The sequence below is a fragment of the Microtus pennsylvanicus genome, chromosome 2 (genome assembly GCF_037038515.1).
Source record: "Microtus pennsylvanicus isolate mMicPen1 chromosome 2, mMicPen1.hap1, whole genome shotgun sequence".
In the NCBI taxonomy this organism is placed as follows: Eukaryota; Metazoa; Chordata; class Mammalia; order Rodentia; family Cricetidae; genus Microtus; species Microtus pennsylvanicus.
This window is the reverse complement of record NC_134580.1, coordinates 9,062,626-9,131,975: the sequence shown is the minus strand read 5'-3', so window position 1 is coordinate 9,131,975 and position 69,350 is coordinate 9,062,626. Positions and strand designations below refer to the sequence as shown.

At 53.8% G+C, this 69,350-nt stretch overlaps 3 protein-coding genes across 14 annotated transcripts in view; 2 read left to right on the top strand and 1 right to left on the bottom strand.

The window, feature by feature from the left end:
* Positions 1-1,836, top strand: part of Mpst (mercaptopyruvate sulfurtransferase) — a 9,375-nt gene extending 7,539 nt beyond the window's left edge. For 2 of the 4 annotated variants that reach the window (XM_075959976.1, XM_075959980.1), the window contains exon 3: positions 1,224-1,836. In XM_075959976.1, coding sequence (XP_075816091.1) covers positions 1,224-1,522 — 299 coding nt within the window. In that variant the 3' untranslated portion in view covers positions 1,523-1,836. The remainder of the gene's footprint in view (positions 1-1,223) is intronic. The other 2 variants (XM_075959978.1, XM_075959977.1) reach the window with 1 other exon arrangement.
* A 16,541-nt stretch (positions 1,837-18,377) lies between these two features.
* Kctd17 (potassium channel tetramerization domain containing 17) lies at positions 18,378-28,156 on the top strand. 7 transcript variants are annotated; one of them, XM_075959971.1, is made up of 9 exons: positions 18,378-18,725; positions 19,801-19,909; positions 22,530-22,621; positions 23,375-23,470; positions 24,473-24,598; positions 25,758-25,851; positions 26,015-26,089; positions 26,441-26,528; positions 27,358-28,156. In XM_075959971.1, exons 1-9 carry the CDS (start codon positions 18,390-18,392, stop codon positions 27,425-27,427), a joined length of 1,086 nt encoding a protein of 361 aa, XP_075816086.1. In that variant the 5' UTR covers positions 18,378-18,389; the 3' UTR covers positions 27,428-28,156. The 7 variants fall into 7 exon arrangements, 6 of the variants coding, with proteins under 6 accessions (XP_075816086.1, XP_075816087.1, XP_075816085.1 ...); XM_075959970.1 differs by having other exon boundaries at positions 18,379-18,725; positions 26,015-26,170; XM_075959972.1 differs by lacking the exon at positions 25,758-25,851 and having other exon boundaries at positions 26,015-26,170; positions 27,358-27,497.
* Positions 28,157-29,311: 1,155 nt separating this feature from the next.
* Tmprss6 (transmembrane serine protease 6) lies at positions 29,312-60,368 on the bottom strand. 3 transcript variants are annotated; one of them, XM_075959966.1, is made up of 18 exons: positions 60,193-60,368; positions 55,275-55,509; positions 51,228-51,361; positions 50,358-50,425; positions 49,649-49,827; positions 49,359-49,400; positions 44,231-44,435; positions 43,491-43,627; positions 41,968-42,080; positions 41,639-41,748; positions 36,469-36,614; positions 36,024-36,122; positions 35,223-35,336; positions 33,581-33,745; positions 33,160-33,328; positions 31,906-32,177; positions 30,243-30,379; positions 29,312-30,043 (listed from the first exon to the last, which is right to left on the bottom strand). In XM_075959966.1, the coding sequence occupies exons 2-18, from the start codon at positions 55,507-55,509 to the stop codon at positions 29,885-29,887; spliced, it is 2,484 nt and encodes an 827-aa protein (XP_075816081.1). In that variant the 5' UTR covers positions 60,193-60,368; the 3' UTR covers positions 29,312-29,884. The 3 variants fall into 3 exon arrangements, with proteins under 3 accessions (XP_075816081.1, XP_075816083.1, XP_075816082.1); XM_075959968.1 differs by having other exon boundaries at positions 33,581-33,697; XM_075959967.1 differs by having other exon boundaries at positions 55,275-55,474.
* Positions 60,369-69,350: the final 8,982 nt, after the last annotated feature.

Below are 69,350 nucleotides of genomic sequence, written 5' to 3'. Positions count from 1 at the left end.
GTGCTAGGATTATGGATAAGAATCACTAGAATTTTTTTTTAATATTTATTTATTTATTTATTATGTATACAATATTCTGTCTGTGTATATGTCTGCAGGCCAGAAGAGGGCACCAGACCTCATTACACATGGTTGTGAGCCACCATGTGGTTGCCGGGAATTGAACTCAGGACCTTTGGAAGAGCAGGCAATGCTCTTAACCACTGAGCCATCTCTCCAGCCCCCTAGAATTGGTTTTTGAGGTGCTGAGCGTGAAACCCAAGTCTTCATGCATGCTAGGCAGCCGCTCTACTAGCTGAGCCGCATCCTCAGCATCAAGACTGAATTCTTCTAAGAATGAAATCTGATTTCCCCTATGGCCAGACCAGAGTCCAAAGTCTTCTCCCAGGCACACTGAGGCATTCCTCCCTGTTGTCCAAGCCTTGGTGGCCATGATGTTTTGTGCCTATTCCAGGGTTTCTGGGTTCTTCCTGCCTTCTTCGCTCTCAGTCCCACTGTCAGACCCCCTAACAGGATGACATCAGCTCATCCTGGGAGAAGGCTCCACCTTTCCTAGGCACTGAGGCCTGCTTCCTGGCTGCACAGGCCCTGGGGTGGGTATCACTCTCCACCCACTGCTAGCTAGAGCACGCTACTCTGTGTGCCCTATTCTCCTAGGGTAAGGGTGACACTTATTTCTTTCCCATAGACTTTGGGTGGCACTAAAGGAGAAGATGCTGCTGGGGCGCGGAGGTGGGGGGAGTCCGGGCACTGCCCTGCACAAAGCAAGCATTCAGCCATGTCAGCTGTTTTGATGGCTATTGCTATTTGTATGCTATAGCCCTAGGGCATTTTTGTCATGCTAGCAATTATCTGGCTATTGCCTGTCTGCCCTGTACACCGCCTCTAGGCCCCCAGGTGCCCCAGGCCATAACTGGACAGAGGTCATGTGTATTGCTCTGCTGCCCACAGGTTCATGGTCAGGAAGCCCAGGGTCTTCCGCGGTCTTCTGCGGAGGTTCTGGTGGAGTCTAGTTCCAGGAGTCAAACTCTCGCCAGCAAATAGCCGAGTGTATCAACTTTGGATGTTACTTAGCTTGGCCGTCTATGTAGTGCGGGTACCTAGCACTGGTGGTTGGGATAAGATCAGACATTGGAGACACATTTGACATTCTGCTTGATGCCACAAATGCCAGCCACACTGGACATCATTCATACTGCCCTTCCATGCGTTCCTCTGTGCAGGCATCGAACCTGGCCATATCCCTGGCTCGGTAAACATCCCATTCACTGAATTCCTGACCAAGGAGGGGCTAGAGAAGAGCCCAGAGGAGATCCAACGCCTGTTCCAGGAGAAGAATGTAGACCTATCCAAGCCCTTGGTAGCCACATGTGGCTCCGGTGTCACCGCCTGCCATATAGCCCTGGGGGCCTTCCTGTGTGGCAAACCCGATGTGCCTGTCTATGATGGCTCCTGGGTAGAGTGGTACATGCGTGCCAGCCCTGAGCATATCATCTCTGAGGGCCGAGGGAAGACCCAGTGAAGCAGGCAGGACATAGTACGGCTCAGGTAACATCTGACCATTATGGTGCCAGCCTGGTGGCTCCAACTCTGCTTTGCCAAGAGTCCTTCCTCAGACAACTCAGGAGGTGTTTGGGGTGACATCCAAGAGACCAGGAATTCCAGTGACTCCTAGGCACCCAGTTGGAAGTAGCAAAGCAGGAGGTAGTAAGAGGGTACCCAGGGGAGGGAGGGAGGGAGAGAGGGAGGGAGGCCAGACAGTAGAACAGCCTGCATGGTGCTCAGTTGGGCCCCTCCCCAGCTTATCTCACTGTTGGAAAATAAAACGCCAAGCACAAAACCGGTGTGGCTGTGAGAATGTCTCAGTTTCATGAGGAGCAGGGGATTCCTGAACACCCAGCCAAGGTTGTTTTGGTGCCTCCCAGTCTGGAGGAACCATTGTTGCCTTCAAGTGATGCTGGGGCCCCAGAGACCCTGTTCCCTGTCATCTGTAATCCCAGAGTCCCCCTCTGTCTTCTGGGCTCTTCATTTGCATGTTATTTGCACGTGTGGGAATGAGAGGACATTCTCTGCTGTTCCTCAAACACCTCCACCTTGTTTCTCGAGACAGGGTTTCTCGTTGGTCAAGAACTCACCAAGTAGGCTAGCCTGGCCTGCCAGGGATTGACTTGCCTCTATCCTCTGCAGGGGTGGTTGCACACACCACCACACCTGACTTGTTTTACGTGGGTTCTGAGGGCTGAACGCAGTCTGTCAGCACTGCGCTGGTTGACCTGTCTCCACAGCCCTGCCCTGGATGTGGGGTAAAGTTAGCTGTGACTTGTCTGGGATCCCACAAGGAGCCTCCTCACACAAGTGAACAACACAAGTCCTTTGAGGAGAAAGACGACGGGCCCACAGCTTAGGAAGCTGTTCCAACCTTGCCAGAATATTCTGAGAAGGGGCTGAATCTAGGAGAATCGGGCGGCAAACTCTGTGAGCTTTCACTCAAAACCGTTCTCTGAACTCATGGTATGAAAGTTTTTAATGTTATAAAAAATGTCTTAATGGAGCCAGTGAGATGAATCGGAGGATAAAGTTTTGCCACAAAACCTCATGATACCTAAATTTAATCCCTGGGACTAGTACTGTGGCAGGTGCGCATGCACGTGTACGCATGCGCCACACACAGAGTCCTCTGATCTCCACACAGGTGCTATGGCATGTGCATATGTATATATGGTCCTCTGACCTCCATGAGGATGCTATGGTGCGCATGTGTGCACACACACCACACACCACACACCACACACACACACACAAATACACGCACACACCAACTAATAAATGTAATGAACTCTTGCTATGGGTGGACTCAGGGCTTCGAGCCTTTCTGCTCCAGGGAACCAGCCTTATCATTGTCCCAGAATACGGGTTCCATGTGCTACTGCTTGTATTTATCATCTGGCAGAGTTGAACCTGGGTATCTAGGAAACTCCCCTTGATCTGTCCAGACCTGGGTTATCCTTCCCTGATTTTTCTGCCCCCTACTGGCAGTGCATGGAATTGAACCCAGGGCCTCAGTCAGTATTCAGACAAGTCATAGACTTTTTCCACCCACATCTTTCCCTGAATGCTCCCCCAAAGGCACAGTATAGCAAGCACCGTGTCGGTTGTTACTAGGACCTTGGAAGTAGCATTGTGTGTTTTATCTTCTGGGAATAAACTGGAGCAAAGCAGTACTTAACGATGTGCTTCCAGCAGAACTGGGCTCAGGCCGGGCACCCTAACTCTGAATTCCCTCTCCCTTTATTTCTCGGAAATCCACAAGACAGGGAGAAGTCAGCAGCAGGGCCTCTAGCTACCACCAGCAAGAGCGCTGAAGGAAGCCCCACCTCCTGGAGCCTGGTCCCCTGTTCTATGAAGCAGGAAGTTAGTTTGCTTCAGAAGAGGAGAGTCAAACAAGAATCTAGGCCCGAGCCAGGGCATTCTTGGTCTAAGACTTCTCAACCTACACCACCACCACCTCAGGCTGGACCACTCTGCTGTGAGAGCATTCTGGGCCCACGGGACACTCAGCAGCAGTTTGGCCTCTGCCCACTGGATGCCAGTTGATGCCTACACTCTGAGAAAGCTCTGCACCTGCCCCACAAGCAAAGGACATTTGACAGCAGCAGTCAGGAGCAGCGTAGACAGAGACACCCCCCAGCCCCTCAACTGATGTGAAGCCCCCTACCTCCATATCCAAGTCCTCCCCCAAGTTCCCTTCCTGCCCAGCTCAGGCAAGCCTTGCTTTCTCAGTTCTAGGAGAGACGTGAGCCTGATGCCTGCCCTCCTGCCCCAGCTCCTCCAGAGGAGCTGCTTGAGCCTTCCTTAGTAACAGGAGGGCTAAACTGGTATACTCTGCAGAAACGACTCAGCTGCTTGGTGCTGGACATAGTAAACACCAGTACTAGTGTTTTGTTTTGTTTATTTACTTATTTTGTATTTTTCCTTTGTGTGTGTGTGTGTGTGTATGTGTGGTATCCTCCTAAAACCTCTTGAGCTCAAAGGACAACTTTTGGAACTCAGGTCTCTTCCGTCACGTGGGTCCCTGGGATCGATCTCAGGTCACCTGACTTGCCCGCGAGCACTTTTATCCTGTGAGCCATCTTGCAAGGCCCAATACTGTTATTTTTAGAGTACTTTTAGCAGTTAGGCATGTTAAGTTTTCTCTGACATTAGTAGAGAGAAAATAACAAATATAAGAATTACATCCTTGCTTCAAGAGCTTTCAAACCTAGAGAAGAAATCGAAGCTTTCTATCATTTTCCAGAGAGTAGAGAACACTGTGAAATGATCTGTTATAACAGGCGACATTTATGAAAAGAAACAAACAAACTGCAAGCAGTGGAGGGATTTGCCTCGTGTGCAAAGCCCACCTGGAGACTTACTATCCAGAGCAGAATTCTCTTTAGGGCATCTTGCCTGCAGTGTTTTCTGGATTTGGAGACCAAGAGAACAGAAACATGTGTGCTACATGGAACATGATAAAGAGCTCCCAAGGTTCTGGGGAAGGTGTGAGTGATGGATTTCAACCAGAGACCACAACTCCAGCAAAGAAACAATGGCTGACCCAGCTGAGGCTTTTCCATCCTGGGAAAGTCCATGGTGATTGGAACAGATTCTGAGGAAACCTGAACTCAGCCAGGGTTTCCAGCGGTGACCCAGGGCCTCCCACGAGGCTCTCTGCAGGGCCTGCACCAGTTTGCATGTGCCCTGCCCTTCCTCTCTCCACTCTGTGAGGGTCTGGGAAGAAACTCGCAAAGCCAGCAATGACTAGAGATTTGTCTACTTGACAAATATTTGCGGAGCACCCCATCGCACTGAAGCCTTTCCCAGCCCTAACTAACCAGCTGCATCAGAATGTCCCAGTTCTCTGGACCACTGTGCTAAAGGTCATAGCCTAAAACACCCATCAACCTGAGGGCTGTGTTGTGGATCAGTGCAGTGCCGCGGGCCTGGCCCCCTGGAGTTGGCCCTGCCCAAGACCTCTCCTCCTGGACCTCAGACTTTCTTCTGAAATGGAAGCAAGAGTTCTTCCAGACACAGGGGGGCCTTGGCACCCACTGGAAGCCCCATAGCCAGTGAGCACAGGGGAAGGTGGAGTCACCAGGGGAAAGGAGCAAGCTCTCAAGGTAGCTGGAAGAGTCACCATTTTAAGAATAAAGCCGGCAGCGGTAGCGCACACCTTTAAACCCAGCACTTGGGAGGCAGAGGCAGGCTGATCTCTGAGTTCAAGGCCAACCTGGTCGACAGAGTGAGTTCCAGGATAGCCAGTACTATACAGAGAAGCTTTGTCTCAATAAATAAATAAATAAACAAACGGATGAACGATACGATGAATCCATGAATAAATTAATGAATAAATAAATAAATGGAAAGAATATATCTTTAACACATTTCCCTGACTGGGGTGAGATGTACCCCAACCCCCTGGCTCTGTTTGATATTTTTGGTGAATGGTGCTGCTTTCAGAGGCTGATTGCTCCCCAAATCAAAGGGTCCACTGTTAAGACTTGTCAGCACCAGGACCTAGGAGCGCTGATTGGTCCTGCTGACTGTGACTGAGCAGGTTTCTCAGCCTTCACTCTCCTCCCCTCCCTCCCCCCACTGGGTGAGTCCATGCCTTCACTCAAGGCTTAGATCCCTGTGGCCTCCAGCTACCCACAGCCTACAGGGCCCCTCCTCTGCACCTCCCTCCACCTGTCATCTTGGTCTCAGTGCACGGCCACTACCCCGAGTCACCTATGGCTCAGACCTTGCAATGACTTCTCTGAAATTCTCCCTCCCTGACCTATGTCCCAGCAGCAGGGTCCTGCCTCTGTCCCCATGGCCATCACTAATTTCCCCTCCTGAAACTGCCTGGACTATGAATTCCAGTGCACGTTCTCAGAAGCCTCCCCTGACTCCCAGGAACTGGAGATGCAGAGGAGGACACCCCTAAGAAGTGTGTTGCCCGCTGGGAAGGGGGTCCACACAGACACACCCTGGAGACCAAGCGCTGAAGAGCATTTGAGACTAGACTCGGAGAACAGAGGGGCTGCGGGGCAGCTTCAGGCCAGAGAGGTCTCCATCTTCACACGGGATGATAGTGCCAAGCATGAATTCCCGGTCTGTGTCCCTTACTCCAGAAGAGTATTTGGTGAAAGATCTCAGAGCACGTTCTCCATAGTCCCCGTCCCCCTTCCCTGATCACATGAGTGACTTGACCTCTCTCTCCTAAGCAAATAACCAGCCTCTAAAATGTTAATTCCTGGTCAAGCGCGGTGGTACACGCCTGGAATGTCTGATGACTGAAGCAGGAGGATAGTGAGACTCAGCCAGTCCAGGACAAACCACGAAAAACTTGAGCGACAGAACGAAAGCTATCCTTGTATCTTCTTTTCAAGTAATAACTGTATTCTTGAAATACCACAGAGAATTGAGAATGAGTTACCTGAACAATAACTTGATACCATATAAAATTAACACATGCAAATTGGTATTCTACAGACACTCAAGCAATAGAGACTATAGGAGAGAGAAAAATCTTAATTTCAACAGCAATAATTTTGCTAATCAGTTTTAGGGTGTGGTGGGCACGGTGGGCGCTGTGGGCGTGGTGGGCGTGGTGGGCGCGGTGGACTTGGTGGCAAGCTCTGCAGCCCCAGCACTTAGGAGGCTGAGGCATGAAGACTGAAAGTTTGGAGCTAGCCTGGGATATATAGCAAGACTTCATCTTACTTAATTTTTTAAGATTTAAAAATTTAATTTATGTGTATGTGTGTGTATGCCACATGTATACAGATGCCCTTGGAGGCCAGAAGAGGATGTTGGGTCCAATGGGGCTGGGGTGGGAAAATGAACTGGGTCCTCTGGTAGGACAGAAAGTGCTCTTAAGTGCTGAACTGTCTCTCTAGTCCCAAGACAGACACACAGGAAGAAAGGAAGGAAGAAAGGAAGGGAGGGAGGGAGGGAGGGAGGGAGGGAGGGAGAAAGGAAGGAAGGAAGGAAGGAAGGAAGGAAGGAAGGAAGGAAGGAAGGAAGGAAGGAAGAAAAAAAGGAAGGAAGGAAGAAAGGAAGGGAGACTAGTGAGATGGTTTATCAGGTAAAAGAATTTGCTGCATAAGCCTGATAACCTGAGACAGGCACGCACGCACACAAATAATAATAACAGTAAACAATTTTTAAAGAAAAACTTTTGTTTTAAAGTTTTGATAAAGCCTATCAAAACTTTAAATGAAGTCCAAGACAAAGTGTTAAGTGGAAACAGCAAAATAGAAAAGAACAACGCACCACAAACTACCTACCCATCATGGAGCCATTGAATAAGAAAACAGGAGTATGGAAAGAGACAGGGACCTGTTCATTCCTGTAAAATGTCATGCCAGAGTACAAATCGGAAAGGAATGAGGTTGGCCACCAGGGGGATATGCAGAAACAGCAGGATAGATGGAGCACTTATCTGTTTCCCGCTTGTAGCTTTTTGACATCCAAAATGAAACCAACGAAACATCATCCCAATCAATCAATCGACAGCGATGAAGGAGACAAGAACATAGCACTATCAGCAGCATGCTAGCACAGCTGGGATTCAGACAGAGACAACCACTCCAACCAAAGGAGAATGAGCCCTCGGCTCTCTCAGCCACCAGCCCATTCTGGCAATACTTGAATGTGGTATTTGGCTGTAAGGACAAAAGACAAAGTGGGAAACTCAGAAACCTGAGAACCAACATTTTCTTTGCTAGAAAGAGGAAAATGGGACAGGAGAGGAAGAATAAACTCACCATTCTGGTCAGAGTTAGAAAAGTCAATGACCTCAGGCTCGGAGCAGAAGGAGAAACATAAGTGCTTGCGTCTGTGTGTGTGTGTGTGAGTGTGTGTGTGTGTGTGTGTGTGTGTGTGTGTGTGTGTGCAGCCACATGAGACTAGATACACGTGTCTACTTCCTAACTCTCTCACTATTCCCTAAGAGCCCATGGGAGCAATGACCTCAGGGGTATGAACCTACCAAGTGCCCAGGCATGCACTTTGACTCAGAATCCACAAAAAGCGCCTGGTTGCTGCTGGAGCAGGGAGAGATCATGTGAGCATTCATGTGTTCATTATTTTCGTGGTGGCGGCAGTGGTGATTGTGAGTTTATTCGATGCATTGAGGATGGAGCTAAGGACCCTGCATGTGCTTAACAAACGTCCCTTTCACTGACACACATTTTTTTTTGTTTTGTTTTTCGAGACAGGGTTTCTCTGTGGCTTTGGAGCCTGTCCTGGAACTAGCTCTGTAGACCAGGCTGGTCTCGAACTCACAGAGATCCGCCTGCCTCTGCCTCCCGAGTGCTGGGATTAAAGGCGTGCGCCACCATCACTCGGCTTGACACACACTTCAAATCAGTGTGATGGAGATGCGTCAAAACCATGGGGGTGGGTGTTACTTAAGGATGCCAAGTTCTGTGATAGACAGTGCTAATAGTGTTAAACATGAGGATGATGGTATAGTGGGAAAATTAGGGATGGTGGGGATGGTGGGGATGGTGGGGATGGTGGAATGGTGGGGATGGTGGGGATGGTGGGGATGGTGGGATGGTGGGGATGGTGGGGATGGTGGGGGTGGTGGGGATGGTGGGGATGGTGGGGATGGTGGGGATGGTGGGGATGGTGGGGATGGTGGGATGGTGGGGATGGTGGGGATGGTGGGGATGGTGGGATGGTGGGGATGGTGGGGACGGTGGGGATGGTGGGATGGTGGGGATAGTGGGGATGGTGGGGATGGTGGGGGTGGTGGGGATGGTGGGGGTGGTGGGGATGGTGGGATGGTGGGGATGGTGGGAAGGTGGGGATGGTGGGGATGGTGGGGATGGTGGGGATGGTGAGGATGGTGAGGATGGTGGGGATGGTGGGGATGGTGAGGATGGTGGGATGGTGGGGATGGTGGGGATGATGGGATGGTGGGATGGTGAGGATGGTGGGGATGGTGGGATGGTGGGGATGGTGGGGATGGTGGGATGGTGGGGATGGTGGGGATGGTGGGGGTGGAGGGATGGTGGGATGGTGGGGATGGTGGGGGTGGTAGGGATGGAGGGATGGTGGGATGGTGGGGATGGTGGGGATGGTGGGATGGTGGGGATGGTGGGGATGGTGGGATGGTGGGATGGTGGGGATGGTGGGGGTGGAGGGATGGTGGGATGGTGGGGATGGTGGGGGTGGTAGGGATGGAGGGATGGTGGGGATGGTGGGGATGGTGGGGATGGTGGGGATGGTGGGGATGGTGGGGATGGTGGGGGTGGTGGGGATGGTGGGGGTGGTGGGATGGTGGGGGTGGTAGGGATGGAGGGATGGTGGGGATGGTGGGGATGGTGGGGATGGTGGGGATGGTGGGGGTGGTGGGGATGGTGGGGATGGTGGGGATGGTGGGGGTGGTGGGGATGGTGGGGGTGGTGGGGGTGGTGGGGATGGTGGGGATGGTGGGATGGTGGGGGTGGTAGGGATGGAGGGATGGTGGGATGGTGGGGATGGTGGGGATGGTGGGATGGTGGGGATGGTGGGGATGGTGGGGATGGTGGGGGTGGTGGGGATGGTGGGGATGGTGGGGATGGTGGGGGTGGTGGGGATGGTGGGGGTGGTGGGGGTGGTGGGGATGGTGGGGATGGTGGGATGGTGGGGATGGTGAGAATGATAGGGATGGTGGGGATGGTGGTGATGGTGGGATGGTGGGGATGGTGGGGATGGTGGGGATGGTGGCGGTGGAGGGGTGGTGGGGATGGTGGGGGTGGTGGGGGTGGTGGGGGTGGTGGGGATGGTGGGATGGTGGGGATGTTGGGGACGGTGGGATGGTGGGGATGGTGGGATGGTGGGGATGGTGGGATGGTGGGGATGGTGGGGGTGGTAGGGATGGAGGGATGGTGGGATGGTGGGGATGGTGGGGATGGTGGGGATGGTGGGGATGGTGGGGATGGTGGGGATGGTGGGGGTGGTGGGGATGGTGGGGATGGTGGGGATGGTGGGGGTGGTGGGGATGGTGGGGGTGGTGGGGGTGGTGGGGATGGTGGGGATGGTGGGATGGTGGGGATGGTGGGGATGGTGGGGATGGTGGGGATGGTGGGGATGGTGGGGATGGTGGGGATGGTGGGGATGGTGGGGGTGGAGGGGTGGTAGGGGTGGTGGGGGTGGTGGGGGTGGTGGGGATGGTGGGATGGTGGGGATTGTGGGGACGGTGGGATGGTGGGGATGGTGGGGATGGTGGGGGTGGTGGGGATGGTGGGGATGGTGGGATGGTGGGGATGGAGGGATGGTGGGGGTGGTGGGGATGGAGGGATGGTGGGGGTGGTGGGGATGGTGGGATGGTGGGGATGGTGGGGGTGGTGGGATGGTGGGGATGGTGGGGATGGTGGGGATGGTGGGGATGGTGGGATGGTGGGGATGATGGGGATGGTGGGGATGGTGGGGATGGTGGGGATGGTGGGGATGGTGGGATGGTGGGGATGGTGGGGATGGTGGGATGGTGGGGATGGTGGGGATGGTGGGATGGTGGGGATGGTGGGGATGTTGGGGATGGTGGGGATGGTGGGATGGTGGGGATGATGGGGATGGTGGGGATGGTGGGGATGGTGGGGATGGTGGGGATGGTGGGGATGGTGGGGATGGTGGGGATGGTGGGGATGGTGGGATGGTGGGGATGGTGGGGATGGTGGGATGGTGGGGATGGTGGGGATGGTGGGGATGGTGGGGATGGTGGGATGGTGGGGATGATGGGGATGGTGGGGATGGTGGGGATGGTGGGGATGGTGGGGATGGTGGGATGGTGGGGATGGTGGGGATGGTGGGATGGTGGGGATGGTGGGGATGGTGGGGATGGTGGGGATGGTGAGGATGATGGGGATGGTGGGATGGTGGGGATGGTGAGAATGATAGGGATGGTGGGGACGGTGGGATGGTGGGGATGGTGGGATGGTGGGGATGGTGGGATGGTGGGGATGGTGGGATGGTGGGGATGGTGGGATGGTGGGATGTTGGGGATGTTGGGGATGGTGGGGATGGTGGGGATGGTGGGATGGTGGGATGGTGGGGATGTTGGGGATGGTGGGGATGGTGGCGATGGTGGGATGGTGGGGATGGTGGGGATGGTTGGATGGTGGGGATGGTGGGGATGGTGGGATGGTGGGGGTGGTGGGATGGTGGGGATGGTGGGATGGTGGGGATGGTGGGATGGTGGGGATGGTGGGATGGTAGGGATGGAGGGATGGTGGGGGTGGTGGGATGGTGGGGATGGTGGGATGGTGGGGATGGTGGGGGTGGAGGGATGGTGGGATGGTGGGGATGGTGGGGATGGTGGGATGGTGGGGATGGTGGGGATGGTTGGATGGTGGGGATGGTGGGGATGGTGGGATGGTGGGGGTGGTGGGATGGTGGGGATGGTGGGATGGTGGGGATGGTGGGATGGTGGGGATGGTGGGATGGTGGGGATGGTGGGGGTGGTAGGGATGGAGGGATGGTGGGGGTGGTGGGATGGTGGGGATGGTGGGATGGTGGGGATGGTGGGGGTGGAGGGATGGTGGGATGGATGGGATGGTGGGGGTGGTAGGGATGGAGGGATGGTGGGATGGTGGGGATGGTGGGGATGGTGGGGATGGTGGGATGGTGGGGATGGTGGGGATGGTGGGGATGGTGGGGGTGGTGGGGATGGTGGGGATGGTGGGATGGTGGGGGTGGTGGGGATGGTGGGGGTGGTGGGGGTGGTGGGGATGGTGGGGATGGTGGGATGGTGGGGATGGTGAGAATGATAGGGATGGTGGGGATGGTGGGGATGGTGGGATGGTGGGGATGGTGGGGATGGTGGGGATGGTGGGGATGGTGGGGGTGGAGGGGTGGTGGGGATGGTGGGGGTGGTGGGGGTGGTGGGGGTGGTGGGGGTGGTGGGGGTGGTGGGGGTGGTGGGGGTGGTGGGGATGGTGGGATGGTGGGGATGGTGGGGACGGTGGGATGGTGGGGATGGTGGGGATGGTGGGGATGGTGGGGATGGTGGGATGGTGGGGATGGTGGGGATGGTGGGGGTGGAGGGGTGGTGGGGGTGGTGGGGGTGGTGGGGGTGGTGGGGATGGTGGGATGGTGGGGATGGTGGTGATGGTGGGATGGTGGGGATGGTGGGGATGGTGGGGATGGTGGGGGTGGAGGGGTGGTGGGGGTGGTGGGGGTGGTGGGGGTGGTGGGGATGGTGGGATGGTGGGGATGGTGGGGACTGTGGGATGGTGGGGATGGTGGGGATGGTGGGGATGGTGGGGATGGTGGGGATGGTGGGGACGGTGGGATGGTGGGGATGGTGGGGATGGTGGGGATGGTGGGATGGTGGGGATGGTGGGGGTGGTGGGGATGGTGGGGGTGGTGGGGATGGTGGGGGTGGTGGGATGGTGGGGATGGTGGTGATGGGGGGGATGGTGGGATGATGGAGATTTGGGGTTTTGTTGTTCATCAGAGAGAGTCGCACATAGCCCAGGCTGGCCTCAAACTCTCAATACAGCTAAGTATGACTTTGAACTTTTCATCTTCCTGCCTCTACCTCCGAAAAGCTAGGATTACAGTCATGCACCATGCCTAGTTTATGCTGTTGTTGAGATGGAACACATGGCTTCATGTATGCTGGGCGAACACTCTACCAATGGGACACACTTCTAGCCCAAAATATTATTTTTTAAAAAGATAGAGAAGCCATAAAGATGTTCACATTAATCAAATCTTTGACAGCTTGAATATAAAAATCATATCAATAGTAACATATTTTAACTTATAGACTAAAGACTAATAGTCTGTGTTGATATTAATTAAGGAAGCAGAGGGAGGCTGTTCAATGGACAGACACCACTGCACACAGAAGCAGTGATGCGATTACAAAATCAGAGCTTGGCCATCAGCAGCATTGATTATTTCACATAAGAACAATCAGTGATTAGTGGAATTCATGATGAGATAAATTAACTGGGGGAGAAGGGAATCATCACATCTCCCCCACCGCCCCGTCTCCTCAACTGATGATTCATTCCCAAAGGAGCCGTGACTGCACAGCTGACCTGCATTCGCCCCCTTTCCAAGATGGGGTGACCAGAAGAACCCAGCACCCATCTGTGAGGCTCCAGCAGACAACACACAAGGCAAAAACCTCCCTGTGAGAGAGGATGGGGCAGAGCCACAGTGGAGGGCATGCTACGCAGATCACCTAGACGCTTCGAGAACAGAAGGTAGAGAAACTGCTGCAGGCTGGCAGAGAGCTGAGAGGCTGGGTGTGGTGGCAAAGCCCTTTAATTCCAGCATCCAGAGGCTAAGGCAAGAGGATCTTGAGTTCAAGGACAGTCTGGGCTACACGGTAGGGGTGAGGGCAGGAGCAGGGGCAGGGGCAGCAGCAAGGAGCTGACCAACCAAGTAGAAGGCGGTTTGAATGTAAATCTTGTTGTCTTTTTTTTTTCTTTGCATGTATTTTCTTTAATTAGAAAGGACATTAGATGGAAGTCTGTGGACAGGTTCCAGGAGTGTTTCGGCTTAGTCCCACTCCCGCCTCCTCTGGGTCTTATACTGATCCCATACTGTGGTCAGAGGGGAGTGCCCTTTGCTCAGTTTAGGAGGGAGAAACCATTTACTGCAGTTTATAAAGAAAAAAAAGGCTAGGAAATGAAAAAAAGCAGAGGAAGGGAAGGAGGGGGAGATGAGAAATAAAGGTAATGAAGTATTTACATTTTAAATTGAGGGGGTATAATTGTGTGACATTTTTTTAAACCTGAAGATGGAATCTTTTTTTTTGTCTTGTGGGTTTTTTTATTTTATTATTATTATTATTATTATTTGGTTTTATCAGCTTTTCTGATTCTGTCTCTACTGGGGCTGATAACTGGACTCACATTCTGAAAACAAAGTACAAAGACCACCTAAAGCTGTTATCCCAAGGGAAGTGGTTAAGAATTCATCTTGGAAGTCCAGCTCAGAGACAGACAAAGCCCCAGAGCAGCTAGAGGACAGACAGACTTCACAGGCTGCCACTGTGGCCTGGTGCACCTGAGAGCCTTCCCTCTCTGAGTGAAGGGGCTTCCTGCAGACCTCTGCAGAGAGAGCCCTTTGTCCTGGGTACAGCAGTCAAAGATGGGGTTTGGTGAGGTTCAGAAAAGCAGGCAGACCATATAAGTCGGAAGACGTACTGAGCAGGGTGCATACTGTCCACAGGCTTTCCTGGGGCTAGCTAAGGACATGATGGCGAGATGGACTCTCCAGGGGAGCTTTGTACTAGCGCTAGGCATTGGGTCAATCCCCAGACTCTGTTATAGCCTTGCTCCTCGAGCAATATCCAAGGACCAATCAGAGAAGGCACTGCCCGGGAAGGGCCTTGCACTGTGAAGGATTACCAGCAGTGAGGGCTTCAAAGAACGCCCACCACGAGCACCAGAAAACAAAACAAAAACTAGCCAGCTAGTCATATGTTCTGCTCACAAGAAAGTCCCCCCAGAAGAAGGGGGTAGGGAAGCCTCTCACTTCCTTTCTTCTGCTTGTATCCTCAGCTGACAGCAGGAATTGACTCTGTAGACGGTGTCACAGGCGAGTTGCAGAGGCGAGGGGAGGCGGGGGCGGGAGCAGGAAAGAACCGGACCTTCCCTCTGGGTCTTTCTAGGACAGCAGACAGCTGCAGCTTCCAGTTGGACTGGGATTAAAGTGGTCACTCACCGTGTACCTGGCTGGGGTGGCCAGTGCTGGGGCCGGCGGCGGTGGGGGGGATACACAGTGTGACGTTGAGAATAGACTGATAATAAGCCCCAAGGCAGCCTCGTTCTAGGAGCCAAGCTTTTGAAAACCCAACCACACCAGGGAACCAAGGAGTAGGGCAGGCTACAGAGGAGTCTGACGAGCGCCCCCTGCTGACTGAAGGAAGCAGCTCCCAGACCCAGACCCAGGCCCAGGTGGTCCCCGGTGCCCAGCGGCTACAACATCACCAGGTATGTCTCTGCAAAATGTGAGCAGGCACCTCTTCCTCCTGGAACTCGCCACGTAGACCAGGCTGGCCTTGAACTTACCTTCTATCTCTGACTCCTGAGTGCGGGGATTAAATGCATGGGCCACTATGCCTGGCCTCAGACTGCCTCAACACAAGTGAGTTGAGAAGGCACCCCATTGAGTGGAAGGCAGTTATGGGTCCTTCCTGTGAACTCAAGAGGAGGGTGGAGAATTCACCTAGTTAATTAATTTATTTTTGAGACATCCTTTTATCTTTGAGGCGGTCTCAGTAGCCCTCCTGCCCTTGCCTCCCAAGTAGGAGGATTACAGATGTGCCCCCACCCTGGGTTTCCTCTGAAACCAAACCCCCACCCCTGAGACAGGCTTGGTGAGCATCTGCTAAAATTCTAGAACATCCTAGGTAAGACCATGAAGCCTGCTGCTCAGTAGGAGCAGTTCCTGCGGCCAGACGTGTGCTCTCTGATCCACTCCATCCCATTGTCTCCTCAGGTGACCTAACCAGGTGTTGACTTCCAGGCAGCGCCCACACAAGGATAAGCAGCAGAGCCCGCCCCTCAGGCAGGGGTGGAATTGACGTGAGGAACCAAACAAGGACTTGAAGCTAATCGTATATTCTGACATTCTGTACTTGGAGGTGAGGAGAATGGATTGAGTGACAGCCTCGTCATAGACCTGCCGGCAGAGATGACACAAGCCTCTCCGATGCTAGGTGCTGCTCAAAGGAGAAGATTCAAAACAGGGCCACCCACGAACGGTGTGCTCAGATGAGAGCCCAGAGGGTGTGCTGAGTCCCCATCAAAGCGTGACTTAAGGATCACGTTAGGCCACAAGGCTTAGCCTGCAATAGCAGCCACTCTGCCCTGGAGCATTTAGGGGTGGCCTCTCTTCCTGCCTCCTCTTCCCTTCTCAGCAGAGAGTGGTTGGTAGGCTAGTTCATCCACGACTAGTGAGGCGGTCTTTGACTCAAGCACCACTCTTGACAGAATAGCTGGCTGGCTTCACAAAAGCCGGTACTCTCTGGCCTCTGTGTAGGTGGCGTGGAGGACTCGCACCTCTAGGCCTTGCATGCTGACTGACTGCTTCCTCACAGGTGGGAAATAAGGTTGAGAGAGGACGTGGGGTCTTTCCAAGGCCATCCAGCTGCCGAGCTACAAAGCTGGGCTGGTTGGCATCCTTGTCTGGGAGTCTGCACCATTGCACCTCCACTCTTGTCTGCCTCACTTTCCTGCTAATTCAGGACCCAAGGAAAAGCTTCAGATGAGCCCGCAGGGGGCAGTGAAACCAGCTAGCAAGGTTAAGGATTAAGGTTAGACTCTTCTGAGACTTAGCCACCATCCCAGAAAGTGTTTTAGACACTTTGTTTAGGAATGTTTGGTGTCTCCCAGTATCTTCCGAGGAAGGTTGAGATAAGCGTGCAAAAGACCCCAAGCAAATAAACCACAAAGAAATGACGATGCAGGATTATAGTTAGGCTGCCTGGATTCAGGGTTCCATCTAACCCTCTTAAATCTACCTTCCCTGAGACAAGCAGTCCCTCCTGGAAGACCACCAGGGGCCAGCTATGACATCTTCATCTCCAGCTTTCAATCTTGGCACACAGTAGGTGCTCAGCGAACCCAGTGACACACGAGAGTCATTTGGGGAGAAGGGCTAAGGGCCTTTCTCCGCTTAGGATCCGGTGAAGGCCCTCCTAGTACACCTTGTTTTCCCACCCAAAACAGGCCAGATAAAAACCCAGACAGACACGGGACAGAATGCAGTGGCAAGTGTTGGCTGTCCAGGAGCCTTGGAGCTTGCTACCTGGTTCTGGCTGTGACCCTCATTGGTGAGGGTGTCGCTTCAGCTGGATTGTGGTTTGGATATGAAGTGCCTCCTTGGTTTCCCTACCACAAAGGGCTGTGTCCTGGAATTGTGAGCCAATTTTCCTCCAGATCTGGCTTTTGGCAGGATGTTGTATCACAGCAACAGAAAGTGAAACTAGGCCACTCCCTGAGTCATGTCCAGTGTTTTGGTACTTTTGGTACCTGATGTGTTGTTCTGAAAGGGACACCCGTCCTCGGGAGCAATGAGGAGAGGGAAACAGTGGGAGATAGTGTCACTACAACAGCTTCCCCCATTTCCTCCTTCCCATCCCAATAATCCTCTGGATCACAATGCCAGAGTGAGCAACCCAAAGCCCCACCCCTAGGCCTTTCCTCCTTTGCTGAGAGCCTTGGTGCCTCTTCAGTCCTGTGGCGCAGCCCACACTCCTCAAGGACTGGGAGAGGCAGCTGTCCATCTTTTTGTTTGTTTGTTTCGAGACAGGGTTTCTCTGTAGTTTTTGGTGCCTGTCCTGGAACTAGCTCTTGTAGACAAGGCTGGCCTCAAACTCACAGAGATCCACACACCTCTGCCTCCCGAGTGCTGGGATTAAAGGCATGTGCCACCACCACCCGGCTTCCCTTCCCCCATCTTGCAAACAGACCTGTGCAGGCAATCAGGTGCCTCACCACCAAGCTTCAGTTCTATCATATTTACGACAGCAGGTGGCATCAGGGAAGCCAGTGTCCCTCCTGACTTAGTTCTGTCCTTGGTCCCACCTGATCCACCCCTCACCTCTCTCCATCCCTGCAGACTAGGGATCGTTGTGACCAGTCCCACAAGCCCTACAAACCAGGGTTGTCTTCATATCCCCCTCATCTCCCTCATCCCTGCTGTCCAGGCTGACTCCAACTGGGAAAGTTGATGCAGCTGCTTCGGCTTGCCCTCGGGACATTGGGCAGCTGAGTGGTGCAGGAAGATGGGTGAGGAGGCTTGGGCTTAATGTGGGAGGACTGGGTTGATCCTTGCCAGCCCTAGGAAGAGCGGAGGAAACAGACTCTAGTATGGGAATGCACCGCTGTCCCTTTACTTCTGTAGCCCCATCTGTACCACTGTTTTGGCTGTGCCAACCTGGCAGGGCTGCGGGGAGCTTGAATGACTAATATATATGTTCACATAGCTTTCTGGCACACAGAAATGTCCAGACAGCTCTAAATCCAACTACATGTCCTCAAAGAGTTTAGGAGGTAGAAGTGACTCATTGTCATCCCTGTGGTCCACATATGGAACCAGAAGAAGTATTGCTGGTGTAGTTTAGCATGTCAGAGACCCTGGGTTCCATCCCTAGAAACACATGCATGCTCATACTCACACGCGCACACACACATGCACCCACATCCTCTAAAAAGTAGGTATAGGTAAATATAGGAATCTCTGGAGGCAGAAAGTTCTTCTCAGGTCAGGCATTCCTGAGCTGGGGCCCACGCACAAAGAACGAACGTGGGGAGTAGCCGATTTCACTCTTTCCCCAGCGTCCTAGCTTTCTGCAAACCAAGCAGTCTGACCAAAGGGAGCGTCCAAGTGTCCAGGCGCCAAGAAAGGTAATGTGGGGCGGGATCTGTTGTCCGAGCCGCACCAGAACAGGCGCAGCGCATCCCAGTCCTGGCTCCAGACTACAGCTCCCGGCATTCCCCGCGCCTGGTACTCGCCCGCAGCCAGAGGAGGGGAGGCTGCAGACACCGCGGCTGGCGATGAGGATGGAGGCCGGGGAGGCAGCGCCACCGGCGGGGGCGGGCAGCCGCGCCGGGGGCGGCTGGGGCAAGTGGGTGCGGCTGAACGTGGGGGGCACAGTGTTCCTGACCACCCGCCAGACGCTGTGCCGGGAGCAGAAGTCCTTCCTCAGCCGCCTGTGCCAAGGCGAAGAGCTGCAGTCGGACCGGGTGAGCCCGCTGAGGGTGGCGTCTGGGTTCTGCGCTCCGGGGCTATCCGGCCTGCTTGTCCCTCGCCCTTGGCCTGGGCGATGTAGCTTTCATAGGATCCTGAGGCGGGAAGCCCGGGAAGGAGGACGGGGAGGAAGCGGAGCCAAGAGGGAAAGCTGTGCCTATTGCCGTGGCAACGGGACAGCATAGGCCACGGCCATTTGGAGCCTTGGAGCGCTGTCCTGGATTCGGGACGCTCCCTTGCTGTGGGGCGGTGCTGGGGGACCGACAAGCCTGGCCTGCTGCTGCCCTGGCAGACTCCAGCGTTAGGAGTTGATGCGGCTGCTTACCCCCGCCCTTGGGGTGTGGGTAGCTGAAGGGTGCAGGGAGCTGGGTGGAGGAGGCCTAGGGTGTCTTGGAGCTGGGCTTAATGTGGGGAAGAGCCCTGGCCTACCAGATACCACTTGTGGGCTCACCTTGCTCTCATGCCAACTCCCCGAATGACCTGGGGGGAGTGGGGGTAGGATGAACTTCCCTGTTCTGACTTTGGCCTCCTCGTGTACAAGGCCTCCGGAGTTGGCTTGTGAAAGTCCCCTGACCCCCATTCTGTGGCCCTCTCACACTGTGTCCTTGGGTGAGTCCCCTGCTTCTTGATCGTACTGATGCCAGCCCTGCCTCCCTGCGGGCTGCAAGTGTCCAATCAGAGAGCAGCTTCTTGGGAAACTTGCAAACATCTGGTGGATAGTGGGGTTAGCACAGGGGGACAGCCTCCAAGAAGAAAACTTTCCCAAGAGGGAAATTCACCGAGTGCTGTGCTGAGCTAGGGCTTACTCAGAAGAAAGGTCACACTCTACGCTCACACTTTAGCCCCTGATTATGGGGGAGAGAAGAGATGCCTCGAGAGCCCAAATGATTGACTCAAGGTCACATAGCCTAGAAAAGACAGAGGCAGGGTTGGAACCCAGCGCCTTGCTCTTCCATCTCATCCCCCTTCCTCTCTCCCTGCAGTCCTTTTCCCCAGCCTTTGGTGAGTTGGGCTGATGTGTGGGCTTGGGGCAGCTTACACCCCTCTCACTTCCTATGGTCATCTTCACAGGATGAGACGGGGGCCTACCTCATTGACCGAGACCCCACCTACTTCGGGCCCATACTGAACTTCCTCAGGCATGGCAAACTGGTGCTGGACAAGGACATGGCTGAGGAGGGTGAGTTGGTTCCTTGTGCTCGTCTGGGGCTTTCTGGATCCAGGCAGAGCCTTCGGTGGGATGGGGGGGGGGGGCGTAAAACCATTCTTGAAGTCAGGATGGCATCTACTTTCCCCCATTATTTTCTGCCTGTCCTGCAAGGGGGTCCCATTCTCCAGGTCTCTGCCAATCTGACAGACCCAAGCTGTCACTGAGTGCAGTTGGGGAAGTGATGTGGAAATGGAAGAGGAGCCAGGGAGCCAGTGAGGCCTCAAGGCTTCTGCTGACTTTGGGAATGACCTTGCTCCCAAGCCTTCAGGAAGGCCTGGTGTGGCCTGTGATGTTCCAGGCTGGATGGGAGAAGAGCTGGGGCCGCCTTTGCCTTGTTCTGTGTCTCCCAAACAGGATCTTGCCATCAGCCATTGGGTGGAGTTCCCCAAGCTGGCTGCTTCTTCAGCCCAGTGGCTCATGGGGGATTTGGGGTGCTGTTCCTGGTAGGGCTTCTGCCTTTCCCAGGCCTGTGGAGGCTCATATCCTGGCCCAGCTGACTTAGAAGCAGTGTAGAGAATAGGCCAGCAGCAGGGACTGTAGCCAACCTCACACCGGCTCTCCTCTCTACACTCGAGTGTCGCTCTGGATCGGGCCAGGCCAGCTTGGACATGTCCATCTTCTCTGGGTCTCCACTAGTGCCTACAAAACAGGCATCATGACCCACATTCGAAAGAGTGGTGTTGTTACTGCAGATGGGCCCTGTGAATCTGTGGGTGTTTTACACAGCCCTTGCTCTAGGCAGTGATGTTCTCTGGCTGACCCCAACGGGGGACAGTGGTCTGAAGATCCCCCCCCAAAGGACAGGGAGATCATACTCAGCTGTAGGTAGCTCGCTCTGCCCAGCCTCCAGCTAGCTGCCTAGCAGTCCGAGGGGAAGAGATCACGTGGGTGGGGCCTGGGCTCAGGAACAGGTCCCTCTGGGAGGCTCATGCTCCAGCTGCGTCACAGCCAACACCTGTTTACAGGTTCTCGCTGGTCAAGGCTCTGCTGTTTTCATAACTTCACGTGGGGGAGATCTGCAGAGATGGATTTCAGGAGGGAGCTTGCTGTGTGGCAGTGGAAATGTTAGTTAACCTCTCTGTGTCTACAGAGTCTAGAGGCAGTTGCATCTACCACACTAGGCAGTGAGAAGGTAGACGAGAGTGTCTCAGCCTGGGGCACACAGCTTAGGGTTGGATGCCTATGGCGGTTTCTCTCAGCCAAGGCCTGGGAGATTTCTGTTACTCAGGCAGTGGTCCTTGCTGACCGTCCCTTTGGGCAGGTATGGGCTGAGCACCAATAGAGATCAGAATGACCCCTGGTCCAGTTCCAGCTGCTGTAAGGAAGTCCCAGAGGCTCGGGGGCTATGACAACAGCTGCTGACCCCTCCCACTTGATAGGCTGGGATTCAGGGTCAGTGTGTTAGCCTAGAGGCCTGACCCTTTCCCATGTTGCCCACTGTGTGCTCTACGCAGGCAGAGGGATTCACTGGGCGTCAGCCACCATTCAGAGAGCACTCATTTCCTCCATCATGACCCCTCACCTCCCAACCAGAGTCCCTCCATCACATGGCAGTTCGGTTTCAGAGGTTCAGGATTGAGAGGATATAACAGTCTTTGATGGTCCCTGTCCCCAGAGAGCCCAGCAGCCCACGTCTTGCAGGGACTTCCTGTAGTCCTGAGAGCTCTTTGCACTTCACTGAGTGGGAGGAGGGATGACTGACTTAATCTTGAAGATCAGTCTATAACACAGACAGTGACACCTGCATCCCTCACGTCCCAGGACCTCTGATGAATCCATCCACAAGAGCTTTATCAGCAGTTACGAGTGGTAGCTGGGAGTGCCCAAAAATTTACTTCTAGCGAGGGGTTCAGGGCTCTGAAAGTGGAGCTTGCCTTGGCTCTGCAGTTTACAGGCCCTGTGACCTTGGAAAGCTGCTTTTCTCTCAGCCTCAGTTTCCCCGGTTGTTCAGTGGACATAATGAAAGTATTCACTTCTAGTTCCGACAAGTATCATAACTCAACAGGCCTGGTACTTCACGTGCGTTTGATGAACGAGGACACACAGTGGGTGGCCTAGGCCCTCGCTGTAGTATTCTAGGACACAGTCCCAGCGAGCTTTCTCTCTTGATGCCCAAAACGTTCAGGGTCACCAGGTAGTCCTGGATCACATGCTCACTGCAGCACAGGAGACAGGGCTGGCTGAAGAGTAGCATCTCAGCCTCTTATGTGGGGACCAAGGGAAAAAAATGCTCCCTTCTGTTGGATTGAACCAGATCTCATATAGCCCAGGCTGGCTCACACACGTGTTAAGTAACGAAGGATATCTGTGAACTTCTCATCCTCGTGCCTCTACCTCCCAAGTGCTAGGATTACAAGTATTCACCACCACTCATGGTTTGTGCAGTGCTGGGGATCAAACCTGGGCTTTGTACATGCTAGTCAGTCACTCTGCCAATGGAGCAAATCCCTCCATCCGAAATGTTCCCTCTTCCTTGACCCCTGAACTCCTAGACCCTGTCTAGGAATGTGACCAGAGCAGGAAGTGGGTCTGGGGGCAAGGAGAATGGGGCATGGAGACAGTAGAGGTGACCAGCTGCTCTGTGTTCTAGGGGTCCTGGAGGAAGCTGAGTTCTACAACATCGGCCCCCTGATCCGAATCATCAAGGACAGGATGGAGGAGAAAGACTACACAGTGACCCAGGTTTGGAGAGAGGAACCAGGACCCGTGGAGGGAAAGGGGGGATGGTGAAGGGCAGGGGGAGGCCTTCCAGGCTGTTCGGCAAGCCACATCCTGGATATATACTGGTAGGGTTCTGCCCCTGACTTGGCTACTGCTGTGTGTGACCAAGGGTTATCATGCTCTTCTTTGTTTTCCTCCGTGGAAAGTAGAGATGCTCAAAGTTGCCTAGCTACCCTTGCTCACAGTGGATGCCAGTCACCCACCCAACCCCACCCAAGGCCATACAGGATGAGTCTACCTCATGGAGTCAGGCAGTCCCCTGTAGGTACCCATGAGCTGTTGGGGCTGGCATTTCAGAGCTCAGACCCCAGGCCTCTGGGGGACAGGATGAGACATCACCTCCCAACCACAGGGGCTAAAGAGGTGAGGGCCTGACTTGGCTGGTAACCCAGTCTCCTCAAATCCTTCCCAGCTTCCTTCCCTCTTGTATCGCCCATATTACACACATGGCTCTCCCACCCTTGAGCTGGTAACCCTGGGCAAGTACCTGAAGCTCTCTGAGAGCCTCAGAATAAAATTCCAAAATGCCTGAGGGTCTCGGAAGGAGGAGTCCTGCAAGGGAAGCATCCGGCACACGGTAGATATTCAGACCATGCCTCCCTCCTCCCTGGTCTAACTTTCCTGCCCTCCACTTAGAATTATACAATGTGGGAAGAAGCAGCTGGGTGCCTGGTGCCCTTAGAGGTGCCCTCCATGTGACCCTTTGACCCACAGGTGCCACCCAAGCACGTGTACCGTGTGCTGCAGTGCCAGGAGGAGGAGCTCACACAGATGGTTTCCACCATGTCTGATGGCTGGCGCTTCGAGCAGGTGGGTTGGGTATAGGGGACACCCTAAGCTTTGTCCTTCCTGCAGTCTCAGTCTCCAGTCCCTCCCCCTGCCCAAACCCAGAGTCTTCTTGAATGGAACTAAGCAAGACTAGAAAAATGCCTGCTGGGCACAGACGGACTGAGAAGGAGGCAAGGGACACTTGTCACTGGGCATCTGCACAGCAGCCGGTCTCTGGTCCTCAGGGGCAGCCCAGGTATAGGAGACCAGAACCACAGAGTTGAATGGAATCCTTGCTGTACCCTGAGCCTGACCTCCAGGGCTCATGACAGGCATGCACAGTGATTCTCTTTCCTGGAAGCCCCAGGTGGTAGCTTCCCAAGGTATGTGCCTCCGGGCCATATATGGCTTATCACAGGAGTCTCCTGTTACCAGCCACATGGCCATACTCCGCCTCTTGGGTTTCTAGAGCCATAGAGCCTCCCCCTCCATGAACTCAAGATTCAGTCTGCCCTGAGAACAAGAGAAGAGATGAGCTAGTTCCCTACACACCTAGCCCACCAGCCTCTTCCCACAGGGAGACTGGAGCGGAGGACTAGGGTTCCAGGATAGCCATTGTGAGGAAGACCAACCAGCCAGCTAGGACGGGAGGGCCCCCTCTCTTCCAGCCCGGCATCCTGGGATGTGAGCTCATGGTATCCCCTTCCCAAGGCCTTTGTGAAGCTGAGAAGAGCCGCCAGGAAAGGTTCTAACTTTGGGTAGGACTCCATCGGCACCAGCGCCCTATTAGGAGAGCCACATACATCTACACTCAAGAGGCTGAGGCAGGAAGTCAAGTTATCCTCAGCTGCAGAATGAGTCTGAGACCCCGTCTCAGAAAACCTAGAAATGGTGTGAGCAAATCTGTAAGACCCCAGGGAGGATGTGGAGGGCTCCTGGGCTGGGCCCCTGGCCTGCCGCTTGCTAGCCTGGGTCCTCCAGTAGACTGCTATCTCTCTTGCCCTCTGCTGGCAAGGAGGGTAATGAGTCCTACCCTTCCTCCAGCTGGTGAACATCGGTTCCTCCTACAACTACGGCAGCGAGGACCAGGCCGAGTTCCTGTGTGTGGTGTCTAAGGAACTCCATAGCTCCCCACACGGCCTAAGTTCCGAGTCTAGCCGTAAGACCAAGGTGAGTCCCTGCCCTGTGCGAAGACAGCACCTCTCCCCCATTCCGCTGCTCCGTCCTCCCTCCTGCTGCACCCACATAACGCTCATGGTCATGGTCACAGCCAATGCCATCCATCCCATGCCACTACAGTCCAGTCAGCTCACACCCTTGGCCCAGGCTGGGGAGCAGTCAGGTAGCAAGCACTGTTACAAGGGCACAGACAGGGCGGTGGGCTTGACGCCTCTTATTCATGAGGCCACAGGGAAAGGTGTTGGAGCCTGAGGCAGAGCACGCTGAGCGAGGGGCCCAGGTGTGGCGCACTGCTCTGTCTCTCTTCTCACGTCTTCGCTGTATTCTCTGTGAAGGGAGAAGTGGCTCGTAAGCACTCTGGAGATTCCACACCGGAACTCCTGGCTTCCCAGCGACTGTCTAGTGTCAGCCTAGGTCAGGATGGGGAAGTCCCACAGTTCTACCCTTCCCCAGGACTTTTGGGTAGCCTGGTGTCAGGAGCCCCTTGGGCTCTGGCCTAGGCAGCAATCTCCCAAGTTGGCAGCCAGCCTTTGGGCCAGAATTGAGTAGGGTCCAGTACCCTTAGGCCTGCAGTAGGGCCCACACTATAGGCATGATCCAGGTTGGGAAGGTGGACGCTGTGCCCATGTGCAGGAGTCCTAGGAACTCTGGCTTCCTGTGTGTCACCACCCAGCCCTGCTGTGATCCCTTACCACCCCTCCCCTCCCCCCAATGCCAGTGGCTGGCTCCTTCCTCTAAGAGTGCAGGACGCCCTACTGCTCTGCCTCCCTGTGTCACCAACCTGGCCCAGGCTGCCAGATACTGTTGCTGGCATCTAGATCTGGCTGGTGACTGCCCTGGGACAACCATGGCTTCCTGCTCTGGATCCATCCTCCCAAAGTAAGGCCTTCCCAGGAGCCCAGTGGCTCCTCTTCAAGCCCTCCCCGTAGCTGGGCTCTGTAACAGCAGCCTGGCTGATCTCTGAGCATCCCCTCTGGGCTAGGGAAGACGCACCAGCTGCTTTGGCTGAAGCCCTCTTCTCTCAGAGGTCCCTTTCATCCCACCTGCCCCTCTGTCCTGAGGTCGGGGGTCCCTGCGGACAGCCGCCCGCAGCCTCGCCCCCTCGTCAGTGTCTCCACTCTCTCTTCCCTGATCGGTGGCGGGTGCGCAGAGCACGGACGAGCAGCTGGAGGAGCAGCGGCGGCAGGAGGTGGAGGAGGTGGAGGTGGCCCAGGTGCAGGTGGAGGCGGATGCCCAGGAGAAAGGTGCAGCCCGCCCCCAAGAGGACGATTGCTAATGACAGCCCGGGCCTCCCGCCCTCTCCCTGCTGGAGCAGCTGCCGCCGGGAACTGCGGGGGCGGGCCACCAGGGTTAGCTCAGCGCCTGGCGCCTCGCCCATAACCATCCCTCTCTCACTTTCTCTTGCAGCCCTGTCATCTCAGGATCCCGCTAACCTTTTCTCCCTCCCACCACCGCCTCCTCCTCCTCCGCTTCCTGCTGGAGGTCCTGCTTCATCTTCATCCACCTCCTCTTCCTCCTGGATCTCATCTGCACCCTGCCTCTTCCCTCTCTGCCCCTGCCCAGGTTTCCTCTCCGCCTGCTCCCGTCTCCACCCTGGGGCTGCCCTAGTCCCAGTCTCCCGTGCCCTCTCCCCGGGCCCCCTGGCCCTGCATCCCCAAGCATCCTGCCTGCCGCCTCCTGTGCCCCTTTCGGCCCCTTCTGCCTCCTGGCCTGGGGAGGAGGGGCGTAGCCGCATCTGCTCTATGTCCTCCAACCCAGCAGGGCACCTCTGAGGCTGGCCTTGGCCACAGGCCCCACTCTTCCCGCTTGCCTCCTCACGTTTCCTCCTTGCAGGTCCCTGTCCGCACACTCCCAGACCCAAGCCTGAGCTTGCTGTGAGAGCTCCTCGGCCCCGCGCCCGCCCCCAGAGCTGCCGCCCCTGGTTTGTAGCCTGGCAGAGCTGGAGGGAGGGGCGGAAGCAAGGAGGGTGCTCATATCTTGTCCTTGGACTTGAGCCGAGCTTTTGGCTGATTCTCTCCACCCACCAAAGTCTCTCAACTTATCTGGGCTTGGGGTGAGGCCCTGAGAGCTGAAAAAGTCCAGAGGTGGAGACTCTTGTACCTGCCTGCCTATAGTCAGTCAGCACTGGAGCCAGGCCAGGGGAGGGGAGGACTAGCCATGCGTCTCTGCCCCATCACGCATGTCTAGAAGCTCGTGCAACACTGCATGTGGGTACTGTGTCCCCTAGTTCTGTGGAGTGGGTGGCCAGGCCACATGTGGTGTCCCTTGATTGATGAGCTGGCAAGAGCCTGCCAAGGATTGGAGCGTGGCAAGAAAAGACCTGATCTCTAACTGGGTGACCATAGCCCCCAGTCAAGCTGATCTCCCTGTGTGACCTTGGGCAAGTCACTGCCTCTCTTTGGGCCACAGTTGGATTCTAAGATGGGGCGAACAGCTGCTTCCGGTGGCCCCCTTTTGCCTGGGAAAGCAGTGATCTGCCCCTCCTGTCCCTGTCCCCTCACCAGGCTGCCACCACCAGCCCAAGACTGGGTTTCTCCCCTCCTCGGTCCTGACTCCGCCTCCTTTGGGCCTCAGCCCCACCCCTCCTCTAGAGCCAGCCTGGGACTCACTTGCCTTTCTCTCTCCCTCTCTCCCTCCCTCCCCCACTCTCCTCAACTTTCCTGTCCTGGCATCACCCTGTCCTCACCCCCACCCTGATTTTCTGACCCCCTCTCCTCTTCCTTCTGTCCCTCTCCTCTCTTATTTTCTAGCTATTACAAGCCAGAGGCACCCGGATGTGAGCCCCCAGATCACCTCCAGGGACTTGGGGTTCCGATCTGAAATCCTTTATTTTTGTACCACGGGGTGGGCCCCTGGCCCGAGGAGGAAGACTTGCCCTCTCCCTTGTCACTGCTGCCTGCATCTGCCGGGCTGGGACCCAGTCCTGCCTGCCGGCCCAGGCCTGGGGCCCTCTGGGACCTTGGAAGGCTTGAGGTGGGCCCTGGGGTCTCCAGGCAGAGTCACCTGCCCATGGCCGAAGTGTGGCACTGCCCACCCATATCTCCCAGGTCCTTTTGTCCCCTCGCCTGGGTCCCCTTGCTGCATGGCAGATACACTCTCTCCCAGCCCAGTCATAGCACCTCCTGCAGCCTCCATGGCACCCCTCCTCCTCCCACCTACCTCACAGGGGTGTTGTGAGGACCGGGGAGGAATGGGGTTCCTAAGCCCCAAGTGTCTGGGGCTGCAGTCGTTACCTTCTGGGGGGAGGGACTCTGGCCTAGCCCCCAAGTGGGACATTATGGCTTCAGATACTGGTGGGGGACAGTGCCAGGACTTAGCCAAGCAGAAAGGAAGCTACAGACTTGGCATCACCTTGGCTGCCCCTCCCCCGTGCCACCATGCCTTTGGCAGCAGAGTGCATTGGGTCTTTGAGGCTGCCCAGGAACTTGTGGTGGGGGAGGGGACAGGTGTGAAAGGGGCTGAGCTGCCCCTCCGTGTCTTGCCCCCCTGGGATGGGCACACATCTGTCAGCTGTGTCCCACTCACCCTGAAATAAACCTGAACAAACAGGCTGGCCTGGCTGCCTCCCTCTTTCTCTGGGCCACTTTTGGGGACAGGTGTGGTAGACCCACTTTTCCTGAACCCTCTGCCGTTGTCACTTTCCCAAGTGTATGACGAAGTCCTGTACCCAGGAGTCAGAGTTGAGGCTCCCTGCCCTGCCCTGCAGTAGCCTAAGCCCTGGGCCACCCCTTCCACTTCTGCTGGATCACCTTGCCCTCTTGCCTGCGCATCCTACTCCCTTTGTGAAGCTGGGCCGCCAGCTTCTGACTGTCCCTACACTCAGGTCAGGGGCCAGGGCACCCTCCTGTCAGCTCACAGCTCGGAAAACATCACCTCAGCCCTGCGGAGTGCAGTCCCTAAAGGTGAGCCCACTTTTTCTGCCAGCTCTTTGGGAGCCAGCTAGAGGCTTCTTGAAAGATGTGGTCCTCCTTCCCCACCTGTCTTAATTTTAATAGAGAATAGGTGGGACCCCTATTTTAAACCCCTAGGGCTAGGAATTGGGAGAGGGCTGCCATATGACCCTTTTGTGACAGAGGCCCTCGCTATCTGCCTGGCCCCTTCCCTTCCTAGCAGGCCCCAGTGTCTCCAGCAACTTCATGGTTGGCCCCACCCCTTTGCCTTCATGCCTGTCAGTTCCAGAGCTCTGTGCACGTGCCACTTATCACTACTGCCTCCAGGGGGCGCACCTGTGCCCTAAATCTTCCAGCTCACCTCCATGGCTTGCTCCAGTCACCTCTGTTCTCTCCCAGGACTTCATCGCCAGTCACCTGCCTCCAGCTCCCCTAACATGGTGTGGGTGCTGCTTGTAAAACGTGAAGCAACTCTGCTTTCCAGCCTGCCGTGGCTCCCATAGCCCCCAGGTCAAATCCTTCGCTCATTCTCGGGTCTCACCTTCCTGCAGCCCCCCCCCACGCTGCAGTGCTCCCCCTTTTCTCCTCTGTTCTGGCCGTATCCAGCTTGCCATTCCTTGCATGCCCCGATATCTAGAGCTATATACCCTTGGCCCTTTCCTTTCCTCCAGAAAACCTTTACCTGCCTTTGAGTCCCCTCCCACTGTTCTCCGCAGTGGCCTCTGGACATGTCACAAAGGGTTGATCCAGCAGCAGGTCTGTTCCAAGGACAGGCATAAGATGTGTGAAGTCACTCAGAGAGCATCATCTGGGCTTGGTCAAGTGCTTTATTTTCAGAACAGATGGAGGTCCTCCAGTGAATGGCAGGGAGGGCCCCGGAGCAGACAGAGCTGCAACAGGCACCTGCAGCTGGCGCTGCCCCGTGGTTTGGCTTATAGTGTGGCCCACTTGGCAGTCTCAAGGGCTCTGAGGGTTTTTGCTTGATAGAGGCACCTTCTTCCCATCCATCCACAGTACACGGGGGCCTCACAGGCTGGAATCTGCTCTCTGAGTCAGTTCCCTCCAAGTGGGGAAGGAATCTTCCTTTCCTACAGACTGGGAGCCAGCATCACTGACACCAGACCCCACCCCATAACAATGGTAGAAGGAGGAAAGAGGGGGAACAGCTAGAAGGAGAAAGGGCTAGAGGTGAAGCCACCGGAGGCTAGCCCCTGGACCTCAGGCGGTATCCTGACCCCCAGCTGGCATGCCTTCTCTGTGCTGTCACTGGGGTAGGCCTGAGGGGACAGGCCTCAGCCAGGCCACTCGCCCCAGAATACTTGTGCCCTGGCTGGGTGGGTGCCCTGAACTTGGGCTGGAGGCAGGTCCAGCGCTGTAGACCAGCTCCTCAGGTCAGCACCTGCTGAATCCAGTTTATGACACGTGTGACACGGGTGTAGACGCCGAAGAAGTTGGGTCGGCCACAGCCCAGGCCCCAGCTCACCAGCCCTGCCAGGAACCAGCGGCCACTGGGCTCCCTGCACACCAGCGGGCCCCCAGAGTCACCCTGAAAGAGGAGTGGAGAGACATGACTGCCTCAGGGGAACCCCCCCCTTTAGTCCTTCCCTGTATGACCCAGGTCCAAGGTCTCAGGACATCAAGGAGCAGAGCCAAAGACCTTCCACCCCAAGGGTCTGCCTCAGGCTCCTCGTCTGTAAAGTGGGTACAGTCATCTTGCCCATGGCCCAGAACCTGTAGGTTGTTACCTGGCAGGCATCCTTCTTGCCCTTGCGGTAGCCAGCACAGAGCATGCGCGGGGTCACCTGGTAGCGATAGGCTTCACTGCACAAGTCTTGAGGGACCAGCTGCACGTCCACCTTCTGCAGGGTGCTGCTACTGGGACCTGCAGGGAGGGTGGCAGCAACCGAAAGGGGCTAGGAATCTGCTCCCTCTGCAGCCGTCCTGACCTTGCAGGAGCCCTCCCCGCTCTGCCCTGTCACTGCTGGCTCCTCTGCATGGCTTGTGATGACTGAGCCCTCACCTCTGCCCCCTAAAAAGCCTGTTAGAACATGTCCCCTTCTTCCTTCCTCACAAGGGCATCCAGGCTCGGGCAGACTCCCTCTGTTCTATTGTAGCCCCAGGGGGATGCTATCAAATATATGTACGAGCCTCTCATTGGACTCAACTCCTTAGTGGCCCTTGCTGTCCAGCCCAGATCTTGTCCCGGAGAACTATGGGAGATCTTGTCCACCAGTCCACGGCTGGGCCAGACACTGGGGTTTTGAAGCCCCTTTGGTTCTAAGATGTAGGTAGGCGGGGGGCTCCTCCTGAATCCTGTGGTGGCCTTCAAGGCACATCTGCTCCAAGGCCCTCCGGTAGCCACACCTGCCTCCCCTCCAGCTGGGAACTGCTAACATCCTCAGGCCTTTCTCACTGACACCACCAACACCTGGTTGCTCGGTCGGTCCAGGCTCAGTGTAGACCCCTCTTCCTAATGTCTTCCCGGCCATGCCGGGCAGGTGCCTCCTCCAGGCTATTTCCTGTTCCTGTCTTTGGTAGCTCACACCATAAGAGTGTTCTCGTCTTCATGCTCCGTGTCTGCCTCAACACTTGACACATAGTAGGTGCTCATGTGTGAGCAGCCAAGCAAGGACCCCTTGCTTTGTCTCTGTCATCTTAGCCAAGTCCCCTCTCTGAGCCTCAGCGTCCCCCTCTTTAAGCTATCTCTGCAGAGATCGGGGTGCAGCTGAGTGGTGGAGCAGCTGTCTTGGCACACGGGAGGCCCTTGTTCAATCCCCAGCACCACGCCACACCAGCCCCTCCTTCCGGGTGGTAAATCACCAGCAGCCAAGGTTGCAGTCGACTCTGCAGTTAGCCTGCCAAGCCTGTATTTGCAGAATGGCGCAGGGGGAGCCTCTAAAGATGGCAACTCCTGCCCATTAAGGCCAGGAGGGGAGAAGACCCTTTCTAGCAGCAGAAGCAGAAAACTCTGGGCCCTAGAGAGAGGACAGTCCTAGGTTCGAGTCCCTGTTTCAGATCCCTTGACTGGGTGGCTTTCAGTAACTAAGAACCCAGCCTCGGTTTTCTTATCAAGAAAATGGGGCCATAATGCCCACCCACCTCCCAAGACTGAGTGGCCTATATGACATTTTCCCTTCAATCCAGTCTGTAGTAATTAAGACCCCTACCCTCCACCCCAAGGTTCATACAGCCAAGTTGGGGCATCCCTGCCTATCCCCTATGCCTCCTACTTAAGTTCTTCAGTACCTTCCAAGGCAAAGGAGAGGCCCATGGACCATATTACAGATTCTATCTTATAAAATCCAGTTCCATTGATCCCAACGTTGGAGGGCCTGGAGATGGGACCCTGACAGCCCTCCCCCAAGCCTGCACCTGACATCCCAGATCCCGCCGCCTGCCCCTGCTCACCGCCCTCTCGCAGGGCTCCCCAGCCCGTGATCCAGCAGTGCTGGCCTGGCTCGAAGAAGTGAGAGCGTGCAGGCAGGCAGACGGGGCGCACGGTGGCTGAGTACACCACAGGGTGGTCCAGCTGCAGCAGAGCCACATCGTAGTCATGGCTGTCCTCCTCATGATACGGGTGCAGGAACAGGCGGCTCACCTTGAAGGACACCTCGCCTGGCCAGCGTGAGTTCTGCCGCATCTTACCCAGGAACACTGTCCATAGCCTCGGGGAGGCCATGCTGGGTGGGAGGCAGGGGAAGGCATCATAGCCCAGCTGCTTTGTCTCCTGTCCAGAGACCCAGCTTTCCCCCTGGAGTCGGGGATCCTGTCTCCCTGTCTTCCTCCTCTCAAACCCCTGGCTGGTGTACAGTGCTGACTGAATACAGGCCTGGGTTCTCCCAAGGGCTTCACCCCCAGCCTCATCTCTCCCTAGCGAAGCCTGACCTTCTCTAGGCCTCAGCCCTACCATCTGCAAAATGGGACAATTCTCTAATTCCATATTCTTGGGAGACTCTAATGAGACACATAAGAAGAGCCCAGTGCCAGCCTGGGCTAGTGTTTCCCTGTTTGTAGCCCACTTTGCAGACTGGAAGCGGGTGAGGGAGGTCAGGGGCATGACTTGTGAAGAAATTAGCAGAGAGGTAAGAAGAGCAGGTGGACGGGGCAGAGTGTGCCTGAGGAAGACAAAAAGGCCCCCAGAATCCAATGGAGGACACAAGAGAGTTGGCTTCTGTTCTAGGGACCTGAGGAGTTTGGGGCTCAAATCTGGTTAGTACTGGAAGGGGTTCAGCTTACCAGGGAAAAAGGTTTGGGGGCCAGTGAGATGTCCCCAAGAACCTTCCCTGATCCCACCCAGCACCCCCGTCACAGTTTAAATTATGGTAGGGGCTATGGCTTGTGACCAGCTTGGGCAGTTGTCTGCTTTACGACCTCCCTAATGTCCAGCGCAGCCCCTGGTGCGAGGAGGAGCACAGTTGTTGGGTCACTAGAATGAGTAGATAATTGTGGCATCGACTTAAAGCCAGCGGAGAACACAGGAAGCTTGAACGAGCCTAGCAACACACAGCATGTTAGGGGCAGTGCCGAACCAGATCCCACCTGTCATGGCAGCCAGTCAGGGGGTCTTCTCTACCCTTTCCTCTGTCTGCATACAGTTTGCACACACTGTACCTCCCGTGACCTTCCCTCCACCCACCTCCAGGCCCTGTGTTGGCCCTTCACCTGTCCTCCTGGAAACAGTGGGCTGCCGTTAAGACCCAGCGGTCAGCGATGAGAGCACCCCCACAGATGTGTCGACCCCGAATCTGGAGGCTGGCCTGCCATGGCCACTCACCCTCAGAGGACACGGACCCGCCCACAATGCGGCTGGAGGGGCCCTGGAGGCCACAGTCTAGGGGTGGGAGAGGGCCAGGGGTGGACAGAGAAGGGGGGGGGGGAAGGCTAGTAAGAATGGAGACAGAAAACAAAGGAAAGCAATGGAGAGATGTGGGGGAAAGGAGAGATGTGCCCAGGAAGAGGAGATAGAGACAGATAGTGCACAGAACAGGCACATGGTGCCACTCCCCTCCCGTGCCCCCCCCCGAGGATCCCTGCCCCCTCCCAAGGCCTGGTCTTCATGCACAGCTGCAGCGGGCAGGCTCACCGCAATGTCGCTCGTCTGAGCCGTCACTGCAGTCCAGCTGTCCGTCACACTCTGGGTTGGGCTTCTTCACACAGCTCCGGTCCTCACACTGGAAGGTGAATGTCCCACAGGGCACTCCTGGGATGGAGGGGACCAGGCAGGCCACCGAAGGTGGGTCTCTGAGCCCTGAGGGAGCCTTCCAAAGTGAGACCCGGAAAAAAAATGGCACCAGGAGAGGCCAGGAGACTAGGGAGGGGCCTCAGTCACACCAAAGGGTTCCCCAGGTCTTCTCTAGGGTCTCCTCCCACCCCTATGCAGCCTGGTCCCATTGATAGTGAGGCTATGTTCCCTCTCAGACTAGAGCTGCTTGACCTCACACTCCCTTGATGGCCCTGAAAGCAAAACCATGCTTTCCCTATCCACTAGAGACCCAAGAGCAGGGCTACGTTTCCCCGCAGTCAAAGACTCCCTTCCCCTCTTTGTTGTCATGGACACCCCAACCCCGCCTTCTCTGTGCCTGTCCTCGCTTCCTTCCCTCCAGCCTGTTTAAATTCCATCTCTCTGCAGGGCTCAGCTAAAAGCTTACATCTAAGATGCTCCCCATGCCCCCATCCTTCCCACACTACCACACGGGGTGTCCCAAAGACACCTGTCACGTCCTCTTACTAAAAGGGAACCCATTGGAGGGCAGGTACCACATCACTGTTGTCTTATTTCTGCCCCCTCACTGCACCTGGCCCATTACTTGGTAGCCTGCTAATGCTGGTTGGTTTGTCAGTTGGATGGGTGAGTGGATGGATGACCAGGTGGCTAGCAGACTGGCTGACTAGTGGAAGAAACAGTGGTCTCCTAGGGAGATAGCTGTGTATACAGAGAGATGGTTGCCAGGTCAGTGGATGGATGGATGAGCATGCAGTTATGTGAAATAGTGGATGGAAAGGGTGGTTCAGAAGTCAAGATGGAAGGGAGGATGGATGGATGGATGGATGGATGGGAGGATGGATGGATGGATGGGTGGATGGATGGATGGTGGATGGATGGGTGGGTGGATGGATGGATGGTGGATGGATGGGTGGGAGGATGGATGGATGGATGGATGGATGGATATTACAGTTGGGTAACAGGTGAGTGGATGACTGAATGGATGTTGGATAGTTGGGTGGATGGATGGATGGATGGATGGATGGATATTACAGTTGGGTAACAGGTGAGTGGATGACTGGATGTTGGATAGTTGGGTGAATGGATGGATGGATGGATATTACAGTTGGGTAACAGGTGAGTGGATGACTGAATGGATGTTGGATAGTTGGGTGGATGGATGGATGGATGGATGGATGGATATTACAGTTGGGTAACAGGTGAGTGGATGACTGAATGGATGTTGGATAGTTGGGTGGATGGATGGATGGATGGATGGATGGATGGATATTACAGTTGGGTAACAGGTGAGTGGATGACTGAATGGATGTTGGATAGTTGGGTGAATGGATGGATGGATGGATGGATGGATACACAGACCTCTGAGCAGACAGCTGATCATGCTGTCATAGGTACAGGGGGTTGATGGTATTTGAACAAGAAGACAGAGACCTCTGTAGCAGAAGGTGTTGCTGTGACCTCCCTCTGATCTCTTTGAAGACCCTGGGCAGGGTCCCCCTACCTTCTTGGCACTGCTCTTCATCACTGCCGTTGAGACAGTCAGGCTGCCGGTCACACACTCTAGGCAGTGAGATGCACGTGCTGTCCTCTCGGCACTGGAACATGGCTCTGCAGACTGTGGGCAAAGAAGACCAGACCGGGGCTTTACAGTGGCAGCAGATGCTCCCTGTATCACGTGTCCGCCATCACAAATCCTTCTGATAGCAATCCTGGCAAGCCCCATTTCATTGGTGGGGACAGACATGAATGATGTGTCTGAGGACCCCAGACATTCAGGGTCAAATATGAAATGTCTTCCTCTGGTTCTCTCCTCCCAGACTGAGAACACAAGGCAAGTGCGGAGCATGACAGCCCAGATGCCAGAGCGCTCTGATGCCTGGGTCTAGGGGCAGAGACTGGCATTTCTCACAACTATTCCCGAAAGCCCTAGTCTGGAGACCACCAATTCCTGCCTCTGGCCAGAGGGATGAGGGCCCCATTCAAGGAGAAATATACAGGATTCCTACCCTGGATCCCATTTCCTGTCAGTCCCAGCCCCCAAACCATCCCTGCCTGGTCCTGCCTTCCCCCTCTTGGTTATTTTTTAGAAGACTAGCTAGGACAGAAATCTGAGCTGAGGGTCACAGCTTGTCCCAGACACTGCCTCAGGGGTGGCTCCGAGGAGGCTACTTTCCCACGCTGCCTCCTTGCCATCCTGATAGTAAAAGAGCCCTGGGTTCTTGGGTACTCATAAGGGGACTCATGAGGTAGAGTTAAATCAGTGCGAGGGGGAGGGGGAGAGGGACAGTGGCAGACTGCTCACCGCAGTTTCTCTCATCCAGGCCATTGGGGCAGTCCTTGATCCCATCACAGGCAGGGACACACAATCCATTCACAGAGCAGAGGAACTCTCCAGGGCAGGCTGGAGAACCACGGGAAGCCATGGAAGCAGAAGGGTATCATCAGGACACATGGCATGAAGTATATGAATCTATATCCTCACACATGATCAGGTACCCATATACCTGCTCCAGTACCTATGTCCATGGCCCATGCAAAACCACATCCATATGACACACACAAAGAAATACATGGAACTGTGCCCAGTGCGCACGCGCCCTTACATGCGGTGTGCGAACACACACACACACACACACACACACACACACACAGAACCCTCACTGTAGTCTAGCCTCATAAATGTTTGTGCACATCTGGGGACAGCAAAGGGGCAGGGTAGCCCCCTCCCCCTCCCCCGCCGTACTCACGGTCTGACTGATTGTACAAACTGTAGTACACTTGCACACCAGGGCCAGTAAGGGAGATCTGGGAGGTGAAGTTGATGGTGACACCAGCCGAGGCCACCATGGGGATCCTCTCTGCATATGGCTGAAGGGTGCGGAAGCCACACAGCCTAGGAGTGACCAGGGATGGCTCAGACACATGGACTGGTTTCCCAGCCAAGAGAAGGAACAGCTGGGGTCCCTATACACAGATAGGATGAGGACCAGGCAGCCAGAAGCGGCCTCACCCACACCCCCTCTGTCTTGATTTTCCTCTGCTGACTGCCTGCTTGGTCCCAGAGTCATCTTCTCGAAAGGAGCTTGTTCATGTCACATCCCTGCTCAAAGACCTGCAATGGCTCTTCCCCATTGCCTGTGGGATAAAATTCAGTCCAGATTCTAGCCCCAGTCACCCAGAAGCTCTGAGAATCTAACAAGCCGGTGGCCTCCGAGTCTCACTTTCTTCCCTTGTTCCATAAGGAAAATCATCATTCCTGCCGACCTCAGGGGGCCTAGAAGGCATTCTAAACGGCATGGCTCTAAGGCTGCTTAGCCCTTCTTCCCCCAATCTCTCACCTTACCCAGCAGAATTCTCCAGACAGGTGATTCGTACCCCATAACTGATGTCAGACAGGGGTGTGAGGGTGCCAGTTCTAAACTATTAAACCGGTCATTAAATCTTCAAAAGATTTGGAGGTTCTATATTTGTGCCACTAAATGTTGGGGTGCCCCATCATTTCAAGGCAAATTAAGGAGTCCTGAGAAGGAGCATTTTGAGAATCTCAGAACACAGCTGTTTCGTCACAGAAAGGATCACCACCAGGGGGCGCTGAGAGCAAGCCTGGCCTTTTGTGCCACTGCCCCCCTCCCCTTTTCTTTTCAAGCTAAGGAAACATCCGTTCTTGTGGACGAAAAGATAGAATCCTACATTGTTATTCTCAGAGGACGACCCTGGGAAGTGGGCTGTGCATTTGGGAAACGTGATTTTTCAAAAACGTTATTTACATTAAAGCACACATTTTAAAGGAATCGCAGTAGTATCCCCTCACGTATGGGGAGACATTCAGACCCCCATGAACACCAGAAATTCCAGGCAGTGCCAACTACCTGTACTGTGCTCTCCCTGTACTCACGTCAAAGTTAAGTCTCTCTTTGTAAATTACACTCTGAAAGAGAGTGGTAACTAATGAAACACGTTTGCTTCTGAATTTTCCGCTTAAGTATTTCCGATCACAGATTACTATGAGTAACAAAGAGGGAACCGATGAAGCACACATTTCTGAACTTCTCAGGTTTAACTCCTGACTCAGGCATTTAACCTGCATCAGCAAGGTTGCTGGCCAGACAGCCAAAGCCCAGGCGCTCTAAACAAGATGAGTACCACCAGGGGGCGTCCTGGAGCAAACCCAGACCCAGGCTAAGGGAAATCCCCACTGTGTCTTGAGGGGGTTATTTATATAAACTTGTGCTTTAGTTATGATAACATAGTTATTACAGACTGCTATACTTAGAAAGGGCCCCAGGAAGTTGACGGGGCGAATTGGAGCACCCCTGAACAAATGTAAGATTCAGGCATGAGGCACTGTTCCCATGCATGGCCCTCTGAGATTCCCGCCCTCCATTCCTCCTGCCCACCAGGCCCTCTCACCTGGGCAGCCAAGTGCTAGAGTCAAAAGGTGCTGGGGCCCTGTGTGGCCTGCCTTGCTGTTCTTGCCTTGCTGTTTCACCCCTCTGAGTTTGGGGAGAGTCTTTCCCTTGGGGCTTACTTAGCCAGATGCTCAGCGAGTATCCTGTCAATCTGGCGTATCAGCAGCTCCCCACAGAGGGGTTGGAGAGATGCTGGGTGAATAGGCAGAAACATGGGGAAGAGGAAAGGAGGGAGGAGGGGCCGGGCCTCACATGGCACATGCCTTCTTCTAAGAACAAGGGCCAAGCTGAAGGAAGAAAGGCAGAGAGACAGCACTGAGGGAGGGACAGTGGCTGGCTCTGTGGTGGCCAGGGCATTTGACTAGCACTGCAGAGCTCAGTTTGATGTAACTTTGTCACCCGACGAGCTGTGTGACTTTGGGAGCAGCAAACTCCAGGCCCCCGTGTGTATGGTGGCGGCACTGTAATCAGGTGACAGCCATCCCCTGCCCCCACCTCCTTGCAGGTATTTCCAAGAAGATCTGGAAAAATGGTTTTCGGGAAAAGTGACACCTGACACAAGGTGACAGCACATGGCACTGGCCACAGGGCCTTAGGGATGCAGACGTGCTACCTAGAGCCAGGCCAAACCACAGGGGGGCTACCATGGGTCTTATCTCATAGCTGGAAGCTAGCAGAAAGGGTCAGGCAGGTCACAGGAGAGTGACGTCACAGGAGAGGAAGTAAGGGCAGGTTCCTGGAATGGGGGAAGCCGTCACTGCGGTAGCACCCAAGGAGGAGGTTCTGCGAAACCCAGCAGCCAGCAGCCGGATCTTACAAGGACAAAATTCTGCACCACCTACAGGCCACCAGAGGATCCTGCCAGGGCATAAGGAAGAGCTGAGAAAAAAACGGTGGATGGGGTGGGGACCAAGAGTGACCAGCCAGTGAAGGGCCCCCTTGGCACCTGGGGGCAGGGGCTGAGTCGCCTTTCAACTGTACCCCTCAATGACTGGGCCAAAGGACCTGGTCTCCCTCTCCCCTCCTCTACGTCTCAGGCCCCAGCTACCCACACAGCAGATTTTCCAAGACACACTCTTCAGAGAATTTCCCAGCAATGACATATCATTATCAGCCCACAGTAACCAGAGACCAGGGCCCTAGGCCTCCATTGTGTTGCTCCCATCATGCCTTGTCTTCTGCCAGGCATGACCTAGGACCAGGAGACGGGTCTCCACTGGGGGGGATCCTTCATCCCAAGTGAGGGGCTGAGATGAGGTGGGACTTTTCCAGCCATTCTCAGAGGAACTGGCGAGAGCAACAGAGACGGCCTCCTGTCCCACCAACAGGCAGGTGCCCTGGCTAGGAATGGCTCTCCTGAGAGATAGCATGCCATAGGCTGCTGGGAGCCTTTGTAGGGACACATCACACAAGAGTGAGCACTCTCGCAGGTGTGCACGCACATATGGACAGAAACCGCTGGCAGTCATGCCCAAGGGGCCCCAGCTGCCTGAGCTCAATAATGATGTCACAAGCCACAGGGGCTTTTGGCAAATGACTCAGCCTCCGGGCTCCAGGCAACAGTCCTGAAGTTTACAGCTGGAAACCCTGTTTGGAGGAAGGACATTTTGTAAAGTGACGGGGTCAGGGGCTGTACTTGATGAATGCATTCATCTACTCATGAATTAACAGATGAAGGACGCTGTCATGCAAGGCAGTTTGGCCCTGCCTCCTCACGTAACCCCATCTGCCATGGCATGACTCAGCAGAAAGCCAAACTGATTCTGATGCCATGTTCTTAGACTTCAACCTTCATAGCCATGAGCCGAGCAAACCTCTATTCTTTATAAACCACCCTGCCTTGGGGATTTGGTTATAGTCACAGAAAACAGGTAGAGACCTGATCTCAGCATGACATCCTTGCTAGATTGTGGGGTGTGCATAACCCCTTTTCAGGCCTGCCTGGAACAGAGTAAGGGCCAGTTAACAATCACGGTTGGTATGTTCTTCATCTACCATGGTCTTTAGTCTTCAGCAGAAGGGGTCTACGTCCCACGCCCTCTCTTTTGTGGAAAGGTCCTCCCATTTGCCACAGCAGGTCTGTGGAGGCCAAAGAACAACTTTTGGGAGTCGGGTGGGTCTTTTCTTCTACCACGTTGGTTGGTTCTGGGGATTGAACCCAGGGGGCAGGGCAGCTAGCACCTTACCCACCGAGCCTACTTGCAGGCCCTTTGTTTTTTATGATTGTTATTGGAGATTACTGGGGTGGAGCCCAGGGATTGCTACATGCTAGGTGAGCACTCCATCCTCACAGCCCATCCAAGCCTCAGCATACTGAGACGAGATCCTGAGGCAGGGAGAGGAAAGTGCCCAAGAAGGAAGCAGGGGAGCCAGGCTTGGAGGACCAGTCTTCCTACCTGGAGCTGGTGACCACTAGGAGTGGCCTTACTGTGACCCATCTGGGTGACTCCAGAGAAACTGGTGCTTATGTTGAGCACTGAGCTCCAGGGTTCACAGCACTTGGCACAGGACCAGCCTCGACTAATAGGATAGTCAGGGGCACAGGGTGGAAGAGGGTGCCAAGCCCAAGGCTGTCCCCTCTCCTTCTGGACATGACTCAGGGAGGGGTCATGACTGAAAACACAGAGCCTTCCATCACGGAACTCTAATGCCAGGGTTACCTAGGCTCTGACAAGCAAGCAAGAGCCCAGCTACTCTCAGTGTGGGCTGGTGGCTGAGGGAGCTCTGTGAAAGGGAAGGGAAGCCATGGCAGCACCCTCCTCCAGATGGTGGGAGACACCTCTGTTCCCTAGATGTCACAGGCTTATGTCACAGTGAGCCTGTCACTCCAACAGCATGGGCCCACATCAAGCCTGGGCATCTTAACCTCCCTTCTGTCACCGTCCTGAGGAACTGGAAAAAGCAAGCATTGCCACTCTATCTAGAATAAGAGCAACCACTAGGCAAACAGGACCTAGTAGTATCCTCGGTTGCTGGCCCTGGGGGACTGTCCATCCTCACCTTCCTGGCCAACTCCAACCCTCCCCCCACACACCTCACACCTCAGCTCCCTCTGTCCCCTGCAAGCTCCCAAGAGGATGTTCTCAGCTTGAGATTTCCTTGCAAGGAAGCCAAGGGAACAAGGGAAGCAGGGAACAGGGCGAACACTGCAGGGAACACAAGTCCCTGTGGAAGCCAAGAGCACCAAAGACAATGGGGTCCTCTGGATGTAGGGGGGTGGGGAAAAGGCTAGCGGTGCCTCTGTGTGCTCTCAGGCGCCCTGCACCCCTTCCCCACACTTGGCAGATCTCTACTGACTCTAACTGGGATCGCTGTATAAGACATCTGACCGAGGCCTGCAGGGCATCTAGAGAAGCTGGGCTGGAGTTGGGGGTGGTCAGAACGGTGGGGACAGTCAGAATGGTAGGCTCGCCCAGCCTCAGCCTCCACTCACTCTCCTATCTCCCAGGCCAGGCAGGGGTAAGGGGGCTTGAGGTCCCTGTGAGGAAGGGGGAGGGGAGAAGATTACCTCCTGTTCTGAATCACCCACTGGCCTTGGGTACACAACAGATTGTACTTCTGCCTCCTCAGTGCATAGGCATCAAACCAGAGCGCCAAGCCATAGTCCAGAGAGGGTACCTGGGAAAGAAGGGCAGGTCATCATGTGTATCATAGGGTATGGCCAAGTTGGGGCACCAATCCCCTCAGATAAGCTACAACCACCACCATCGCAGCAGGCTTTGTACTTAGCCTGTGAGCCCTTGGGCAGGACAGAATGTCACCACCTCCCATCCCAGGTGCTGAAGCCCAGTGGATTACTCTGAGCAGAGGGCAGGCTCCAGGTGGGGTGGAACTCACCGTGAGATGCCAAGAGCAGTGGGTTCTGGGTGAGTAGTAGCTGGGGTAATAGGGTGTGTGGAGAAAGCCCTGTAGATCCAGCCGGCCCTCCAGTGTCAGGTTCACGTTGCAGTCTGGGTCCAAGAACAAGTATTAGGCTGTGTCCCGTGGCCCTCCAGGGACCTCACTGCACCCCACTGCCTCTAACAGAAAAGCCTGGAGCCAAGCATGACTGTGTATGTGTGCCTCAGTTTCCTCATCTACAAAATGGGGAGAAGAGTGTTCACGCAGTAGTGAGCAGGTGCAAGGGGCATAGTGCATTCTATCTGCTGACCGGGTTGATCTTGCCAGTGACCTGAGTAATGCACTTAATAGCTTCACAGCATGGGAAATATGCTCACAGCCGGCCTCACGGTGCAGCTGTGGAGGGCACTGCACTTAACAGCTTAACAGCATGCAAAATATGCTCACAGCAGGCCTCACGGTGCAGCTGTGGCGGGCACTGCACTTAGCAGCTTCACAGCATGCAAAATATGCTCACAGCAGGCCTCACGGTGCAGCTGTGGAAGGAAGGTTGCTCCTCTGCAAAGAGGTTTGGAGGGGCTGAGGGCATAACTCCATGCTAGAGCATTTGCTTAAAATGTGTCAAGGCTCTAGGGTCCATCCCAGCACCACACACACAGACCACACACACGTATCACACAGACACACACACACCACACATATATACACACAGACCACACACACATATCACACAGACACACACACCACACACATATATATACACACACAGACCACACACACATATCACACACACCACACATATATACACACAGACCACATACATATATCACACACACCACGCATATATACATACAGACCACACACACATATCACACAGACACACACACACCACACATATATATCCACACAGACCACACACACAGACACACACACACCACACATATATACACACAGACCACACACTCATATCACACAGACACACACACACGACACAGACCACACACATACACATACATACACACACACAGAGATGAAATTTAGACAAGAGGAGGAAGGGCTGGTTGAGTCAAATAGATAGAAGCTCAGGACTCAGGGGGTGGAACCTCGGGTTCTCTGGTCACTTCTCCCTGGAATATAGGCTGTAGTGTCTGGAAACCCAAAGAGAATACCAGTTGTTAGACCCTGCAGGGTCCAGGAGTGTGATAAGAAACAGACAGACACGGCAGGAAAATAAACACAGCTATAAATAGCAAGGGGCCCTGGGGATGCACTCCTGGGGGTGCACTGCCAGGACACCTTTGCTGGAGGCTGCCAGGGCTCAGTCTCCAACTTGCTAAAAATGAAGTTGGCCTTGGGAGGAGTGTAAGGGAGAAAGGGGGAGGGGGAACAAGGTAGGAGAGGAGAGGAGAGGAGAGTGAAGACTTCCGCACTCATTCCATTGCCAACAGGAAAGGTATAAGGCATGGCACCGGAGACTAGGGCCCGTGTCCATGCCCCGCTCCGTCCCTGGGAACCCTCACCCTGGAAGGCCACAGACTTCACCGAGAGCATGAAGGGGTCATAGTAGCTGTGCAGGCCTTTCTTCCACACCACTGCCATGATGGAGCCTGACGCCAGCACCTCCATCACCGGTTCCTGGCGGCTGCACCCATAGACCCTGATAGGACAGAGAAGAGTGCAAGACAGCGTGACCAAGAGACACGGGAATGACACCACCTCCCCCCCCCCCCGGCACAAAGTAAGGCCTCAGCTAACAACAGCACGACTCAGCACTGCCTGCCCACTTCCTGAAGAGCCTTCTGTGCACCCTGGAGGAGAGGGTCGCAATGCTCACATTTCTTGGATATTCTCTACCTGGCACAGATGGTGAGATGTGGGGTCTCACAATCTCGCCAAATGGTGAGCAATGGTATACACCCACTTTACAGATTGGAAAAACTGAAGTTCAAAAGGGCAAAATCCCTGTCTTGGGGCACACAGCTAGGGTGCAGCAGAGCGGTGGTTGAAATACCAGGCTGCTGCCAGATTCTAGAACGGGCTAATAAGCCACGTGTCTTCCCAAAGTGGACTTTCTGGATCACCTACAACTGCTTAGTTACATCTGGATAGGGAAACAAACTCTGAGAAGGGACCACTGCTTGGCGCAGGCCCTTCTGGCCTCCTCTTCCACTGCCCCCCACAGCAGCCGTATGGGCGTGAGGCTGCATACAGAGTGTGACCTTTGGCCCCGGGTCTCCCTCACGACGGGTCATGGACTCACGAAGTGATGAGTCTCTTCTCCAGGGGCCCGGCTGCATCATACATGGCCACCCGGTCTCTGCAATCCACCTGCGTCCACTCGAGCCGCACTTTGAGCATGAGGTCCTCAGGCCCCTGCAGGTGCCACAGGCAGCTAGAGGCCTGCTGGTCAGGCCCCCTCAACGGGAGGACCTGGCCTGGCTTCACGTAGCTGTAGCGGTAACAGCCTGAGGTGGAGAGGGTTAGAGCCCTTAGCCAGGAAGAGAGACTGGGAATGGCCCCGGAGACTTCCCCAGCCATGGTAAGAGGGCAGGGAGGGGAGGGGCTGGGTCAGGCTTGGGCGCTCCATCTTCCTTTCCCCTGTAGCTTCCCTGTCCAGCCCCTGACTCATACATTCACTCATTTATTCAACGAACTCCCTGAGCCCTGTGTGGTGGAATGAATGCTAGATACAAAAAGCACAGAAGATGCAGGCCTTGGACCCAGGTGGTGCAGGTATGGCAAGGAGGTTATAACACAAGCAGAGAGGCCTGAAGTGAACTTTGCAGAATCTTATCACGGAGCAGGTGTTGCAAGAGAGCAAGGTAGACATAGAGGCCAGCCTGGATCACATCAGGACTGGCACTACTCTGTCCTGTGGCCTTAGGGAGCCATAGAAAGCTAAGCAGGGTTAAGGCTCTACAGTCTGGCATGGATTCCCCCTGGAGTGACGCTGAGGACGGTGGTCCACACTCACAGGGCTGCCACAGGCTGAGGACAGCACATATTGGGGTACTCCGCACGGAGCCAGAAGTGCCTTAAGTGGTGACTAAAAACAGTGACTGATCTTGTGGCCATGAGGAGAGAAAGGGAGAGGAGAAAGCTCTGTGGCTTGTCGCCCCGCAGCTGTCCCCACTGGAGGCTCAGCCCCAGCCAACCTCACAGCCACCGTCACTTCGCACCTCCCCTTGCATCTCAACCCACAGACCCCACACCCCAGGATGTCCTCCCCCGTTAAATTCAACCTAATTTAATATGTTCCGTTTCCTTATTAAGTATAATGAATTAAATGCGCTTAGAAAATGTAATTTACTTAAATCTCATTTCATCCATGAGCTTGGACGCCATGCCAGAGCCAGCAAAGCTGTGTCTCTGGAGCACCCAGGAAGTCTGGCCCTAAGCTTCATGAGGCAAGGAGGCCAGGCACTCTGCCAGCAACAGGTCTGGGGCATCTGGAACTGAACCTGAGGTGGCGGGAAGCAGTCAGGTGTCCCTAAAAATCACCCTGGCATTGACATGCCTCACCTGTGTGACTCTTGAGTTCTGGCATACAGAAACAGTCATAATCCATGGCCTATCAAAGGCCAGGAAGAGTCTGAGGCTACAACCTTCATTCAGCCCCCCTCTCCTGCCCTGGCCACCCAGACACCAGTGGGGCACAGATCTCCTAGGCACAGGGGCTGCCCAGGCATTTGCTTGGAGTAGGGAGAGACTTCTCCACTATCTGGCTTCTCGTAGGTATTTTCTTATGGCCTAAGAGGCCATGTCTTCTCTAGCCAAAGTGTTCTTCCCCTTTAGACCCAACTCCCAGCTCCCCAGGGCTCACACCTGACACCGGGCCTCTAGGAAGACTTTGGATGCTGGGTCAAGAGCTGCTCCCTCCTTCCCTGGATTCTGTTATCTGGCTCCATCCTCTGCCTTGCTGCTCAGTCCACCTCCATCCCCTGCACAGAACAGTTCTTTCCCTCATAGCATGTCCGGTCTGGAGCTGGCGCCTAGCTTGTGATACTGTGTGTGTGTGTGTGTGTGTCTCCCTGTGGGGATGAGAGCTCCTCCCCAAGGGTGTGTGTTGGAGGGGATCAGTCACCCAGGTAGCCACAATGCAAACAGGGGCCTGGCATGGAGGATTCAGTCTACTAGAAAGGTTCCAGCAGGTTGCGTGTGGTTTCTGACCACGTGACTGGCATGCATGGTTGCTGGGTTCAACCCCAGCACTGAAAAAAGAGAGGGTTTGAGTTCTCATCCACCTTTTTCCCTCTGTGCCCTGGAGGGCAGGGGGTCTGCTGGGTACCCACATAAGCAACAAGCACAGCTCCACCACCAGAAATGCATCAGAACAGACAGGGCATAGACCATGGCCTGCATGCTGACATGGAGGATGCCACAGGACTGGCTCCGGATGCTGGCTATGGTTAGCAGTTGCTGCCGAGACCCAGAACTGTCTATCCTGGGCCATCCAGGGTGATCAAGCTGACATTGACACCTTGCTGACCATGACCTTTCAAAGGAGCCCCATAAAGCAGATAAGAAGAGGGTAGTGGCGTATTTGAGGTGTTATTTTCATTTTGACAGGGTCTCACTATTGTAGCTCAGGCTAACCTCAAAGTCCCATGACCCCACCTCATTCTCCTGAGTTCTGTGATCAACACATGTGCCACCCCACTCAGCTGTGTGATGCTACAAAAGCCGTCTCCTGGGGTGAGAGATAAAGCCACACAGGGGAAATTAAGCAGAAAGAGGGTTGTGCCAAGAGCTTTCCCAACCACACACAGAGCTCTCAATGTGGCACCCCTGGGTCCTGAGGGACCAAGGTCAGACTTTTTTCATATTAACACTAAGACCCCTGTTTCTTCTGTCTACTGGACATAGCAGGAGAGGACCTTAGCCCTGTGACCTGTGATGTCATAGCAGACCAAATACAAACACCCACAGAGCAGCCATTACTGACACCAATGGACAGATGTCACAAGACCATTCTTCAAAGCAAACTGGTTTTAGGGAAAACTTCCACTTCTTATAAAAGTATTTTGTTGATATGAACGGGCTCGTTGTTATTTTAAAAATAAAGTCCAGTGTGGTGTCCCACACCTGAAATCCCAGCACCCAGAAGACTAGGGCAGGAGGATTGAGAGTTTGGGGTCTGTCTGTGCTACATAGGGAATCCTTTTCTTAAAAATAAAATGTAAGCCTGGGCAATGGCAAACACCTTTAACCCTTGTACTCAGAAGGCAAAAGCAGGAGTAGCTCTGTAAGTTCAAGGGCAGCCTGGTCTACAGAGCAAGTTTCAGGACATCCAGAACTCTACAGAGAGATCCTGTTTAAAATAAATGTACAATAAATCAATAAAAAAATTAAGTTTTAATGTTCAGTGGATCAACAGATGACTTCTCAGTCATTCAGTTTCAATTGGTAAATATGCCTACAACTTGTGGGAATGAGCACCTCAAAGTCCTCAGCCACTCCCAGGGGACCAAGGAGTCCTGAGGGGCATTGCGCTAGGTCAGACAGGAAAAAGATGATGGAAATGTCAAAGGCTTTGCAAGTTAAGAGGCAAAACTGGGGCTGCTATGGGGGAGCTTCTAGAACAAGAAAGAACACATGTTTCCACAAGACCTTTTCCCATCATTTACAAGTGTGAAATCACTCTTAGCTCATAGACACCCCCCGCCCCCCGGCACATAGCAGAGCGGACTGCAACTGCAGCTGGCTCACCTGTCCCCAAGCCCCCTCTAGCAAGCAGGAGTGAGGGTTGGCCCAGATTCATTGTGACTTCTGGGGACAGGCACTTGAGGGCTGTGTGCTAAGGAAGAAGCTGCTAAGCCACAAGTGATCTTGGCTCGCTGGAAAAGTCAGTCCAAGGTCAGAGCATCACTGCTGGTGAGACAGCAGCCAGTTTGTATCTAACTGTGCAGTGTCACAGATGACGGATGGATGAGTAGTGTGCGTAGACAGAAGATGGATATACACATAGATGATAGATACACAGAAAGAGATAAATACACAGATAAAGGTAGGTGACAAATAGGGGGATGAGAGATATGATAGGCACATAGAACGATGATAGATAGATAGATAGATAGATAGATAGATAGATAGATAGATAGATGGATAGATAGATGGGTAGACAGACAGATAGATAGACAGATGATAGATAGGTAGATAGATGATAGATAGATAGATAGATAGATAGATAGATAGATAGATAGACAGATGATAGATAGGTAGACAGATAGATGATAGATGGATAGATAGATAGATAATAGATAGATAGACAGATGATAGATAGATACATAGATAATAGATAGGTAGATAGATAGATAGACAGATGATAGATAGGTGGATAGATAGACAGATGGTAGATGGATGGATGGATGGACGGATAGATAGATAGATAGATAGATAGATAGATAGATAGATAGACAGATGATAGATAGATTAGCTAGATAGTGTCTGGCCAGCAGGGCAGGAGGAAAGGAATCAGAATAGGAGTAACTGGGATTTTAAGCTGTCTTCCTCACTGAGAGGGGTTGGGGCGCTCACTCCTACTTCAGCTCTGGGTGGAAATGGGTTCTCAACCTTTGTAATGCTGCGACTTTCTAATACAGGCTCCTCATGTTGTGGTGACTCCCAACCATGACATTATCTTTGCTTCTACTTCCTAGTTATAATTTTTGCTACTGTTATGAATCGTAATATAAACATCTGATATGCAATCCCATGTAACCCAGAGGGGTCGTGACCCACAGGTTGAGAACCACTGCAGGCTTGTGTTCAGAGTCACAGGGTACACTAGCCTAACTCAGTCTATAGACTACAGTGTGCACACTACCCCCAGCATTGCACAACAGGGTGCTCCGGCTGGCACCTGGATTCTCAGGGCTCAGCAAGAAGCCAGTGGGGCCTCTGGGAGAAAAGCAAAGTAATATTGTGCAGAGAGAGGAACGCAGGTTAGCTCCACTGAGGAGAGAAGGATAAAGATAGAGTTCTTGAATAAGCCAGAACTATCCTCTCTGATAGATCAGTTTAAATGCTGAGTGACTGGGAGACGGAGCATGGATTGGCAAGACTGTATCTTCAGTAGGAAAAAGGGTGGGCGGGCAGGCCGAGTTGATTGACAGGCAGCGGGCATAGGTTTCCCCATGACTGATCTACAGCTTCCTTCACTCTCACATCCAAGACACAGGCACACAAGCACACTTCTACATGGACCTCCACCCCTCAGCCTTGCTCAGAGCCCTTGCCCAGCCCCCCCCCCCGTGACCTCCCCCAGTGTTCCTAGGTCAGGGCTCCCTGCCCCCACAGTGGAAGCCTCGGGACCCCCAACAATTGACCAGACAAGAAACCCTCAGATTCAAAAGGAAAGAGGCCAAAGCAAGGACACAGCAGCGTACCCAGCATGGAATTCAGTACGGCTATGTCGTTCACACTGGCTTCTGTCAAAAGGAAACGAACACACAAATAAACAAGGGCAAAGCCAAATAAACAGAACGCTGAAAATAAAAACAGGGAAAAGGAGCCAAGCCGGGCTCGTCCAAGGCCAGCCCCCCAGGCCACCTGCCCCCGCCCTCTGTCCTGGCTCCAGGGTCACAGGGGGTCACCTAAGTATCTCCCCCCCAGGAGGGGATAGCCTCCCCCAGCCCTGCTGGTCTAATCACACCAGGATTCCCCTCCCAGTACTGACCCAGAATCACCAGGCTTTCGGGGTCCACCTCATATTCGGTCCTATAGGAAGCCAGGGCCGAGCTGTTGGACAGCAGCTCCCCCACCAGGAGCTCACGCACCACCTCAGGGCTCAGTGTCAGTCGCTGGTACTCGGGGATGTCAAGGATAAACCAGAAGAAGCAGGTGAGGGATCCCTCCCTATGCAGACAGGTGAAAGGGACCTGCAGCCTCGTTCCTGCACAGCTCTCCACTCAAGGGAACAACTGAGACTCAAACCAATGGGCACCTGCTAGGTTTTCTTCTCATTCTCTCCCATAGGAGGAGAGATCGAGTCTCAGGAGGGTCATAGACCATTTGGTAAGTGGTAGAACCAGATATGACCAGGCAAGCCAAGTCCTAAACTGGGTTCCTGTCCTTGTGTTCCCAAGCATACTTCCAACCTGGGCCCACCTACATGAGACATCCCTAGTCCTGGTATGGTGTGAACCACGTCACAACACACCACCCTCTGTAGATAAGACCAAGTTCAATAAAGGGGAACCACATGCAGGAGGCTAAGGTCTCGCTCTGTGCCTCGGTTTCCCCATTTTCTTGTTTCCTTTATTTTGGAGTTTTGAAGAAAAGTATGATTAGGGCATTGTGTCAGAAGCCTATAGGATCCAGCCCTCCCTGCCCTTAGAGCTGAGCCTCTCACGGGGGCGGGGGACATTTAGGCTGGGACGACTCACCCAAAGGAGTAGATGGAACTGGAGTTGTAATAAGCATCCAGACGGGTGCTGGCAATCAGCTCTTTGAGCTGTGAGGAGGGAGACAGGCCCCGGTTACCCTCTGTGGTGGCATGGATGCTGGCTTCCTAAGCCCCTTCCTCGTCACGTGCCCTTTCCAGCCTGACACGGAAGCCTTGGCTGAGGGCTTGCCACCAACACAAGCACAAGGTTAAGCCAGGCACAGCCCTCTCATCTTGTCCCCCACCACACCTCACCCTACCCTGCAACCTCCCCTTGCTACAGTCTCATCCAAGCCCTGCAAAGCCCCAGCCCACCTTTGGGTCCTCTCTCCTTCTCCCAGTGACCTGTGGTATAGCCAACCCACTCTGGAAGTTCCGCTAGCCTGCTGTTAATGAGCGAGGTAGAGCCGAGGGCAATGGAAGCGCTACCAACAGCCCTGTACACCTGGGACCCAGTATGAAGAGCCCTGCAGCCGTCCCCTCTCTTTCACGGCTGAGGGGTGCATCCAGCATTTCTACCTGCCCCCCTGAAATACAGTCCTGTGCCCGGCTGAGAGGGAAAGGGGCTAGTAGCCCACTGTCCAGTGTCTGATGGCCATTGCACTGTATGAAAGGGGCAGAGCCCTGGCAATATGAGCTGCACAATCTCAACGTCCCTGCTGTACTCCTGGCAAGAGGCAAAATCAAGATTTCTTTCTAGACAGTTGAATTCTGGGCATGACCATGCCACCTCCAGGACAGTCCCTTCCCATGGTACCCAGGACAGGGTCTACCCCAGTAAGCACTCTCTGCAAAATGATGGACAAACTCACCAGACTCACCCTCCCACATTCCACCCCCCTCGCCATCCTGCCTTCCCGCCCCTCCTTACCATTTTCTGGGCTTTGGCAGTTTCACTGCGGAAAGCACCGGACTCTCGTCGGGCCAGGTCCTGGGAGAAATGGCGGTTGAGCACCCGGAGGCTGCCGGAGTACACCTGGCTAATGGTCACTTCTGTCTTGTACCCTGGGCAGAAAGAAAGGGGTTACCAAGGAAGCATGTCCAAAAGTCCCTTGCCTCTCTCACCTGTCACTCCAACCCTCAGCATGTCCCTGGAGTCTTGTGCCTCCAAGGCAGCACTGTTAGCACTCTGCTCTGTACCCCCATCCACCAAGTTATCCAGGGATCCCCAAAGTGCATCTAAGCATCCGCTGTGTTGGGCAGTCTGGAAACGGGAAGAGGGATAAGTAAAGGGAGCGGCTGCATGGACAAAAGGGATGCCTGCAAGCATATGGACACAGGGAAGTGGGAATTGTAGGCACTGGGAAGAGCTGTGTTCTGCACAGTTGGGGTCTGAGGGGATCCTTGAACATCCAGGTGGGGAGACAGCAACAGTGATAGCAGGCACCGTGAGGATAGACCTGAGCCGGGACAAGCAGACGTGGAAGTCGCCAGGGATAAAGGATATTTGACCACTAAGGATGCTGAAGAAAACTAGGTGGAGACCAAAAGGAGAACCTTCCTGGGGAGAGGATGCTGGACAAGTGAGAGCTGAGGTTGAAGGCAAAGGCATGGGCATGGCAAGGAAGACTGCATGCTCCTGGCCCAATACAACGAAGACCGCCTGGACCCAAGATTCAAGGATGCCCGTGATAGAGGCTAAACGAGCTGGGGCTGGGGGTGGAGGAGAACCTGGCTCTGCCGGGTCTATGAGAGCAGACATTCACTGGAGGTCTCCACACTACTTAGTGCCTTCTCGGAATGCTGCAGTGAGAGACAAAGCTCAAAGGAGATGTGGAGGATGAAAGGGTCCCAGTGAGTGAGTAAGACGGACGGGATTGGAATCCGGTTTTAGATGGGGAGGGTGGGAGGCAGAGCCCGCGTCATAGGAGGGCTGGTGTCTGGTGTCTTGAGACCTCTTTTCTGAGAGTTTTTTCCTCGGGGAGCAAGAGAGAATGAGGTCAATCTGGAGCTGTAGGATGACTGAGAGAGGAAGGGCTTCCGCTAGTAGACCCCACAGAGCCTCAGGAAGCTGAGCACTCCTCTCAGACACAGTCATACTGCTCTTTGTCCAGTCATCTGCCCCACTTCGCGCTGGCCCATCATCCCTCCAAGATGGGTGCGGCATGCCTTCCACTCACCTCCTCACTCAGTGCTGGCCTGGGTAGGAGGAGTTATCCTAACAGCTCCCTCAGGGGTTTCCTCTACTTTGAACGTTTTAAGGGGGTGGCATTTTCTAGTAGGTTCTAGAGCTCTTGCCTGGCACCCTGGGTCTTCAGCCCCAGGTAGAACCCCATTGGGGCACAGGAGGAAGGGTTAGAAAGATGACTGCCAGGTGAGTATCTAGCTCTTTTCATCCCTGAAAACAAGATACCCAGTAACTTAATGAGACCACCCTCTGGCCTCAGTATTTGGGGTGCTGGCTTCCTGCTGGTGGTGAAGGGCCCTTTGCCTGTATTACTCAGCTCTGAAAAGAACCAATGAGTCATCGTAAGACAGTCCCTGTTTGACATGGGGACTGTGATGATAGTTTTATGACAACTTGACACAAGCTAGGGTCATTTGGAAAGAGAGAACATCAATTGAGAAAATGTTCTTGACCTGGTGGTGGTGGCGCACATCTTTAATCCCAGCACTTGGGAGGCAGAGGCAGGCGGATGTCTGTGAGTTTGAAGCCAGTCCAGTTTACAAAGAGAGTTCCAGGACAGCCAGGGCTACACAGTGGAACTCTGTCTCAGGAAAAGAGATAGAGAGACAGAGAGAGAAGAAAGAAATGTAAGAAGGAAGGGAGGGAGGGAGGGAGGGAGGGAGGGAGGGAGGAAGGAAGGAAGGAAGGAAGGAAGGAAGGAAGGAAGGAAGGAAGGATGTTCAAAAATAACTAACTTTTAGCCGGGCGGTGGTGGCGCACGCCTTTAATCCCAGCACTCGGGAGGCAGAGGCAGGCAGATCTCTGTGAGTTCGAGGCCAGCCTGGTCTACAAGAGCTAGTTCCAGGACAGGCACAAAAAAAAAAACCTACAGAGAAACCCTGTCTCGAAAAAAAACCTCTTGGGCAAGCCTGTGGGACATTTTCTTGATTAGTGATTGATGTGGGAGGACCCAGCTTACTATGGAAGGCAACACCCTGCACCAGAGGCCCTGGGTGCTGTAAGAAAGTGGGCTAATTAAGTCATGAGAAGCAAGCCAGTAAGCAATGTTCCTCCATAGCCTCTGTTTCAGTTCTGGCTTCCAGGTTCCTACCCTTACATTCCCCGTGATGGAGAGCTACGTGGAAACGTTAGGTGAAATTAACCCTCTCCTCCCCAAGTTGCTTTTGGCCATAGTGTTTTGTCACAGCAATAGAAACCCTAAGGTAGGGATCTTCAACATGACATCTTTCTCTCAGCTGAGCTGGACTCTAGACAGTGGATCTGTCTCCCTAGAGCTGTTCCAAGTGAGTCTAGCCTCCCAGGTCCTGTCCATGGATCTGAAATTTTACTGGTAGATATGTGCAAAAGAATTCCATCTAATGTTTAATGGAAAGCCTCTAATCATGTAAATAAGCTGAACTGTCCTTTTTGGAGTTTCTGAACTCCCTTAGCACCCTAGGCCATAACAGGTATGTTATAATTGTATTTGACACCATAGTGGAATCATGAGAACAGAAGCCATCACCAGAGCCTAGCACAAAGTCCTGTGCCTGGCACTGGATGGATGGATGGATGGATGGATGGATGGATGGATGGATAACAGATAGATGGATTGATGGGTGGATGACAGATGGACAGATGGATGGATGTTTGGATTATGGATGGATGAATGGATTTATGGATGAATGCTTGACAGGTGGCAGATGAATGGTTGAATGGTTAGATGGTTGAGTTGCTGATGGATAGATGCTGGATTTAGGGATAAGTGAATGAGTGGATGGTGGGTAGACGGATGGTTGATGAATGGGTAATAGATGGTTGGATGGTTAGATGGACAATGGAGAAGTAGATAGATGGATGATTGAAAGGATAAATGGATAAGTGGATGGTCAATGGATTGATGGAGGATGATGGATTGTTGGATGAAATGGATGGCAGAGGGAGAGATTGATGGATGGATAAATTAATGAATGGATGTTGGTTGGATGGGTGGGTGGATGGTAGATGTTGGATGGATGGATAGGTGAATGAATGGGTGCATGATGCTTGGACAGATAAATCTTCTACATCATATGGGGAACATTTTCACAGACGCAGACTAATCTTATCATTCTACTTCCTTCCATGACCAAGAGCTGGAGATGAGCTATCTCCCACCCACATCCAACACTCAGGAACATCAAGCCATGAATGCATGGAAAGAAGGCATTCTCTGGACCCAGAGCATGGCCGGATGCTCCTGTGGCTCCATGGACTGCTTGAGGGCTATGATATCAGGTCCAAAGAGGCAAAGTCAGATACGAGGAAGAGGTTCCCAAGCCTGGATGCTGTCTAGTGGTCCCCTTGGTTCTCCATGCTTTAGCCCTGGAGACGCAGAGGTGACGAAGCTGTAGTCCTCTCCCCAGAGGAGCACCTTGGGCTCAAATGAGCAGAGGCATTAATTGGTACCAGGTCCCGTGGGTACCTCTGGGCCTCCTGCAGCAGAGCACGTGGCTTTGAGCCCAAGGGATAATCCTGGAGTGCTGTAGGCAAAGAATGGGGTGTGCACATACCCTGGCTTGTCCCGACTCAAGAACTGGATGCTAAAGAGTCCATCCTCCCCAGCTGAAGGAATCAGGGAGCAGACTAAGGCATGGGACTTACAAAGGTCCAGCAGAATGCCCACCTTGAGGAACTCAAGGAGAACAGCACCACAGAACCTGGAATCCTGGCCCATCCTACTGTATACACACACAGCCCTGACAGTCTTCCCTACATCCACCCTGAACCCTCCCAGGGTACCACTCCAACTGGGCCCTCACTTTCCATTACCTAGGAAATACCAAAGCATGACTCCTGCTGAGGCCAAAGCAGCCAAGATCAGCAGTAGTGGCGTGAAGCGGGCGTAGTCTCGGGCTTTTCTCTTGGTGTTTTTGGGGGTCTTGAACATCTCCTCTGGATCAGCAGCTCCCTCGCCATCACCTCCATCGCCCTGCCCACCAGCTGCTTGGGGGATCTCAGCGGTGGGCATCCTGGTAGAACAAGGAAGCTGGAAACATCTTGGCATCTGCAAGGGAGCCTTTGCTGAGACCCAGTGGTGCCCAGAAGCACCCCTGCCCTTTGGACGGAAGGGCAGGGACTTTGCAAGTGGGGACTGAGGGTGACTGCTGAGCAGCTTACAGGGAGCAGAAGTGGCCTCGGGGGTACATGCCAGAAGGGAGGCGACAGGGCTAGATGGTTTGAAACCCTGTGGGTCCTAAGGAAGGGCTCACAAACAGATGGGAGCCATGAATACAGACTTCTGCCACTTTCCCAGTGGCTTCCCTTCCATTCGGGGGCATGTTTTTCCTTCCTTGGGGTATTTAACACCCCAATCTATGTATGCACCCCAGTCCCCAGACACTGTGAACCATCCCTGTCCTCCACCCAGACCTGTTGCCCTGCAAGGTTCGGTGACCTTTGCTCTCCTCATCTCAAAAATCTCCTGGGACTGAGGAAGACCGCAGAAGTTCATGATCATCTCATTCCTTCGGGAGACATTTTACATATCACTTTATTTAATCCACAGATTGCCCAGGATATGGACAACTGTCCCCATGTGTTCTTCTCCAGCCAGCCCTCCCCATGTAAGCTTCTTGGGACTTTGAACCCATTGGACAGATGAAGAAAGAGAGACCCCAAGTGTTTTGGAAATAAATCAGGCCAGGATTAGCCTAGCCTCATTTTCCTGGTGTGTTTGAATGACTGGGACTAACACAAATGAAAACAAATTGAAGCTCAGGGAGGCTAAGCCCCTGGCTAAGATCACACAGCAGTAGCTGAGTGTTGCCCCCCCCCCGCCCCCCAGTCTGGCTATCTCCTCTAATTATCAAGTCATAGTCAAATGACAATGGAAGGTCACCCTTCCTAGTTCCTTCTGTTGCTCTATCTTAGATACTCCAAAGCAAACTTTGGACATAGAAGGACAGTACGCACCCAGGGCTCCACACACACACACACACACACACACCACAGCAAGGATTCTAGTTCACTGAGTTGTTGCTTTCTCTCCTTGTAACACCTATAGATGTCACTGTGACCCCAAAGTGCACCCCCAGAACATGTGTTGGTAGGAGGAGTCACCTGGACTCTTGGAACAGTCTCCTAGCTAGGCTGCCTGCTTCCAGTCCCCTTCGCTGTCACATCCTCCACATTGTCACCAGAAAGTCTCCTGCCCTCTGCCCTCATCCACCTGCTGTAAATCCCCCCATGTCTCCTAGTGCCAGGGCATCCAAGCCTGCTTTCCCTCCCTTCCTCCCTCCCTTCCTCCCTCCCTCCCTCCTCCCCCCTCTCTCTCCTTTTCTTTGTTTCTTTTTGGTTTTTTGAGACAGGGTTTCTCTGTATAATTTTGGAGTTTTTCCTAGACCTTGCTCTGTAGACTAGGCTGGCCTCGAGCTCACAGAGATCCACGTGCCTCTGCTTCCGAGCGCTGGGATTACAGATGTGCGACACCACTGCCCGACGTGCTCATTCTCTCTTGTCATAGGCATCACCCTTCATTCAAGACCTCGCCATGAGACCTTATCCTAGTGAAGCCACTAGGAGTGGGAACCCTTCTTATGTACTGTCTTGCAATGGGTTCAAGGGTTCAGAATCCTTGGTGAGTTAAGTCACTCACCTCCTTGCACCTTGGGCCACCTTGGTTAAAACCAACATACCTGGCTTTGGGCCTTGTTTCTCTCCATCTCCCCTTTTAAAATAAGAACTGGGGCCGGGGAGATGGCTCACTGAATAGAATGCTTACTGGGCGAGTGTGGAGACCCAAGTTCGGATCTCCAGAACCCACATAAAAACTGGATGCAATAGCAGGCATCTGTAATTGCAGCGCTCCTACAGCAAGATGCAGCATGGGGGCAGGTGAACCCTGCTAAAAACTGGATGCGATAGTGGACATCGGTAGTCACAGAGCTGCTATAGCAAGATGGGACGTAGGATAGGTGAATCCTCAGAAGCTTGTGAGCCGGGTAACACAAACAAGATTCTATCCCAAACACGGTAGGAGGTGAGGACTTTTTCTTTAACTAGCACACGTATGTTGCAGCATGCATGCACTGTGTCCATACCCCAAAAAACACACACATTCATACACACAAAAGCAAACCAAACAGAAAGCAGAGCCTTGAGGTGTGCTCGATAGGGTGCATCCACAATCCTAGGCCTCAGGAATCTGAGTCTGAGGCAGGAGGATCCTCTGTTCCAGACTCTGGGCTTGCTTGTTCTAAACAAGCCAGCCAACAACCAGCAAACAAACAAACAGGCAGCCTTTGCCCTTGTTCACCTCTGGAGCCCAGCTCAGGGTGTTTCCTTCAAATGAACAATGGGTGCTGGGGTGTCAGTGGAGCAGCTTATGGGAAGCAGGGCCTGGGGGGTTAGATCCAAAAAGGATGCCGAGTCGCCTCAACCCCCTCAATTGGGTGACAGGTTGAGTCACCCCATTTTGTTAGAGCTCCCAGAGAACCAAAATCTCTGCTGGGCATGGCATTGGGGTTTACAGTGACTACAGAGCCCCTGGCTCCATCTTCTATACCCACTATGAGGAGAGCCACACCACTGCTTTTACTATTAAACAACGGCTTTCATTGTTCTGAGGTCCAGCCTATCATAAAAATATATGACTCTACCTTCCCACTATACTAAGAACCCACAGCCTTGCTGTGTAGCCCAAGCTAGCCTTCACCTCATTCACCCAAGTGCTGGGGTGTAGGAGTGTGGCCTCTATCCAGTTCTCCCCATCCTTTTCTGACATTCCCTTGGCTCATCCTAGCTCCTCTCTCCTCTCTACCACATCTAGGCCATTTCATCTGTTTCTTCCAGACCCACTGTCACTACAATGGCCAGTCACGACCACTTCCATCGGTGAATTCCCACACAACTGCCAAGATGACACCATCACCATGCGCCCAGCTTGCAAGCCACACGTAGCTCCAGCTACCTAGAGCGCAGTCCAAAAGGACCCCACATGTCTTCCTCTGCTTCTCCTCCTTTGACTGAAGTCAAACAGCCTGCTGACTCCCACCCCAGGGCCTTTCTGTTTGCTGCCTCCCCTGTTTTCCTTCAGTTTGCCTCATGGCCCATACATCTCCTCTGAGCCTCTCCTGCCCCTTTCCCCGCGGACATTTTCTTCATGGCATTTCTGGAGTCCTACTCCCATGATATGCCTATGAGTCTTCTCTCTGCCCGACACAAACACAAGGCTTTCTCCATCTTGCAGAGCCTGGTATGGAGTGGGCCTTCACTTGCTGTCCAGTGAATGAATGTAAGACCCCAGATCCTTCCCACTTACCCTAAAGGCACCACACTCCCCAGTGGCTGACCCATCTCCTACCTCGTCACTACTTTCCCTCTTCCTTCTTGGCATGGGTCTTCTCTTGATTATAAACTTGAATAACGAGGACAATAGTAAACTTTTTGGACCGAGTGCCAGTCACCAGCCTGGGGCATGCCATTAGTTGAATTGTAAGCCCTGTGAATTCTTATTACTGATAATCAAGTGTCCCCTTTCCCAGTGTTCCTCTTCTCTGAGCTCCCTCCTGACCCACAAACTCTGAAGCAACCTCTCTACACTCAGTGGAGACAGCAACTTCCTGCTAGAAGCTTTCACAGAGTGTCCGTGGAGGGGTGGAGACCCCATCACTGCAATGGACCAAGTGGGTGTGCTCTCTGTCTGATCCATGACATGCAGCCCCTGGAAAGGGGGAAATCTTCTCCCCTGGTAGAGCATCTGCAAGACCCAGCCCCTGCTCTGTACCCGCTCCCACCCTCCTGACAGTGGAGCATCCTTGTCTGCCTTCTGCAGGCTGGGTTCACTGGGGCAGGGCCGCTAGGTAGCACAGGGCAGACCTGGATTCAAGTGCAGTATGAGAGATCTGCCCCAGCCATAGGCTGGATGGTGGCACACAGGCCCCATTCCACCTCTCACAGCCTCGGCTGCTTGCTATATGGTCTGTTTAGTGGAATCAGAAGTACCGGCAGATGAACTCCCTAGGACTGAGCAGAAGGGCCCAGCTGGGACTCTGACCCAAGAACATGGGACATACATGTTGGCACCTAGAGGAAACCCTGCTTTGAACGGCTGAAGCTAGGGACCTGAGTGTGGGCCACGGGAGGGGTCTGTTGGGAACTCCTGACAGACACTTAAGTCCACACACACCCACCCCACCGATACACAGAGACTGAGATACCCTGAGGAACGCACATCTACCTGTTCATTATACAGGCCCCGAGGTGTACACCCTGGCCTCCCATACACACACACACACACACACACACACACACACACACACACACACGCACATTCCAGCCTGAGTCAAGGGTCCTGTGTGTAGATCACACAGCTCCGTGTCTGCCTTGCTCTCTGGAAAGCCCAGGGTATGAAGCCATAAGTGGAATGAGAAATAAAGCAACTAGTCCCATAAACTAGGCCTCTCTTGTCTCGGGGCACCTGGATGTCAGGCCACCCAGTCCCTGGAAGCCCTCTGGCATCCTACACCTTACACCCAGGTAGGTTCACTCCACCTACAATCCCCCAGTTGCAGCTTGGTGCACCCTGTGGTCTCTGCTCCAGTTCACTGTGACCATTGGGGCCCTGCAAGTCCAGCTCAGAGCAACTCAGGCCCCTCAGAGCTCCAGGAAGCCAGGCCTGACTCTGAGAGGAGATGTTTCACCAGGCTGTTCATAGATCCTGGTCCCCTGTTCAGAGGCCCCTGCTTACCTTCAAGAGCGGAAGGCAGATGCAAGGCCTGCAAACAGGCCTGGAAGCCTCTGTTTATCCAGGCCAAGGTCTTTCCACCCCCAACTGACCAGCCTAGGCTGGATCAATGGCCTGGAGCCATGGCTTGAGTGCCTGGCCCTTGTCCCCTGTGGCCTGTGGCCCCAAGCTCCATGGGCCTCCAGTCAGGTCCAGGGCAACAATGTAACTGAACACAGGTAAACAGGCAGGAGGGAGGAGGTAAGCAGTGCCCGCCTACCCAGCCCCGCCCTGCCCCATGGGTACCCAGGGAGCAGGCAGGCAGAAGCAGGAGACCTGAGCTCTCCCCCGGGGCCTGTTGCTTGGTGACATTCTTGCCTTGTTACAGCCCCTGGTCCCCCAAGAGCATGAGTGGGAACAGATTCTGCTGGGGGATTACAGAGGCCTGGTCAGGTGAGAACAGGGGCTCACACATCCTACACTAGCCTGAAAGGCCTGGGTTCATACGTTATGGAGACAGAGAAGAGAAGTGGTGTGCGTAGCGGGGTGGGAGTGGGGGTGGGGGGAGAGGTTGACACTCTCTTCCATTGACCTAGGAACTATCTATTCTACGAAGCCCTGTTGCTGAAAGCAGTGTCCACTGTGGTCCTTGGACATGGCTAGAGTCAGTATGAGCTGAGATGGGCTCATAAGTAATATACAACCCAGATTTCCCAGATCCCAAGTGAGGAAAAAATGTCAGTTATCTCATTGATCATTTGGATAACGGTTGTAGACTGAAATGTTGGCTTGGCTGCTCTCTTGGGTTAGATGAAATGCGCAACAATGAATCCTGCTGCTTCTTCTTCGCATTTTGGTGCACATCTAGGAAACGGAAGCTGCATGTGAGACTCATGGAAGAATTCTGCAGAACCGTGCTGCCGCAGAGCGGGCGGGTCTCACCCAAACATTTCCTCAAATCACATGATACAAGCCAGGGTTTCCTGCAGAGAGGTCTATGTGTATCTGAGATTCAGTGTGCTGTGGACAAGGGGTTCCCAGGGCGTGTGTGTGTGTGTGTGTGTGTGTGTGTGTGTGTGTGTGTATGTGTGTGTGTGTGTGCACATGCACAGGTGCACACCAGGCATATAGAAAATATATGTGCAGTGTGGAATGGATGTGTGGGTAGATGTTGCATGTTTGGGGGCGTGGAAAAATATCTGCATGAAGGATGTGTCTGTAGTGTGGAGTGAGTCTTTGTAAAGCACGGGAGATCTGTGTGTACATGGGTGTGGGCATGTTCACAGTGTGATGGCCACAGTTTGTGAGGCATAAGGTGTGGGGGGGGCTGTGAGGCACCTGTGGCAGGAGAGATGCACATGTATGTGAAGTTTATGGTGTGCAAGGCTGTGGCATGGGAGGGCGTGACGTGTGAAGCTGTGGGGTGTGGAGAGTGTGAACACACACCTACTCTGTGAGGTCAGCTGCATGCTCAGTAGACATGGTCCCTTTTGTGATAGAGGAACCAAGGAAGGTCCCTGGGTCTGAGTTAATGATAATTGCAGCCATTAGCCCTTCCTGGGCCAACAGGAAAATGGCTGGCATCTGAAAGCCTGGCCTTGTGGGGGTGGAGAGGCATGACTGGTTATTGTTCAAAAGGACAGTAGCTCTCCTGACTGTCCCCTGATCCTCGGCTCTATCTGGGTCCTTGCCCCCACTTATGGGTCTGACCCTTGACCCTACCTATGAGCCACTCATTCCCAACCCAGTTCATTCTCCCTCCTCTCACCCCAGTCTCCAGATTCCATCTTGCAAACCTTCCAAGGGGCAAGAACTTAGGATGGGAACAGTATCCACATACCAATAGGACACAGTCACCCTGGGCCCCTCTCCTATGCCATATCCTGTTTTCTCGAATGCCAAGTGGCCCGGGCCCTGGTCCAGGCAGGATGGCAGCTGGGAGATCTAAGAAAGATCTTACACAATTGGTGGCCTCGGCACCTGGTGACCACAGCTATTGATCCGCTCAGTCAAGGGGAGGGGCTGGCCCAAGCAAGCAAGGGCCTCGGATCCCCAAAATCTCAGAGCCTGGATCTATGACTGAGGTGTCTGGCCCTTGTCCTGTGCTCTCTCTGCTCGTGCCCACAGCAGAGAAAATAGGGACATACTTTTATATAATTCTACATAAATAGGGACATACTTTTATATACTTCTACATACATGCCATGAAGGCTTACTGCTTATGGAAATCTGTATGCCACGGCACTTCTGGCCCTCAGACTCCTGGGTCCTAGAGTCAGAGAGGCCTGGCTGCTATGGCTTGAAAGCTAGGGGTGCACCTGAGGGCAGATGTAGGCATGAAATTCCCAGCTTATTCGGGTGACAAATGTCAATCCAGAGGTTGGGAAGTCAGGCTGGTTAAAATCCAAGTCTCCCCCTCTGCTGTTATCAAGGTGTGTCACCTCTCCAGGTGGCCATCTCAGGCTTGACAAAGCTGAGTTGTTGAGGGTAGAAAGATGTGAGCTGGACCCTAGTGCAATATGACTGATGTCCGTATAAAAAGGGGGCTTGGAGACAGATATGCATGTGGTGTGTGTGTGTGTGTGTGTGTGTGTGTGTGTGTGTGTGTGTGTAGCAAGTAAAGGCAGAGACAAGGTCAGATGTTGTCTCTACATCAAGGACACCACAAGTCGACAACTATTGGATTTTGGGGAAAGGCCTAAAGTAGATTCTCCTCCAGCTCCAGGAGGCAGCAGCCCATTGGCTTGCAGCCTGAATCAATTGCAAGGCACGCTTTCCCAATGTCAAGAGCCTGTGCTGTCTCAACACCTCAGCAGACTCAACAAACCAGGATTGGGCATATGCTGTGCAATTGGCTAAATGGGTTTCCATCCTCTTTCAAGTACATACATGCAGCAGGGTGCCCCTCCCCAGGGCACGCATGCAGCAGGGTGCCCCTCCCCAGGGCACACATGCAGCAGGGTGCCCCATCCTATGGCCAATGTGAAGTAGGATGTCTCCTCCAAGGGTCCATATGCAGTTGGGTTCCCCCTCCACATATAATAGAGGCTCCTCTCCCAGGTCTGAATGTGTCAGGGGATGCACCCTTCCCGGGGGCCACACATGGCAGAGCACATATGTAGCAGGTTGTAATTACTGTCCATAAAAGGGATGATGAGCCGGGCGGTGGTGACACATACTTTTAATCCCAGCACCCTGGAGGCAGAGGCAGGTGGATCTCTGTGAGTTTGAGGCCAGCCTAGTCTACAAGAGCTAGTTTCAGGACAGGCTCCAAAGCTACAGAGAAACCCTGTCTCAAAAAACCAAAAAACCAAAAAAAAAAAAAGGGGGATGAGGATCTGAGATAAGCTTTATTTTTTTTTTTCAATCAGGAGCCTTCCTGCAATGGGATGATGTAAGCTGGGACAGTCCCTCAAGGACATTGCAGGAAGTGGGAGAGTTGGTCTCGTTGGGGCCCCCATTTCCCTAGGGTACTGCGGAGGAGGGAGAACACTGAATTACTGTTAAGACGTTGTTGATAAGATTCCATGGTAAGCATCCTTTGTAAGACTTTGTTTCCTGTAAGCTAAGATTTGGGGTACAAGGTCATTTAATTCCAAGACTGACAGATGTTGGCTGCTTCTCTGAGGCCCTGGCCATCTTGAGCAAAGGACTAACCAGGTAAGCAGCCAGCTGAGCTGGCCTCATGCCAGCAAGGTAAACACTCCCGGACACCTTGAGGAAGCTACCTGGCAGTCACAGCTGCGTGCTAATGGAGGGTAACGCCAGCCCCAGAAGGCACTGTTTCAGCTATGGCTGGGCCGAACAGTTTGTGCAGGACTTGGTGAACTCCAGATGACCCTGCAGCCATTTCACCCAGGCCAGAGGGCTAACATTTTGGTGCAGCAGAGAGCCTGTGTTCAGTACCAAGAAAGTCCTTTGTTCCTTCTGTGTGGCCTCTGGTTTTGTAACAGTTAATTCAATAAGAAACTTCTTTGGAAGTCTATTTTTGAGCCTTATCAGTTAATAGAATCAGCTGGGAACATGAAGAGGACACCGGGAAAACAGCCACAAAGGCAGTAGCTGAGGGACAGCCGAGCAAACAACAGCCATGGCAAGAACAGCCAGAGGAGAGCTGAGGCGTTCTCGAGAAGGGTTGGGGCAGGAATGACAGGGAACAAGGGTGGCGGAGTCCATGAGGAATGTCAAGAACTGAAGATGAGAAACTGCAAGTCCTGTTCATTGAGCAAGGTCAAGGGAGCTGCCCAGGATATGGACAAACATCTTACTGCAGGCCAGTTGTCATGGCTGAGAAGCCTCGCACTCTGGGCTATAATGTCATTACGACAGGGTGGAGGGTCCCGGTGCCCGAGGCCTGTAAAAGACCAGTAACAGAAAGCAGTGCCACCTGCTGCTTTCTGTTGCCATTCAGTGTTGCTGAAAGCTAAGGGTTCAATAGCTTCCAAGTACCAGGGCAGTTAAAACCCAGAGTAATAAGCCTCAAACCTGAGTATCGAGTTCCCAAAGCCTAGAGCCGTAGGTCCCTCACACTCAGGGCCCGCAACTGTAAGTCTCTAGGTTCCTCAGTCTAGTATGTAAGTCTTGAGCATTCCAGGGCGCAGAACAGCCAGTACCATGAATGTCTTACCTACCCATGATTCCTCTCTGGGTAGAGCAAAGGGAGCACACCCAGATGACAGGTGACATCTTCACTTACATGTGCCTACATTTCCTAGTAGGATCTCACTCACAGTTTATGCATAGGTACACTCTGTCAGCAGACATATCCATACTTTGGGTTGTTAGACACCCCATACTCTGAAGTGGGCAGGGAGAAGACTCCCGAATGAGCTGAGCCTTTCTAGAACCCTCTGTGGTGAAGATAGGAGAGGGATGCAGGGCCCTGGCCAGTCACTATCTGGGAAGATGGAGCTGAGTCATAGGGCTGTGAAGAATGGCTTAGAATAACAGTAACAAGTTCCGTCTCCGTTCTAAAGGCCAGAAGTCTCCCCTAGGGCCACTGCAGGCCCAGGGTGGGGGCGTATCCCTACTGTCTCTTCCTGATTCTGGCGGCTGCAGAACTTGGTACACAGACCTCAGGCAGGGAGTTCAGAATGTCCAAGGGATCAGGGTTCAAAAGTCAACATTTCTTTTTGTTGATCTTTAAAAGCTGCAGCCAAGGCCCGGGCGGTGGTGGCACATGCCCCTTTAATCTCAACACTCAGGAGGCCCAGGCAGGCGGATCTACACAGCCTGGTCTACACAGTGAGTTCTCGGATGGTCAGGACTACACAGAGAAACCATGTCAATAAATAAATAATAAAATCTGCAGCCAGAGCCATGCTAAAGACCATTCAGCCCCAGACTTGGGTCCTTCCTCGTGGTGGTCTGGTCAAGGTCATCAACACTCATAATCTCCAAGGAGGCCCCGCCTTCTATTAGCCACGTGCTCTCTTCTGTTCCCGCAATTGTTTTTTCCATAGAAGCAGCACAATAACCCGAAGTCGGTTGGTGATGGGAAGACCTCGGAACAGTGCCAGCACGTTCTAAGTGGCTGTTACACCTCACTGTCATCATGCTGAGGCCTAGTGTGGTTGTCTCCTCTCTCCGGTCTCCATCAGCATCCACATGTGAGGTCCCAGCTGCGCAAGCATCACTATCACAGTGAGGGAATTTTCTTTCCAGTCAGCTGACTCTGCTCCTGGAGACTTGCTCTGTCCCATGCCGGAGCAGATGTCAGGAGCCATCAGGCAGGGACGCTCACCCAATCGCTGGAGTCCACCACCACCAACGTTGTCTCCTGGCAGCCCAGCTCCTTTGAATCTCACCACTTAAAGGTCAGACTCTCACGGCAGGAACTCAGTAACCCCACTGATAAATAACTGTGTGGCAAGTTGGCCTCAGGTGGGCCCCCAAACACAGCCATTGTCTCTAATTCCCCTGGACACGGAATGTTGAGCAGGGAGCAATATGGGAGGACTGTTTTAGAAAATAGTGAGGGGGCTGATGAAGGCGGGGCCTCCATCTCCTTCTCAGGCAGTAGACCAGCCTTCCGGGCCACCAGAAATATAGAAGATAAACAGAATCTCCTTTCTGCCTCCCTCACTCCACATCATAGACAAGAAAACTGAGAGTCTAGGAGGCCTGGTGGGACAATCCTGACAGGGACACAATGGCCCTGAGTAAGGCTGGTGGCAGCTAAGATGACAGGCCTGGGGGAGGAAGAGATGGCCTCTGCTTCAGTGTTCGTCATACCTCCTAGGAATAACTCCATGGTCAGGACACTTGGGGCAGACATACAAAGGAGTAAGAGCCTAGGAAGGGCCACCAGAGCCCCTGTGGGCTGCAAGGCAGACAAGAGCCCCAGTAGCAAGCAGTGAGTTGGGGGCTTCCACACTCACCATCCCTAGAATACCTCGTCACAGTTCTATCTTCTAAGTACATCACATGCTTTATACTCCTGACAGCCCTGGGGTCGCCAGGATAAGGAAACAGAAGCACAGAGAGGCTTTGGTACCCATCCAAGGTCACAGCCGGCAGGTGGCAGAGCCAGAACATTGCACAGGCTACCCAGCTCCAGAAGGCTGGGACCATTCTTTCTCCAGCCATCGAGGGCTGCAGTGTAGGTGGCAGCGGTCTTCCTTTCCTTTGTCATCCTGCATCCGCCTTGCACATCACCAGCCTTCAAACATGAGTGTTGAATGCACAGATGGACAGCTTTGTTATTTCTGTCCATCAGGTGCTTCCAAGTCTCACGGAGCTTGAGTTGAATGTCCTCGAAGGCAACCCCCCCCAAACATCCTCCCTCCTGCTTGAGCAGTCTGCTTCCTTGATGAGGTCTTGAGTCAGGTGTGGGAACAGTCTCGTGAGTGTTGACAACTTGTCTGCACCCTCCATGGTCACTCCTTCCTTACGAGGCTGAGGCCTCTGCAGACGCTCCAGCCCCAGGCACAGCACTTATTGTATACCTACAACTGCTTGCCTATGTGCATGCCCACATGAGGCCAGCACCTATTACATACATATTGCATGAGGCCAGGTACGCAGAGGGGTGGAGAGGCTGGCCTCTCCACCAGCTGCTCTCTCTCCTCAGCACCCTGGTTTCCTGGAACCAAGGGTGCCTCCTGGCACCCTGCGCCCCGGGTCTCATGCAGGCCCACTTCCTGCTTTGCTTTCTCAAGGTCCCCAGTGGGTGTGTCACGTCTTTGGGGTCGGAAAATGTCAGCAGAGGGGCTGTCCCAGGGCTGACATAGGGTCAGGCTCAGAGCCTCTAGTGAACTTACGTTTCATCCACACCCTCCTGTCTCACTAAACTCACTGTGGCAGGGCGTGTGGCAGCATCCCGTTGGGTCGCAGACGCCGTGACTCTTGCCTCAGGTTCTTGCCAGATGTCCTGAGATACCCTTTGGTACCTGCTTTAAAGAGCGTTGACAATCTGGGCCGGTGGCAGTGTCACAGATGACCCCGGTTCATACCCTTTCTCTGCAGTGTTCTAGCTGTGTGACCCGAAGGGAGTCATCAGATCACTCTGAGTTCAGACCTCATCTGTAAAAAGGGATGAAAACAACAACATCAGCACCCCAGGGCACAGAAGTGAGGCTGGAGCATATCAACAACACAATGCTCAGAGCAGAGTCTCCAGACGAATCGCCTCAACTCAAGAGGGGGAGCTCAGAGGGCCTCCCAGAAACGGGAATTCTCAATGGGGTTCTGAGGGATCCGTAGGAGTCTGTGAGTGGATTGCTTGAGTAATAGGGCTGCTTCAGCCTCAGAGATCAACACGTGACAATGGAAATCAGTTGTGTTCCTGTTTGTCTCTGTTTCCTCATCTGCAAAATGGGAAACAAGGCCCACCTCTCAGAGCCATGAGAGGCAAAATGTTTCTTTGTTGGGAGCAGAAAGAACTGACTGGTTTGCATTAATTTATGTATTTATTCAATCAAATTTATTTATTCATTCAAATTATTTATTTGTTTGTTTTGGAACAGGGTCTTGTCCTGTAGTTCAGACTGACCTGGAACTCACTATATGAACCAGGCTACCTTCAAACCTGAGAGCCCCCTGCCTCAGAACCCCTGTGCTAGGGTTCAGGATTGAGCCACAGTACCTGCCTCTAACAAGCTTTGATGTTTTAGATTTGCTTTCGCTTTCCTGGGGTTTCCTCTGCTGAGCATCACAGTGAGGAAGGCAGGGCGGGGCTTTTGTCTTTGACTTGAACAAACTATTCCTACCATAATTCACCTGAAAACTTGGGCTCTGGAAGTTGCTTAGATCAGAGATGCGACCTGGGGAATGAAGGTACAGACCAGGCTAACAAGAACACAGGAGAGGCCTGGAGCTCCTCCCCTCCTCCCCTTCCCTGAGCCCCTAGGTGCTCCCAGCTGCTTCCTGCTCCCCACTCTGCACCCGAGGCTCTCCAGAGCCTGGGTGAGGGTACCTGCTCTCCAGCTGGTGCCTTTCCCCTGAAATCTGACCCTGGGAATCCTGACACCCCCTTCCCATCACTACCCTGCCAGCTGCTCCCTCCTGGCCCCTCTCCCAAGATCTCCCTAGGGCATGCAGTGGCGCTGGCTCATGGTTCCATCTCCACCTGGCATATGGTGGCTCCTTTCTCTACCCAGAGCCAGCACAGGTCTCTCACCAGATACAGGAACAGCTGGGCTTCTGGGCCCCTTGCGCCTTCATCGCCCTCTCAGCTTTCAGGGCTGCATCACCTCAGCATCTGTTCTCCCTGCCTGGAGAGTCAGCCAGGGAAAGCGAAGAGCTCACTTCGTAAAAGGAAACAGGCAGTGGAACCCAGACATGTCACTAGGTGCCTGCTCTCATCATTTGGGCCAGCCCCAGAAACAGACCTGCAGAATCTAAAAGCTGCATGCAGCCTCTGGTGGAAGGAAGGCTGTGATTAAGTATTAATGTCTACCATGCACAGGTGTAATTGGTTAGCATGTCTGCCCCGTATAGATGCGATTGATTAGAAATATCTGCCATGTAGAGGTGCAATTGACTAGCAGTGTCTGCCATGCATAAGTATAATCAATATAGGTGCAATTGATTGGCAATGTCTGCCATGCATAAGTATAATCAATACAGGTGCAATTGATTAGCAATGTCTGCCATGCATAAGTATAATCAATTAGCAATGTCTGTCACGTGTGCAGCTTCATGGATGCTAGAGATTGCCAGCTATTGTTTGTCAAGACACT

What these genes read in the sequence shown, in the direction of transcription:
- Kctd17 (XM_075959970.1), top strand. Translation starts at nt 18,390, where the DNA reads ATGTGGGGCGGGATCTGTTGTCCGAGCCGCACCAGAACAGGCGCAGCG. An exon ending in AGTCTAGCCGTAAGACCAAG is followed by an intron (nt 24,599 to 25,757) that starts GTGAGTCCCTGC and finishes GCGGGTGCGCAG; the next exon opens with AGCACGGACGAGCAGCTGGA. An exon ending in CCCTCTCTGCCCCTGCCCAG is followed by an intron (nt 26,171 to 26,440) that starts GTTTCCTCTCCG and finishes TCCTCCTTGCAG; the next exon opens with GTCCCTGTCCGCACACTCCC.
- Tmprss6 (XM_075959966.1), bottom strand. Translation starts at nt 55,509, where the DNA reads ATGCCAAGATGTTTCCAGCTTCCTTGTTCTACCAGGATGCCCACCGCT. An exon ending in AGTTCCATCTACTCCTTTGG is followed by an intron (nt 49,828 to 50,357) that starts GTGAGTCGTCCC and finishes CTGTCTGCATAG; the next exon opens with GGAGGGATCCCTCACCTGCT. An exon ending in TTTGTACAATCAGTCAGACC is followed by an intron (nt 36,123 to 36,468) that starts GTGAGTACGGCG and finishes GTGGTTCTCCAG; the next exon opens with CCTGCCCTGGAGAGTTCCTC.